Source organism: Gossypium arboreum, chromosome 1 (genome assembly GCF_025698485.1).
Source record: "Gossypium arboreum isolate Shixiya-1 chromosome 1, ASM2569848v2, whole genome shotgun sequence".
NCBI classification, from domain to species: Eukaryota; Viridiplantae; Streptophyta; class Magnoliopsida; order Malvales; family Malvaceae; genus Gossypium; species Gossypium arboreum.
Genome location: NC_069070.1, coordinates 10,669,195 through 10,740,822, shown reverse-complemented (window position 1 = coordinate 10,740,822; position 71,628 = coordinate 10,669,195). Strand labels below are relative to the sequence as shown.

Sequence of the window (71,628 nt, the reverse complement as noted above, 5' to 3'; positions counted from 1 at the left end):
AGCACATATAATTGAAAAAAAGATCCAAATAATTATTGCGTAAAAATAGAAATAAAATAATAGAATCTATCCTAGGGTTCATCTCCTCAAGTATTTAGAAAATTTGTTCATGCTTGCAAATAAAAACATCTAAAAGACAATATAACCACAAGAAACAAATAAACTTCAAAGAAACCAAAAAGAGATCTTCAATCTTGATGGAAACCTATTTTAGAATTCGCTTTAATCATGTTTTTTGAGTTGTTTTCTTGAGTATTTTATGACAGCTCTCTCCTATCTTCTTATTTTTATCATATATAAAAAAACACGTTTTCCCGCAGTTTGGAGTGCGATTCACTATTTCCATACGGTTTGGCACATGACCGTCTAGCAACCCATGTGGCTCACATGACAAATTGTCCAACACATATGGAATGGCCCAACCTATGTGGCTCCTTAAACTTGCTCCAATTTTTGCTCATTTTTTGCTCATTTTGCTCCTAACTGCTCTCCTAAGATAAAAAAAAACATGAATTTAAAGAATTGAGAGCATAAAATTCACCATTTTAAATTGAATAATCATCAAAAAATGCATTAAGAATGAGATTAAAACATGTTACTTTTAGTACATATCATCAAACATGTTCTTCACACTCAGGGGTTAGATCTTGGCAGGGCTCTCTACACCTTCACATATGAGGTGGCAGTCAATATTTTGGACAAAATTGAGAGGATATGAATGATCCCAATATTTGTATTTACTATCAAGCTTGATAAATAGCTATTCTCCGAGAACGCATTTGGGATGCATTGTACTGTCGCAAATTTTGCAATGATAAACCAAAGCTTCGGGTCTCTTTCTTTTTCGCATATATTGTACCAACGATGAAGTGGAGAGTCATTGATATCTCCATAAACACGCCTCATAGGATGTTCGTCACAGTTATGCCAAGTAGTTGTTAGCAATGTAACATGCCTCACATCTAAAGTAAAGTTGCAATCTTTGCATATGTATGAATCTTCTCGGTCGCCATGTGTACCACAAGCACTACAATTGCTCACATTTTCTACATCAAAGAAGAGGAAATGTTGTTCCTTTTCTTGATATGTAAAACTATGAGGAAGTGCAACACATAGAAAGCGGAGGACTAAGAGGATGTAATGTTACTTTATTCTTTGTAAGAGAAACCATTACAGTCTTAGAGGTACTGATAGCATTTAAAAATAACATATGTGAGAAGCATAAATTGAAATAGGAAGAGCCATACCCTAGTCTTCCTTGGCAGTTCAATACAAGCTTTGTGGAGAAAGAAATCACAATATAAATAATAGTAAAATGAAGAAATATGAGCAACATACACCCGTTATAATGCTTATTATCATTGATCTTGTCGTTGAATTTCAAGATGTGCTGATCATAACTAAAATGTGTTATCTCTGCAACTACAACATTCTCCCCAAATTTGGTTTCTCGAAGAACATGAATGATTAAATTCTCAGATTAATTAATTTCCTCGAATTCATTTAAATTCTCAAGCTCAATTATATCATACCAAAATTTGTTCCCCTCAATAGTGGCACAGTTGACATGGATAATGAAATCACAATTTGGTCGAGAACAACAATAACTTTCATGCTCCATATTTACCTTCTTATAATAGATTCTGCAGTCCCAAGTTCTAGAATCATGGCAACCAATGAAAAGAAAAAAGTTGTAAGAAAGGGGATGACAATGCAAGTTAAGTCTACTGAATCGAGGAAATGAAATGCAATCCTTCTGAACTTGAATGTTGAATGTAGAACAAATATATGAAACATTTTCACCCTGGGTGCCACATGCATCACAAGTGAATGAATTTGGCCTCGATAAGAAAGTAAATAGGTGTTCATGATATTTTTTATCTTCAATAATAGTTGGTGCCCGAGCACGTTTGCCATGAAAGTTAAGACTGAAAAATCAAACAACACTAAAATAATCTTGAGTGCTCGATTTGGAAAAGGTTGCAAAGACAATGATTCAACTCAAACTCAAGCTCAAGTTGGTGTTTTCGGTGACAAGGGTGGCTGATTTCAAGGGGTAATTCAACACATTTTTTTATGGAAAAAAATTCACAATAGAAACAACCATATGAATCGTCTACCAATTTGGTTGAAAAACTAGAGCAATTACTTCATTGGAGTGGATAATTATTGTTTCCAATGAGAAGCAATGGATGTAAATGGACAAGATGGAAGATCTTTATGAAGTTTCCATGAGTATCATGTTGAAGCAAACTATATTTGAGGTGAAAGGTAATTTTACAAGAAGAACAAACATAAATAATCTATTATTCAATGTAGGTAGAGTTGTCAATAGGATGGGTCGAGTGGGGTTGGGTGGAGCCCTAACAAAATTTTAGGCTAAATTGATTAGCCCGGTTCGACGCGGCTCGAAAAATAGGCCTAAATTTATTGTCCAATCCCAATCCAGATAAAAATGCTAAAACTCGGGCTCGACCTGACCGTATTAATTTTTTTAATTTTTATTTTTTATATAAAAAATTTATAATACACCAAATATACTAAAAATATGAAAAAAAAATGTTTCCCAACAAATTGAAAATAAATTAAAAAAGTCTTTAAACTTAAATAACACCAAAATAAGTACAACTTAACAAGAAAAACCTCTAAAATAGTAGCAAAATTAACACTAAAACAAGTATTATTAGGGGTGTTCATAGTTCGGTTAAAATCGAATTAATCGATTGAACCAATCTAATTCGGTTAATCGGTTGGTGGTCGAATTTAGTTCGGTCGAAGGTCAATTAATGATTTTTTAAATTTTGGTTCGATTAATTCAGTTCGAATTGGGTAATTATCAAAATTAATTGAAATAAATAATATATTATATAAAATATATTTTATATTAACAATGTATTTTTGAAGTATTATTTTTATATTAATAAAAATAAATAATATATTTTTAAACTATTAAAAGAATGAACATTATTTTTTATATATTTTATACTTATTTCAACCAAAAGACAAAAACATATAAATTTTGGTTAATTCGGTCAGAAATATTGTGATTCGGTTGATGTATTTTGAAAAAAATTCGGTTCGGTTAGCAGTTAAAGATTTTTATATTTTGAGTAATTCGGATCAATTAAAAATCATTTAGGTATCAAATTGGGAAAAAGTGTCCAATTTAAATATCAAATGTTATATTTAGTAATTTTTTAAAGAAAAGAATAGTTGGAAAGAGAGTGTGGAAGAAAAAAGAAAAAGAGCAATACAAATATAAATATTAATAAAGAAATGAAGAGAATAAAGAGAGATGCCTTTTACTTTGTCGGTTTTTCTTTTATAATGATACATATTTTTGTTCTTATTGTATGTTTTAGCATTTTAATCATGTTTAAAATTTAAGTTTATAATAATAAAAATCGATACTTTAATAATTATATATAATAGTTTTAAAATAATCATATATTCATGTAATGTCCATTGTATTAGTACGTCATAATTATATTTAATTTCAAATTTTATTATTCCTTTTCCATAAATCTTTGTACATTTAGAATTTAGTTTGAATTTTTTAAAATTTTGTTTTTTTTCAACTTATTATTTTCTTCTTCTAGTATATTTATCCTAATTTTCTTTTGCTGCCATTGGAAATGCTAATTTGGATTAAATAAAGATGTTGCTTGCCCTTCAAATTTCTTAGTATTTCAAGAATTTACACCATCTTTTCTATTATCATTTTACATTACTCTCTAGCATTATTCGGTGGATTGCGTGAGAAAGAGTATTAGATATCTTCCATGCATACTGCAAAACTTTAATGACTAATTGCAACCCATTAATTATTTACATAATGTAGAAAGATAGAGCTTGCAAAGCCAATGCTAAGACAACAAAATAAACATAAGACACACCAGATGTGGATGAACCTTGATTTGCACTTAACAAACCAATATATTCTATTTCTTCCAGAATTTATCTGCAACGATAAATCAAATACTTTAGGTCTCTTCTTTATTGACTTATGTCACAATAATATTGAAGTAGATAATCATTGTATTCTCTCCTTAAACAAGATCCAAAAGATGTTATTCAAACTTATGTTGAACAGTTTCTGGCAATGTAACGCACCTTTAAGTAGAAATCCTTGCATACTTTGTTTTTAAATATGTTTCTACCATTTAACTTGAGATGATGTAAAATGTGTATTTAAGAGATTGTAATAGATGCATATAGAGATAATATAATTTTTTAATCTTGAATTTTTATAACTAATGATAGTAACCGAATAACATATCACTAGACAAGTGTAAGCATTTTCAATAAGCAACGAAATTGCAACCATGCATGCTCTTCACGCTAAGACTTAGTTCTTGGTTGGGCTTTCTAAATTACTTCTCACATAAGGGTTGACAGTCAAATCTTTTGGAGTAAAGCGAGAAAATACGAATGATCCCTACATTTGTATTTACTACCAAGTTTGATAAATAGATTTTCTCTGAAAGCCCATTTGGGATGCATTGCATTTTCACAAACTTCACAATGATATAACCAAACCAAAAAAGAGAATGAATACAGAGGAAAACAGAGATATAAAATATTCCAATAAAAAATCATTCATATTTTTCTGAAAGAAAGAAAAGAATAGTTTCAAAAAGAGAGTATATAGAAAAAAAAAAAAGTGAAATAAAAAATGAAGAGAATAAAGAGATGCATCAATTTCTCTTTAGCCTTACTTTGTCAGGTTTTTTTTTTACATAAAAGATAAATTGGAGTACTGATCTTTCTTAAATCTCAGTAATGAATGCGATGATCTGCAGACAGAACCAACCTGCATACCCAGAAAAACTTCATAGTTTTAACTTCTTTTTCCCAGATTAAAAGAAAAAACAAAAGCAAACAAACAGTTTTTCATATGCCCATACTAGCAGAGTTAATAGAACACAGTTGGAACGAAGAAAATATACATATGAAGTGCTTTCACATTCCAACATGCTTCTTCAAAACTAGCTTTGTAAATGTCAAGTAGCTTTCTTATAATACTAAAGAATTGAAATATATATGCGGATTGTGTTACAAAAATTAAAGCTGCCCTTAGTTCTGAAAAACATTCGATTTACCTGAAAAACAAAATAAAGAAAATGCTTTCTAATTTTTTATATTTTCTTCAAAACAAGATTTTCATTTGTTATTTTCCATTACCAAAGGCAACCCAAAATATTTGATGAATCAGCAGCATTCAAGCAAATGCAGGCACAAGTGATTGACGATAATGGTAGCCCATATCAGAATTTCAGAAAAGACATGGTTCATCACAGAATATACAGGAGTAGAACAAAAACTGCTCTAACATGATCAAGTATTTATAATCATACCAACTGCAAGGAGTAACAGCAGATGGTTATAAAAATGAATAATTCCGTGAACATACCGCAATGTAATAGCTAGATCCAGACGCAACATATATTTGCTTTCATATCAATTTTGATAACATTAGCCTCCTGCTTTATGCACCAAACTTTCACCAGCTTCATTACCAGAAAAAACATCCATGACATGATATAGTCAACAATGAAGTTTTCATAAACTCATTTGAACTCATATATTGCATTGCTATTGCATTATTAATATTTAAAATATATAACTTATTAATCGTATTTAACCAGGTAAATCATGCGTTTTAAATAAGTTGAACATATTTACACAGATAACTTCTGTATCGATGCACAAGACTTACTAGTTAAATGTGTTAACCATGCAATCCTGTGTAACTCACGTAATAAATGTGACATGTTCATGTCAAGAACCTAAAAATCATTTACGCGTTGACCTATTTATCTGATATACAAGATTAAGACTCACCAACACAAATTGCAAATCTTCTGTGTACATAATGCATGGTTATCTCTTCATCGTTTAAGCAAAGAAAGAACACTTGGTTAAGATATCGAATATGTCACTGTTCCTTGCAACTATGGTTCTATCCAAGAGAAATCAACACTCCATGCTCGTTTTTCATGCTCTTCATATTCCATTAGACTCTGCCAAAGAAATTAAAAAAAAAATTAAAATATAAAACAAAAATTACAATTGGATCAACACACAAATTTGGCGTCTAAATGAAATATATGACCAAGGTGGTCGTGATTCACAGAGCTCTGTGCAACAACAGAAAAGTACAAACCTCAACTAGTTTAGATAAGGTTTAATCAAGCCAAGTGGAAGCATTAATGTTAATGGACAGAATGTTTAGGCCGCTTTTTTCTTTTAACTAACCAAAACAAAATAGTGGTTTAATGTGCATGAGAACCAACCTCATTCAGTTCAATAACCTTTTGCTTCTGTAAGCAATTCAAGAAATCCAGAAGTATTTGCATATTTGATGAACCAACATTCAAACAAATACAGGCACAACCATGTCAGAATTTCAGAACAGACATGGTTCATCACAGAACATACAGGAATAGAACAAAAACTGCTCTAACATGATCAAGTATTTATAATTATACCAACTGCAAGGAGTAACAGGACATGGTTATAAAAATGAAAAATTTCGTGAGCATACCGCAATGTAATAGCTAGATCCAGACGCAACATATATTTGCTTTCATATCAATATTAATAACACTGGCCTCCTTTGTGCACCAAACTTTCACCTGCTTCATTACCAGAAAATAAATCCATGACATGATATAGTCAACAATAATGGCATAATCAACACCGACGGTATTTTATACTTTTACCTGTGCTTATAAATGCCGGTAAAAGTGAGTGTTGTAGTGCATGTCATCTGTATCTTCTTCTAGAAGAAGAAAAGAAGATAAAAGAAGAAGGAGAAGAAGGAGAAGAAGGCGAAGAAGACTATTTGGGTGTCAAGTAAAGCTTGGATGTGGAGAAAAGAGTAGAGAAGAAGGCAAAAAGGTTATTTAATCTTAGAAATTGATTTTTTGCTGGATGGGAATGACAAGTTGTGGGTAAAGTATACTATTTAAAGATTCGTGGGAATTACATTGTTTTATGCTTGTTTCAACTTTAAATAAGCATCAAAAAACGTAATTCCCACAATCTTTAAATAAGTATAGTTAAACTACACTTCGCAATTCTTGTTCTGCAAAAAATCAATTTCTAAAATTTAAATAACCTTTTCGCCTTTTTGCTTATTCTTTTCTCCACATCTAAGCTTTACTCAACATCGGAATAGCCTTTTCACCCTCTCCTTCAAGCCTTCTTCTTTACTCTTTTCTTCTTGATGGTGGTCATAAGCTTGTCTTCAATTTCTATCATAGACCTGATTTTACAATTAGGGTTTTAGAATTTAAATATAATAATTAATCTATCTACAATGATTCCACGAAGTGTTCTTTTAATTATTTAATTATTATTTTATTATACCTTAAAAATCCAACAACAATTATACTAGCAATCTCACATTTAAAGTACTATTTTGTTGATTTTTTCAGACAACCTTGAAAAAATTACAAAACCAGCAGCACTTGTTTCATTTAAGTATATATATATATATATATATATATATTTTAACCTGAAAATTTTTATCAAGATTTGGTTTACCTCAACTCTTCGTCAATTCACTCTAGTCGTCAGCCCAAACCATAAACCTTCCATCCAAATACAGCAACGAATCTCTGCATGCATGCACCCACCATTTTCTTTCAATAAAATAAAAATATATTTTCTAATTAATTTTTCGATTCAATATTTTAAACTTAGGTATGAAAAAAAAAAAATCCTTCGGACCTATAAAACTGACGCCAAGGTGTATTCACAACTCGATGATCACCCAAAATCTAAAAAGCACAAAATGCACCACATAACATACCATGTGTATGTATATGTGTAATGTATGTTTATGTATATATATATGTCCTTTAAACATTAAAAAAAAAAAAGTTAAATGATTTTGATAATTTGGAGGGAAACAAGAATTTATGTTGGCTTGTTTCTTTAATAGAAAATTTCTCAAACAAATTATGGTTGTTTCTTTAATAGAAAATCAACTGTTGAGAATTTAACTCGTCCAAGTAAGAAAGCAAATGACATGATCATGAAACCATGGTCAGTATGATGACGGACGCCAAGAATCCTAGAGATATCTAATTTGATTACAAATAATACATACAGTAAATGCATGCAAAACTCATCAATAGAAAACCCATTAGATATCCAGTCAACCAAAAGGCATATACATACAAAGGGGGGCAATGCTGTAAAAGAATAAAAAAAAGAAAACCTTTTGAATCTGCTCAGTGGTGATGTTCATCAACTGTGGAGGCTGCTGCATATTTTCCTCTTCACAAAAGGAAAGAAATCCAAACCCTAAATTTTCTTTGAAACGGAAATAAAGATTGAAGAAGGGGACAAAGTGGGGTGTTTTGCTTCACACTGAAACGTGTATTTTTGGCTTTCACTCTCTCTTTTATATATTGGCTTTGCCTCTGCTCAACATAATTTCAACCCCCAACAAAAATATATACACTACTAAAACGACAACGTTAAGTATCGTTAAGTGATCAAAAGTGGTGCCATTTTAAGTTTCTTACATGAAAACAGTGGTCTAAATTTTGAAGGAGAAAAAGAAAACATAAAGACGAAGAAGAAAAGAGGAAGGTGAAAGATGAGGTACGTATTGAGGGTGAGATTGGGTTGATTCTTGATGGGGGCTGCAACGGCGTCATCTCTGGGTATCTACATCCTCTACAAGGATTACATGGCTGCCCATGAATCCATCACCCAACAGGTACTCTACCATTTTTTTTCTTTCATAGCATATAGGGTGCCTTTCGCTTTCTTGTGGAATTTATGAATTAATTTTAGGCTTACAGATTTAGCTCATTTGCAAAAGTTGTTGGAGGTATCAGGTATGGCAAAGATCGGGTATTTATTTGATAGTCTTTCATCCATGTGGTTGATGCTGCTGCTGACTTTTTCCCCCTATGCATTTGCAAGTTGAAGGAGGCATTGCGTTGCACATATAGCTGTTTGGAGGACTGTAGATGGTTATATGAACAGTAAAAGAATTTGTTGGTTTGGTTCTTTGTTCTGGTCCGGGAGATAAAGTGTTACAGATCTCTTGAAGATTAGATTTCATGGGCTAAATTAACCCAATCATAGGTGGCTTGCGTTAAGAGTAGAATCTTGTGTTGTTTGGTAGGGGAAGAGAAAATGGCATCTTGGATGAAAAGGCTCGATTTTGATACGTAACTAGTAAAACTCACACTGCTTGCTTAGTATACCTGAATAAGTACAGTACTACAGTTGACTTCAGTCAATGATATGAAGCTTTGATGCTAGTATACGTAGCATATTACCCATAAATATGTATAGAGAGTAATGTAAGAATTTAGAACTATATTTACATTGGGCCGTAGGTGATCGTATGGAAGAACTAATAGGCTTCCACATGTTGACTCTGATCCTCGATTCGACTGGTAAGAGAAGGCCTCATCGTTACAATTTCAGATTCATTAGCGTCGGCTCTTATAGCAGCCTTTCCAGCTTCCAGGAACCTCTTGACTGCATCCTCTACGTATCGGTTGGCTTCACCTACTCGCATGCTTTTCCCAGTATAAGGGTAAGTATTGAGGACGTAATCACCATTGAGCTGTGATGCAAGCTGAACCAGCTCAACTTGGAATTCTGAGAGGCTAGTATCTTCTTTTGGCCCCCATGGCCTCAATGAAGTCGTCACCTCTGGAAGAGTTTCTGCATCCAAATTCCTAGATATATTATAAACCGTTTCGGCCAAAATACAAGCATTTCAACTCTATATCTGACAATTATGAGACACGAAATGCTTTTGATATTTGAAATCAAAACCACCTTTACTTCTTCAGGGGACCGAGTGGGTGAAAGCTACGATTTTAGTGAGGAAAAGGATAACAATCCCGAGCAATGCCGAGAGCGAGCACAGATAAAAGCATTGCATAAAGAAAATGAAATTTGAGCATACCAGGACAGTCAGTTCGTGGAGTAGTACGTAGCTTAAAATAATTTTCAAATGTAGCAGCCCAGGCATCCCTCTGTGTCAGGAAATTTGAATTCAGGTTGAAGAGCTTCTTCACAGTTGCAGGGATGGAAGAATGCTCAAATTAGGAAGACGGTGTTGGCCCAGTTGGCTCGTGGATCACTGTACCAACACCAAGGGAGAGTTAAAGATATGAAATATACCACCATTAGAAGCAAAGCGATACTATCCTCTCCATTATCACGTAAAGGACAAGACGTCAAACCAACACCATTACCGATTAACCTCAAACGAAACCTTATAAGCAACCATTTCCGTCAAACCTTCCTCTAAATGACATTCAATTACTTTCATCTTTGATTTCCTAAAGTGTCTTAATCAACAATTAACTTGTACATGTAAAGACAACAAAAATCAACACCATCACAAATAAAAAAGGAAATTTTTTGTAACAAATTATAAAAATTATTAGCCCATCAAATGCAATCTCATTGAAATAATTTTTAAAGAGGAACCCATCAAAAATATCTAAGCTAATTTGTCTTTTAGAAAAAGAAAACAGAAAAAAAAATCTTACCAGTTGCCTTATCGATCCAGGGAGAGACCAAGAGAGTGGGGACCCTAACACCAAGCCTATTGAACTTGAAATAAAACGGGTCGGGTCCAACTATTCCTTCCGGGTTAGGAACACCCGAGACAGGTGTCGGCACGTGATCATAAAACCCTCTACCTGATCAGAAGCGCCATCTCTTTCCACTGCGGGCTACTTCTCGGTATCTCGTACACCTCCTTCACGAACCTCTGCCCACGCGCCACTCATGCGACGGGTGGTCGTCGTTCGCCGGAAACTCCTTCACGTCGAAGTAACGCTGCTCCACCACCACGTAGTTCGGCAGCTTCCCAAGCCGCGCGTGGAGCCGGAACTTCAAAGCGTAGTTGTGGAATTTGGTCAAGAACTTTAATTTCCTTAGACTTTTGAAGAAAAGGGTGGTCGGGATGTTTTGGTAATAAATGCCGAAGCTGAGGCCATTTTCGTCCAACGAATCGAAAATGTCTTTTGGGGGAATCCATAGATGAGGTCTTTCCTAAAATTACTCGTCGCCCCAAACGACGTTGCTGAATGAACGTAAAACCTGTTCGGTAGAGTCGAAGCCGGAACCGAAGCGAACCACCGGTCGAAAACGCCGAACTCGTTCGCTAACTTCGTGTAAACCGGTAACCGACTCGGTTTAAATCTGCTCATCACGGTTCTTCCCATTCCTTCACCCATGCTCTCCGCTTGTTGGGCGAAGCCGTTCATTGGAGCCGAGTCAGCAGAGCTGTTGTTCGACCCAAATATCTGTTCTCTGATCGCTTGAAAAAAGTGGCTTGGGTCAGAATCGACGAAGAGAGCATCGTCGGAGACAGAGATAAAGGGGGAGTTGGGGTCGGTGACGTTGACTGGGTTTGACTCTGTGCCGGATAGACCGTCTATGTCGGGTCTGGTCGATTTGAGCCAACCCAAAAGATGGTCAAAAGAACGGTTTTCCATCACGAGGACGACTAAAGTTTTAATGGGCCCTTTGATTTTGTGTTTCTTTCGGAAATTATAGTTAGAAGTAAGAGAGTGAGATGAAACGAAAAGGCAAAAGAAGAGAACAAGGGTGAAGGGTACTCGCCTGCCGGAACTCATATTCCGTTGACCGGTAAAACTAGAAATAGGGTTTCGATTGTCGGCAAGTTATTTGGAGAGAAGATTGTGTTAAGAAGGGAGAAAAAAATGGTCAGCCTATAACTGGGTTGGACATGGAGAGAGGGATTAATGAGCGTAAGTTGGGCAGATAAAAGTTTTACATATGGAGAGATGTGCTTGACCTTTACTTGTATGGTGCAAGGTAAATCTCTCATACTCTAAAAGTCATGATCTACTTACCTTGTCCTGGGTTCGTCCTAGCATTTGTTTGAAATATCTCTATTTGTAAATATTTAATGAGCAAATGCACAATATTTTATAATTTTTGATGATTTTTTATTGTTTATTCTGTAATCCCTCGAACGATATTTCATGAGCATGTTGTGTATAGAACAGAAGTAAGCTTATTTTGTATTACAGAAGCAGTTTATGTACATTCCCTGTTTGATTGTTAAGACTATAAGGCCATCAACAGGAAACATCCAAATATTGAGAAGAAAACCTACTAGGATGCAAAATGAGATGAAGCAACCAGCTCCACTGCTTGTATTGTATTGAAGCAAACGGGAAGTGCAACAAGATGTCCAATGATAGAACAAGTATATCCTGGAAAGTTGATATCCATAAAAGTCGATAGCATCAGCGGAAATGAGTTGTTATTGACAACGTATATAACTTCCGTATATAATCTTTATTCATGTTCTAGTCTATCATCAATATAGTTTGATGTGTTGGTCACTTCAAGTTCTTCTCTGCAAGTAGCGAACATAAAAGAAAACAATTTCTCGTTTAACAAAATTACTTACTGCAGGTGAAGAAGGCATAAAGTTCCATTAGTATGTTCTGCACTGCAGCTAAATCTTACTGGCATCCACAAGCATAGATGGACAGTATTGAAGAGAGGATAATGACAATTAGAGCACAAATGGATATGGTGAATGCCGTAGGATATAGGTATTAATTGGATTTGGTCGATATGGGTCTGGTTAATTCGGGTTTTAAAATTTTCAAGTCCTTTGGGGTTCTAGTGATTCAGGTTCACTAATTGAGTTTTTAGATGGTTTTTTTTTCTCTTGGATTGGGTCATTTTTGTTCCTCCTTTGTGTTTGAAAGTCGAGTTTGGATTATTTTTGGTTATTTCTTCAAGTCAATCCAGGTTTAGGTCGTTCGAAATTCATGTTTCGGTGTAGGTTAGATAGGTTTGAGGTTGTTAATTTTTTTATGGTCAAATGAAAGTAGAATTCGAATTTGGATTAACCAAATTGGGTTTTTTAGTTCAAATTAGAATTACCAGATCAGTTATGAGAACTAATGTTAAAAAGAAGTCCTAAGAAGTGCCATTAAAGTTGCTGACCTCTAACCTGAAGGTTTCTCTCCTCTCAAAACAGAGTAGACCAAAATAGTTTTGTCCATTTCTGTAAGAAACATTAGCGATAGAATTGTAATGTGGAATATAATAGCTTTATATTTTGCACCCATTTTATGGGTCAACCAAACCATTGAAGCAACGCAAACAGTTTCACTGTCATTTGCATTGCATTCAAGACATTGATGGCTATAGTAACCTCAGCTCCCATGCCTCATATACAACCAACTCAAGGAAAGGAGACAAAACTCTAAACAATGATGGAAGATGTACGTTTTAAACACATGTAAATTCAGTTTCAAACAAACTTTCTACGTTATTCCAAGGCTGCTTTTCTCCTATATTTAAGACCTTTTTTCATATACCCAAGCTTCAAAGAAAAAATTGTTTCTATAAAGATGGCAATAACTCGAGCAAGGCCACTAGCATTTTTATGCTCGGTCATTGTTTTACTCGTTGTTAATGTTGATGCTGGTGGAATTGCTATTTACTGGGGTCAGAATGGAAACGAGGGGACCTTGACGGAGACTTGTGCCACTGGTAACTATGACATTGTGAACATAGCTTTTCTTTCAACATTTGGTAATGGCCAGACTCCGATGATCAACCTTGCCGGTCACTGCGATCCCTACAGCAATGGCTGCACTGGTTTGAGTTCGGACATTAAATCCTGTCAAGCAAAAGGGATTAAGGTAATGCTTTCGATAGGAGGAGGTGCAGGGAGCTACTACCTTACATCGGCTGAAGATGCTAGGCAGGTGGCTACTTATCTTTGGAACAACTTCTTAGGGGGGACATCATCTTCTCAACCAATAGGTGATGCCGTCTTGGAGAGTCGACTTTGATATCGGAGGAACGAATCAACATTGGGATGACCTTGCAAGGTACCTTTCAGGATACGGAAAACGTGGTAAGAAAGTGTACTTTACCGTAGCTCCCCAATGCCCTTTCCCTGATGCTTGGGTTGGAGGTGCCTTGAAAGCCGGTCTATTTGACTATGTTTGGGTACAATTTTATGACAATCCACCATGCCAATACTCAACTTCAAGTATTGGAAATCTAGAAGATGCATGGAAGCAATGGACAACAGACATCCCTGCAACTAAAGTTTTCTTAGGACTTCCGGCAGCCCTTGCTGCGGACGGAAGTGGCTTCATTCCGGTAGCTGATCTTACCTCAAAAGTGCTTCCTTCTATCAAAGGTTCCACCAAGTATGGCAGCGTGATGCTGTGGTCCAAACACTATGATGACCAAACTGGATACAGTTCTTCCATCAAAACTGATGTTTAGTTTCCATTTGTATAGGAAATCTTGTACCAATGGCATGCAGTTTATGCTATAATAATTTTTTTAATGTTCTATATTAACAGAATGTCAAACTAAAATGCATTCAGCTGTTGGTCAGTGTACATAGGCCATGTGACGATTGACACAACGAACCACAAGCTCTCCAGGATCAAGTTCCAACCACAATGAGATATAAACCCCCCTTATTGTTTTACTCAGGTTTCCATGTTCTTGTCTATATGCAATTGCTACTAAGGTCAGACAATCTTTAAAAATATTGGTGCAGTAGGGTTTTTTCTAATAAAAGCTCCTTTATTTATTTTGCAGGTGAAGTTGAAAGGCAGACATGATAATGCCAGTTTTATATTGAAGTTGATCTCTTACCAAGCGGCATTATTAATCCTTTTATTAAATACAAAAACGTGTCGGCTTAACGAATTCAACTTTGTACTTAAATCATTTGTTAAATATAGTTTTCAGTTTCGAATCTGCCAACCCCAGCTAAATGCCTTCTTTTACCAAAAACAAAAAAGTATATGTAATCCAGATTTTCAATATTTGTTGCCTTTAGGAATATTTTTTTGTTTATCATACTCTTAGTGGAACATGTCCCATATTAAAACCTGTTTGCTGAACTACTTCCAATAAAATATAGAGTACAATAATTGCTACAGAAGTGAGAAGCAGCAGGCATCAAACAAGCTGAGAGATGAAGAAAGTAGAGCTCATATTCGTTCCAATGCCAGAAATTGGCCACTTGGTCTCAATTGTTGAATTCGCAAAGCTCCTGATCGATCACAATGATCGGATTCGGGTTACTATTCTTTCCATGAAGTGGTTTCCAGATGCTGCTTTAGATGCGTACACCAAATCCCTCACTGCTTTGCCACCTGATGGAATCCAACTCATTGACCTCCCTCGGGTGGATCCTCCCTCCTTAGCTCCTTGGAAGTCAGCCGAAAGCGTCATAGATGCATTCATCAAGTGCTACATCCCTCCTGTTAGAAACGCTGTCAGAGACATTGTTTCAATGAAATGTAGCTCGGATGAAACCAGAATTGCGGGATTAGTTCTTGATCTCTTTTGTTCACCCATGGTTGATGTTGCAACTGACTTTGATCTTCCTTCTTATATATTCATCACCTCAAATGCAGCCTTCGTGGGTCTCATGTTTTATCTACCAACTCGACATAGCTTGAACAGGTCCGAATTCCAAAGCTCAGATCCTGAACATGTGATCCCAGGCCTTGTCAATCCTGTCCCTACATATGTTCTTCCATTGGCTGTATTTAGCAAGGATGAAGGTTACGCTGCATATGTCAAAGTTGCTGAAAGGTTCAAGGATGCCAAAGGTATAATAATTAATACATTTGAAGAAGTTGAGCATTATGCTCTAAACTGTTTCTCCAACGGCCAAAACCCTCCAGTTTATCCAGTTGGACCAGTGATTAACTTCAATGCTCTGAGTTACTCAGACTCGGATGATAAGGTCATGAAATGGCTCGATGATCAGCCTCAATCATCAGTGGTGTTCCTTTGCTTCGGAAGCATGGGAAGCTTTAAAGCACCCCAAGTGAAAGAAACAGCACTGGGGCTGGAGCAAAGTGGGTTCAGGTTCTTATGGTCCTTGCGTGTGCAACCACCGCAAAATGATGCTTCAAAAATGTTACCGGAAGGGTTCCTGGAAAGGGTCCAAGGGAGAGGGATGATATGCAGTTGGGCGCCACAGTTGAAGGTTCTTGCTCACAAAGCAATAGGAGGGTTTATATCTCATTGCGGTTGGAACTCAATCCTGGGAAGCTTGTGGTTCGGTGTACCAATTGTAACATGGCCTCTGTATGCTGAACAACAGGTCAATGCATACAAGATGGTGAAGGAATTAGGATTAGCAGTGGAGATGAGGTTGAACTATAGGAAAGATAGTGATGAAGTGGTGATGGCAGATGAGATAGAGAAAGCTGTGGGGATGGTAATGGATGGTAGAAGTGAAATGAGAAAGAAAGTGAAGGAAATGGGTGAGATGGCAAGGAAGAGTGTTATGGAAGGTGGAACTTCAGTCAATTCTATTGGAAAACTGATAGAGGACATGATAGGCAACAACTGATATGGAATCATAGCTGGCGTCATTGATACTGTTAATTTATTTCAATACATTTGAGATTATATAATTATATATACATGCACTACAACTGATATGGTATCACCGCTCCATTTTCCCTTGTAACCCAAACAAAGAAAGAATGAAGTTTTCTTTGTATCCCCTGTTTTTGTATTTTTCACTTTCTTTGTTTAATGTAATTAACCCAAAGTGATAATTATGATGAAGATAGATAATAGATCTGCACATTCCTTGGCCTAAAGAGGGTTACATAATGGAAATGAATACTTAATAGAAAAGATGCCTACTTAATGTCTGTAATGGTTTGGATTAATGAATACAATTTTAATGATTTCCAAAAAAATATAATGTTGAAAAGAAATTGATATTTAGTTAACCTGGTTTAAGTTTTTCGTGGATGAAAGATGATTTCATTTCAACAAAAGAGAGGTTCAAAATTTAACCAGTACAATATAGATGAAATTAACTCAAAGTGTGCCCTTCAATATACATGAAATATTCAGCTAAAGCGAGGTATTGTGTTTCGATTACAATTAACTTATCTAAAAGTGGATTGGGAGAAGGATTACTACAATACAAAGAGAACTTCAAGAACATCCTACTGAGAAGCATCAATCACTTATATAAGAAAATCGTATAAATGCGTGTAATCTCGCATACCATACCAGTCCTCCAATACTACTGGTAAAAGGTTCTGGACAAACACTTGGTGAAAATAACATTAGGCATAGGAAAATGAACTTTCGACAGACAACAAAGTTGTGAAAGACTTAGAAAATGAGTCCCCAAGACTCGAGGAAACCTCCATCCAAGACAAAGGACAGAAAAATCATTAATCCAAAACAGGCCTCATCTTACCAGTAAAATGGCCGGAAACCGGCATATAGACGAAGCCAGGGGAAGAAACGGGATTTGTGACCAGCTGTTCCACGGCCAAACAACTGGTCACCCTAACTAAACTACTGACCTAAAGACTAAAACAGCAACACCGCCGCCGGAGATGTAGAAAACGGCTAAAGGCGGCTCTCTTTAACTTGAAACCAGCGACGAAGTCTCTCTTCCACCTAGAGGAAACACAGAAGTGGGAGATATCTAAAGGTTGCCGGAAAAATGCAGCACAAGCTCCAAAACTTAGTTGACAGAAAACAAGGAGGTCGAGGGACCAAACAGGACAGCCGAACATACAGTGATGAAGAGGAGATCTATAAGTTGTTATGTTAAGTTGTTTTGAATTTTTATTTATTTTAGTTTTTATTTTTGGTTTTGATATTTCTTTTAATTTTGATATAATATTATTTTTTATAAATATTTTGTATGTTTAATTTTATAGTAAATATTAAATTAATCGAAAGTTTTTATTTAAATTATTGAATTAATAAAAAATTTATTTAAGTTAGTGGGCTATTAGGTTTTTTTTAAGTATTTATTGACAAGTAGAATAAATTACTTAAAGTTAAGTCGGTCTGATGATCAGTGTCGGATAAACAAGTTGTTTAAATTTTAGTTTGTAGAGTCGTGATATCCAAAATTATTTTATAAAAAAAAAAAACTAAACTTCAAAAGAGAAATGGGAAGAGAGCTTTCTATTGGTTGGTGTATGTAGTGCAAACAAAGAAAGCTATAGAGCAACAAATTTAATAATTTAAGTGACTTAAATGAAAATTTTTAAATAATTTAGTGACCAAATTGTAACTTTTTAAATTAAAAAATCAAAACAAAAATTTACCGATAATTTAGTAGTGATAATATAATATACCTATAATTTTAATTTTAATTGATTTTAGTTTTAAATTTTGAATTGAAATTTTATGATGAATTGTATTTTCTTTGTATATTTTGATTTAAATAATGATTATTGATGGTGGGATTTTATTTGAGTATGATTTATGAGTAGTTGTTAATTGCTTTTCTATCAAACCATTTTTATATTGAATTTGATGTTTTACGCAATAGGAATCATTAACCTTATGTTCAATTCAAATCTTCTCATATTTGTTATAACATCCTTTTTTGAATTTACATAATTATATTCTTATTTTGAACAAAAAATTTCAAATGTATTTATAATTGAATTTTAATTCAATTGATATAGACATTATTGTCAAGGTAAGAAAATATGAATTTAAGTCTTATTTGAAATACATTATCTTTCAATACAAAAAATTGTTAAAAAACTTTTAAACCTATTTCAGCCCACAATTTTTAAGTTATTATAGTTGTAACAGTGTAAATTAAGCTATAATATTTGATATATTTGTTCCTCTAATATTATTTGTTTAGCCGCCACTTGGGGAGCACGTCCCATATTAAAAACCTGTTTGGTGGAATAATTTAAGAAATAATAATAATAAAAGCAAATGCAAAGAGAGTACAATTCGGCTTTGCTTTCCTTTGTTCACATCATAGTCGCAAATACAAACGTCTCAACTCTCAGAACGCACAATATAAAGTAAGAAACAAGGATCAGGCAAAGGTAAGAGTCAAGAGATGAAGAAAGCAGAGCTCATATTCGTTCCAGCGCCAGCAATGAGGCACTTGGTCTCAACCGTTGAATTCGCAAAGCACCTTATCTATCGCGATCATCGAATTCGGGTTAATATTCTTTCCATGAAGTGGTTTCCGAGTGCTTCTTTGGATGCATACATCGACTCGCTCACTGCATTGCAACCTGATGGAATCCAACTTATTGAACTCCCTCAGTAGATCCTAAGAAGTCATTCGGTCCATTCATCAAGAGCTACATCCCTCATGTTAGAAATGCTGTCAGAGACATTGTTTCAATGAGATGTGTCTCGGGTGACACCCGAATTGCAGGATTAGTTCTTGATCTCTTGTAACATTCCGAAATAGGGCCTAAACGGAACAGTGGTTGCGAAACCACAAATTCAGGGTAAAAAAAATAAAATAAAAAATATTTTATTATTATTTTGAGGTTCATGGTATGATTACATGATTGTGTGAAAATTTCGTGATAAAATTCTATGCATAAAGTGCTTAAATTGAGGTTAGGGACTAAATCGAATAATTTGCAAAACTTGCATTCTAGAAGTTTTTAGTATGAAATTATTTTGGAATATTAATTAGGAGATCTTAAATGGTAATTTGACCAATTTTAAGTTCATGGACAAAATTAGGACATGGAAGGAATTTTTGAAAGTTTAGTAAGGAGGGGCATTTTGGTCATTTGGTTATTAACATTAATAAAAAGGTAAAAAAGATGATAAAATTGTATCATCTTCTTCAAGTTACCAGCAGAACCTTACCTCTCTCCATAGCTGGGGTTTCTTCAACTTTCAAGCTTCATAATCAAGAAGAGCGAAATTCGAGAGTAGATCGGGGAAAAGAAAAAGTAAAGGACTAAATTGTAAAGTTTAGTCACATTTTGTATCGAGGTAAGTTTACAGTAAATAAATGCAATATTCTTTTATTTTACATTATTATTGTCAATTTCCAGCATTTATATATTTATGTTATGAAAATATTTAAAGTCGAATTTAAGGTGAAGTGACGGAGGAAAAGTGTTAGAAAGCCGGTTGAACCCTAGGAATGTTAGGATATTAGGGTTGTGAGACGAGAACAGAAATGAGCCATGTAAGTCCATATTAGAAATATGGCTTTGGAGATAGGATTGAGCCATGTAAGTCCATATTATATATGGCATTGGAGCAGAATAATTCATGTAAGTCCATGTCAAAGACATGGCATTGGCGAGATATTGATAGACAGAAGCGACCTAGTATCCTTAGTATTCCGAGTGGTTCAACGGGTCAGGATACGAGTTAAATTACAGTGAATTAACAGCAAAGGAAAAGTAGATTATAGTTATGAAAAGGAAAGGTCGGTAAGAAAGAAGGTAAGGGAATAAAGAAGAAGATAGAAATTGAGAAGTAAAGAAATTTATGATGTTAGATGATATTATGCATAATTATCCATTATGTTGAATGTTGTGATTTATTTGCTTGTAAGCTTACTAAGCCTAGTGCTTAATCTCTTTATTTTCTTCTTCTTATAGTACTTATCTAGTCACTCGGGGATCGAAGGAAATGTCGGAGGCCGATCACACTATCAAAGAAATAACTCGGTATAACTAGGCGTTTTGTTTTGGGTATGGCATGTATAGAAACTTAGCTACTTTTGGTATAATATGAATAATGAATGATGTGTAAATACTTGCTAGTGATTAGCTAAGAAAATAGCTGATGATATACATGTTTATTAATATGTATGATTGAATGATGATTATCACATGAAAATTATGAAAAATGTGAAAGTAACCTAAAACAGATTCAAGTAACAGAAATGATGTAACTTTGAAAAATCACTAAAATTGTAGAAACATAGTTTGAAGATGAATAATATATGAAATTAAAGCTTATTATGTATATTTTCTTATGGAATAAGCAAAATAGGTAAAAGTATTATATTTTATGATATATCTAAGTTTTAGTGAAACAGGGTCAGAGCGATTTCTGGATCCCCTGTTTCAACTTTGGAAATTCACCATAAATTGTACAAAACTAATTAGAAGGTATAATTTATATGGTTAGAATTCTTGTTGAATATAGTTTTGAGAGAAACAAATGACTTAGTCATATGAATTTTGTACAGGAAGAAAAATGGTTCGTAGTAAGAAGGGGTCAGTGCAGTCGAGTTTTGAAACAGGGGAAACTTTAACTAATAAACTGTACTAATTGCATAAGTCAAAAATTCTAGAAAAAAATTAGTAGATATATATATGAGTCTAGTTTCATGAAAAATTTACGGATCTTAATTTCGAGTTTTGAAACTCGAGAAATGAATTTTTAAGTAACCATGACGCAGAAAAACAGTTTATTCCGAAAATTAAAATAAGTGATTTAGAGTTGTTTAAAAGGTAAGATAAGTTTAGTAACACCTCAAGCTTGACTCCGGTGATGGTTTCGGGCGTGGGGGCGTTACATCTCTTCTGTTCACCCATGATTGATATTGCAACTGATTTTGGTCTTCCTTCTTATCTATTCTTCACCTCTAATGTAGCCTTCTTCGGTCTCATGTGGTATCTACCGACCCGACATAGCCTGAAGAGCTCCGAATTTGAAAGCTCGGATCCTGAACATTTGATCCCAGGATTTTTCAATCCTGTTCCTACATGTGTTCTTCCATTACCTGTGTTTAGCAAGGATGGAGGTTACACCACGTATGTTAAAGTTGCTGCAAGGTTCAAGGATGCCAAAGGTATCATAATCAATACATTTGAAGAACTTGAGCCTTATGCTCTACATTGTTTCTCTAATGGCCAAAACCCTCCGCTTTATCCAGTTGGACCAGTGATTGAGCTTACTGGTCCGAGTTACTCCGATTCGGATAATAAGGTCATAAAATGGCTCGATGATCAACCTCAAGCATCAGTGGTGTTCCTTTGTTTCGGAAGCATGGGAAGCTTTAAAGCACCCCAAGTGAAAGAAATAGCACTGGGGCTGGAGCAAAGTGGGTTTAGGTTCTTATGGTCCTTGTGTGTGCAACCACCACAAAATGATGCTTCAGAAATGTTGCCGGAAGGGTTCCTGGAAAGGGTCCAAGGGAGAGGGATGATATGCAGTTGGGCGCCATAGTTGAAGGTTCTTACTCACAAAGCAATAGGAGGGTTTATATCTCATTGCGGTTGGAACTCAATCCTGGAAAGCTTGTGGTTTGGTGTACCAATTACAACATGGACTTTGTATGCGGAACAACAGCTCAATGCATTCAAGATGGTGAAGGAATTAGGATTAGCAGTGGAGATGAGGTTGAACTATAGGAAAGATAGCAATGAAGTTGTTGTTGAAAAGTCAAAAATGGTGGAAGGTGCAATTGGCACTGAAAGAAAAAAGTAAAAAGTGGTTGGCAAGTTGAGTTTAAAGTTGAATGGGATAATTGCAATTTTGGTCCTTAATTTTTTAAGCCATTTGCAAGTTAGTCCCTGAACCTTAACTATAAATAGGCCTAACCATTTCTCATTTCAACCATCCCAACCAATCTTTCTCTCTTAGTTTTCTCTTTTCTCTCATTTGAGAATTCTTAAGGAATTCTATTTGTTTGTAATATTTTGAAGATAGTAAAGTTATCATCTGTGTTAGTGCCCGATGACGTAAGTATAATTTACCGAACCTCGTTAAAACTCTTGTGTTCTTTCTTGTCCTATTTTTCTTTCAATATTTGAGGGTATAATAGTAGTATTTAATTGTACTATTAAATTACTATAGAAGGGATATTCTGACTAAGGAAAGACTTGGTATTTAAGAGATCCATGTAATCCACCTCTCTTCCCTGGGAATTAAACTTTGTGTGATTTTTTAGTACAATAATTTACACGCTTCCGACCCTATTGTAATAACAAGTGGTATCAGAGCTGAAGGTTAATCGTAATATGTTCTGTGGTTGCAGTTTAAACTGATCTTCCACATCAGAAAAGATTTTTTTAGGTATATTGAAAGATTATGGAGAAAAAGGACGGTTTAGGAGCTTCAACATCGTCCATGTGGACAAGACCAAAAATTGCAAATGCAAGATTGGCCGTGGAGATCTTTGATGGCACAGGCCATTTTGGTATGTGGCAAAGTGAGGTTCTAGATGCCCTTTTTCAGCAGGGTCTAGACATTGCCATTGATGAAGAGAAACCAGATGATGTACAGGAGAAAGATTGGAAGGCGATCAATCGTTTGGCATGTGGCACAATTCGATCATGCTTTTCTCGAGAGTAAAGGTATGCTTTTTCAAAGAAGACTTCTACAAATAAGTTGTGGGTGGCACTTGAAGAAATTTTTTTGAAGAAAAACAGTCAAAATAAGCTCCACTTGAAAAAAAGATTGTTTCGCTTCACTTACGTCCCAAGTACCACAATGAATGATCACATCACCAAATTTAATCAGTTAGTCACTGATTTGCTAAATATGGATGGGACATTCAAAGATGAAGATTTGGCTTTGATTACATTGGGGTCACTTCACGAGGAGTTTGAGTTCCTAGAAACTACTCTACTTCATGGCAGAGTGATATATCTCGGCGAAATGCATGCGGCCTTATACGATTATGAGCAGAGAAAGAAGGACAAACAGAAAAACTCAATCAGAGATACAGAAGCTTTAGTAGTATGAGGTCGTTCATACACTCGGAAGAAAACTCAGAAGGAGAGATCAAAGTCAAAGTCCAGACTTGGGAAAAATGAATGTGCCTTTTGTCATGAGAAAGGCTACTGGAAGAAAAATTGTTCAAAGCTGAAGAATAAAGGAAAAGCTGTTGTAGATACTTGTGTTGCAAAGCATGATACCAGTGACTCTGAACTATCACTGGTTGCATCATCATTGTCGTTCCATTCAGATGAGTGGATATTGGATTCGGGTTGTACCTATCATATGTCCCCTAATCGGGAGTAGTTCTCTGATTTAGTAGAACTAAATGGAGGAGTTGTTTATATGGGCAATGACAATGCCTGTAAAACTGTTGGGATAGGTTCAATCTAATTAAAGAATCAAGATGGATCAGCCAGAGTTCTGACTGATGTTCGGTACGTGCCCAGTTTGAAGAAAAATTTCATCTCATTGGGAGCATTGGAATCCAATGGTTCAGTTTTTACTATGAGAGATGGGGTTTTAAAAGTGACATCTGGCGCACTTGTGATATTGAAGGGCATCAGGAAAAATAAATTGTATTACTACCAAGGTAGTACAGTTATTGGAGCGATCATTGCGACTTAGGTAACAAAGAATTGGACTCAATGCAGTTGTGGCATATGAAGTTGGGATATGCCAGCGAAAAATCCTTACAAATTCTGGCAAAGCAAGGATTGTTGAAAGGTGCAAAGGCTTGCAAATTAAAATTTTGCGAGCATTGTGTTACGAGAAAGCAAAGAGAGTGAAATTGACCTCGCTATCCATAATACAAAAGGTATTTTGGAATATGTTCACTCAGATGTGTGGGGGCCTTCCAAAGCACCTTCGTTGGGAGGAAAACACTACTTTGTTACTTTTGTTGATAATTTTTCCAGAAGAGTTTGGGTGTATACCATGAGAACTAAGGATGAAGTGCTTGGAGTTTTTCTTAAATGAAAAACTATGATCGAAAACCAGACTGGAAACAAAATCAAGCGGCTTAGGACGAACAATGGAGGGGAATATAAAAGTGATCCGTTCTTCGATGTGTGCCAAGAGTATGGTATTGTTCAACACTTCACAGTTAGGGATACACCACAGCAGAATGGAGTGGCAGAGCGTATGAATCAAACATTACTGGAGAAAGTTCGATGTATGTTGTCCAATGTTGGGTTGGGCAAGCAATTTTGGGCTGAGGCTGTGACATACGCTGGCCATCTTATTAATCGTTTGTCATCATCTGCTTTAGAAAGAAAAACTCCTATGGAAGTATGGTCTGGAAAACCGGCTATAGATTATGATTCCTTACATGTGTTTGGATCCACTGCATATTACCATGTGAAGGAGTCAAATTAGATCCGAAGGCAAAGAAAGCTCTCTTTATGGGAATCACTTCTGGAGTGAAGGGATTTCGTCTTTGGTGCTTAGATACAAAGAAAATGATTTGTAGCAGAGATGTTACCTTTGATGAATCTGCCACATTGAAAAAGGTAGCAGATAAAGATATTCAGACGAGCGATACTCCACAGCAGGTGGAGTGTACTCCAAAACAGGTGGAGTTTGATCAGATGGGGATTTGCCCAGTTAATAAGTCTAATTCTCCAGCCACAATGGAGGAATTAAAGGTTGAAGAGGTTCTGACCCAAGAACCATTAAGTATACCAGAACCAGTTGCAGTTGCAAGGCCACGAAGAGAAATTCGTAGACCTGCTCGATTTACTGATATGGTAGCCTATGCCCTTCCCGTTGTTGATGATGATATTCCTATCACTTATCAAGAAGTAATGCAAAGCTTAGAAAGTGACAAATGGAAAAGCGCCATGGATGAAGAAATGCAGTCTCTCCGGAAGAACAATACTTGGGAGTTGGCACAATTACCGAAAGGTAAAAGGGCAATCGGATGCAAATTGGTATTCGCAAAGAAAGTTGGATCTCCTAGCAAGAAAGATGTTCGCTACAAGGCAAGATTGGTAGCTAAAGGCTACGCTCAGAAGGAGGGAATTGACTAAAATGATGTATTTTCCCCTATTGTGAAGCATTCCTCAATTAGAATTTTGTTAGCCTTGGTAGCACAGTTGAATTTGTAGCTAGCTCAACTTGATGTTAAGATGGCTTTCTTGCATGGTGAGTTAGAAGAGGAGATCTATATGACTCAGCCCGAAGGATACAAAGATGCTGGTGGTAGAAATTGGGTTTGTAAGCTGAACAAATCGCTATATGGATTGAAGCAATCCCCGAGACAGTGGTACAAGCGATTTGATATCTTTATGAGAAGGCAGAAGTACACAAGAAGCAAATATGACAATTGTGTGTATTTGCAGAAGCTGTATGACGGATTTTTCATTTATCTACTCTTATATGTTGATGACATGTTAATTGCTTTGAAGAGCCAAAAGGAGATAGACAAGCTGAAGGCTCAGTTGAATCAATAGTTCGAAATGAAAGATCTAGGTGAGGCCAAGAAGATTCTCGGCATGGAGATAAGTAGAGATAGACAGAGAGGTAAGCTTTGTTTGAATCAGAAGCAATATCTAAAAAAGGTATTACAATGTTTTAGTGTAAATGAAAACACAAAACATGTAAGTACCCCACTTGCTTCTCATTTGAAACTTAGTGTTCAATTATCTCCGAAAACTGAAGAAGAAAGAGAATATATGGCAAAAGTCCCATATGCTAATACAGTTGGGAGTTTGATGTATGCGATGGTGTGTACACGGCCTGACATTTCACAAGCTATTGGAGTTGTGAGCAGGTATATGCATGATCCTGGAAAAGGACATTGGCAAGCTGTGAAATGGATTCTACGGTATCTTCGAAAAACCGTAGACGTTGGTTTAATTTTTTAGCGGGATGAAGGACTTGGTCGGTTTGTAGTTGGATATGTTGATTCCGACTTTGCTGGTGATTTAGATAAACGTCGTTCAACTACGGGGTATCTGTTTACTCTTGCGAAAGCCCTAGTGAGTTGGAAGTCTACCTTACATTCTACAGTAGCTATGTCTACTACAGAGGCAGAATATATGGCAGTTACAGAAGCTGTTAAGGAGGCTATTTGGCTTAATGGATTGTTGAAAGACTTGGGAGTTGTTCAAAGTCACATTAGTCTATATTGTGATAGTCAGAACGCTATTCATTTAGCGAAAAATCAAGTCTATCATTCAAGAACCAAGCATATCGACGTAAGATATCACTTTATGCGGGAAGTCTTTGAAAAAGGAAAAATTCTACTTCAGAAGATTCTGACAGCAGATAATCCCGCAGATATGATGACCAAGGTAGTAACAACAATCAAGTTTAATCATTGTTTGAACTTGATTAACATCCTGAGAATTTGAGCACATTCAGGTGTATGGCGCTCAAGAGCGCATTTGGAGGCACTACAAAAGATAGCTTTATCAAATTTGGGGAGTTGAAGGAAGTGTGTGAAGATGTGATTATCCTAATCAAATCTTCAAGGTGGAGATTGTTGAAAAGTCAAAAATGGTGGGAGGTGCAATTGGCACCGAAAGAAGAGAGTAAAAAGTGGTTGGCAAGTTGAGTTTAAAGTTGAATGGGATAATTGCAATTTTGGTCCTTAATTTTTTAAGCCATTTGCAAGTTAGTCCCTGAACCTTAACTATAAATAGGCCTAACCATTTCTCATTTCAACCATCCCAATCAATCTTTCTCTCTTAGTTTTCTCTCTTCTCCTATTTGAGAATTCTTAAGGAATTCTATTTGTTTGTAATATTTTGAAGATAGTAAAGTTATCATCTGGTGTTAGTGCCCGAGGACGTAAGTATAATTTACCGAACCTCGTTAAAACTCTTGTGTTCTTTCTTATCCTATTTTTCTTTCAATATTTGAAGGTATAATAGCAGTATTTAATTGTGCTATTAAATTACTATAGAAGGGATATTCTGACTAAGGAAAGACTTGGTATTTAAGAGATCCATGTGATCCACCTCTCTTCCCTAGGAATTGAACTTTGTGTGATTTTTTAGTACAATAATTTACACGCTTCCGACCCTATTGTAATAATAGTTGTGATGGCAGATGAGATGGAGAAAACTGTGGGGATGGTAATGGATGGTGGAAGTGAAGTGAGAAAGAAAGTGAAGGAAATGGGTGAGATGGCAAGGAAGAGTGTTATGGAAGGTGGAACTTCATTCAATTCTATTGGAAAACTGATAGAGGACATGATAGGCAACTACTGATATGGAATCATAGCTTTTGTCATTGATACTGGTAATTTATTTCACTACATCTGAGATTATATTTATAAATGTATTACAACTGATATGGTATCACAGCTCCATTTTCCCTTGTAACCAAACAAGAATGAACGAAGTTTTTTTGTTTACCTTGCTTATCTTTCTTTTTTATTTTTCACTTTCCTTCAATCCAAATATAAAGTATAGTCAAAAATAGTGCAGGAATAAGAGAGCATCAGAGTTATAATGTCCTTTTGTTAGCCTCTGGACTCTGGTGATTAATATCCATTAGGTTGTATTTTACCTTTGTGAAATATAAGATTGATTTAAGCATGCTGGTCTTAATTGTTGCTGTTGTGTTATGTGGTGCTCCAATGCCCTTGGACAGCCATGCCATCTATTGCAGGTATTTAAGGTCATCAATTTTGAGATATCATGTTAATTTAATTAAATAAGTTTGATGAAATATAATTAATTTTAATATATCATATTAGGTTAGGAACAGGTGGTGAGTAAATTTATTCATTATAATTATTTAATAGAGTTATTTTAAGTGACATTTATATTAAAATTAATGTTAAAATTTGTATTAAGAAAATGAGATTAAATGATTACCTTACACTATGTTAGGACCAAGGCGAAGCATTAAAGATTCAATGTTTGATAAATCATTTGTATAGCCAAGACCTGATCAAGTGGCTAATTAAATGACTACCTTACCCTATATTAGGATCAAGACTGTCAAGCACTGAAGACTCAATGCCTGATTAGTCATCTAATTAGTCAAGATTTGTCATTTGATCAGTCAAGATATGATCAGGTGATTGATTGACTAATCAATGAAGACATTAGGATAGCTGAAGTATTTTATTCATTAGCTTTCAGGTTGTGTTTTATGGATGTCATTTATTATGCCCCATAGTCATAATCAAATTGGAGTATTGAAGAAGTTGAGATCGACTTGACTTTCTGGATAAGACTTGTGCTTATCATTTATCCTTAATAAATTTATGTGTTGTGTTTAAGGAGATTATTTCTACTTTATTTTGAGATAATTATTGGAGATAATTCAAGAATATATATTTAAATTATAATTGAGAGTTTTACTTTGAGAAGATAATTAGTTATAACGCATATTTCTTTATATATTATTATATTGTTAAATTATTTATATATTATTAATATATTTAAATTTATATATATTTAAATTATATATTTAAATGATAAATAGTAATAAAATAAACAAACCAAATCCTATTTATTATATTAATTCTATAATTTAAATTTTCAAAATAGGATTTTAAAAATAGAGATAGGGATAGGATTCTTTTTAGAAATAAGGAATAAAGAAATTATGGATAAATCCAAGCAACTCTTTCTTAAATCCAAGCAATCTATTCGAAAGGCGTTTGCTCCCGATTCAATCGGGGGATCGAATATAGAAACATGAGTTTAATTAGTCCATTATTAGTGAACAAGAAAAAATATTATCTTGGCGAGTAAATAGATTGACCTTAAAACAACAACGATTAATTACTATTGCTATGAAACAAGTTCGTTTTTTTTCTTCGTTACTCTTCTTAATAATGAGAAACAATTTGAAAGAAGCGAGTCAACCACTAAAACTATTGCTCTTAGAACTAGAAATAAATAGGCTTACCCCTTCAAAAGAATCGAATCCGGTTGGGGAAGGAAAAAAATCTTTTTTTTTATTGAGCGTCTTCGCTCATCTTGTTTTGATGACCTTATCAGAATTAAAATTTTTTATCATATTAATTTCTACTTTACCTTCTCCGAGTTCATTCTCGAGAGAACCCCATTTCATTTAAAGCATTTCGTTGGATTCCTTCTGATCTCCTTATTTTCTAATCTTGTCAGAAATTATATAAAGACAATTCCTATTTGAGATAGATCGATTTTAGCCTGTAAATAAGTTGTTGTGCCACACATTTGAATATGCTTTTTAGTGTGCTTTTGGTGGATTATTTGTGTATTCTTTTACTTGACTTTTTTGCACTTTACATTAATTTTTTGTGTATGGGTATGTTGGACTTAAACCAATAAATGATTTAAAAGATTATTAAATAAAGATCATTCAGTAAGCGAGATTTTACAGAATAAAATTATTTTCAAAGTACATTAACAAATCACTTGTGTGTATTTCTATGTTGTGTGTTTACTTCTTGTGTTCTTTTCGAACTGAAATATCTATTTAAACAATCATTGTCTAAATACTTGATTGTGCATGTCTAAACAATCAAACCTAATAGAGAGCAAATCAAGATTCTTGCGCCTTATAAATTTACATGGACGAAAGAAAAATGAGTTTAAATAACAAATTTAACTTTATTATTTTTATGCATTAAAGTGGAGCTTGAAATAATTATTATATAGATATGTATATATATTTTCATAAATAATATATTTTAAATATTTTTAAAATTATTGATAAATTTAAAATACAACACCAAATATTTAGATAACATTAATACTAATTCAAAAAAAACATAGGTATACTATGTTTATTAGTTAGGTTAAAATTTGAATATTACTCTATGTATTTTGTGAAAATTATAGGTTTAGTTTCTGACTTTAATTTGATCGGTTTTTGTTACAGTATGGAAAAATTCACACATGTTTAATAATTAGGTAGTTAGGCTGTTGAATGAATTAGTTTTATTGTTGAGGGTTGTTAACAGCAGTTAGCTTTTCCTATTGTGTATATAAACTATGCCTTTGTACTGAGAAAGGTAGCTAAGAAATATAGAGTATTACCTTTTAGATATCTCTTTAGAATTTGGTTAGTTATTGTCATGGTATCAGTCGCTCAGTGATCCTTGGGCATGGCTGTCACGCATTCTCCTGATTCTGATTCTGTTGTTCCAAGTGGCTCGGTGCTCTCCGGTGATCGGATTGTCACCTCATTTCCTCGGCATGATGTTGTTAAGCTGGACGAGGGTATGTTTCTTCCATGGAAACAGCAGGTACGTTTTATTCTTTCTGGCTATGATTAGATTGGCTTTCTTGATGGGACGATGTCTGCTCCTGCGCGATTTGTTCAAGCCTCCAATGGCACTCTGGTTGCCAATACAACGGCCTCGATCTCTACTCAACAAGATAATCTTCTCACATCATGGTTGTTATCTACGATTAGTTCTTCGTTTCTTTCGTCTTTCACGGATGTCCGATCTGCGTGCGACGTCTAGATGATAGCGAGCAGTTTGTTTGCGGCAGACACTACCGTGAAGCAGTCTCAACTTCGCCACGATCTTTACTCCTTCAAGAAAGGTAACCTTTCCATCCGTGTTTATGTCGATAAAATCAAAAGCATGTATGCCCTTCTTGCAGCATCCGGTTCTCCTATATCGGAGGCCGAGAGGACATCGGTGTTGCTTGTAGACTTGTCGTCTGAATTTGATGCTATCGTGTCCTCTGCCTCCCTCTCTTCCGGTCCAGTGCCTTTCCAACGTCTTCTGGATGCACTTCTTAAGTGTGAGGCTCATCAAATGCGGGCTGTTTTCGATGTTCTGGTTGCTGCTAATTTTTTGGAAGGCTCTTCGTCACCAACAGTAGACGGTTCTTCTCGCGGTGGTCTACTTTCTGGTCGTGGTCGTGGCCGTGGCTTTCGCACTTGGATCCAGTGTCAAATCTGCAGTCGTTACAATCACGTTGCTCAACGTTGTTTTTATCGATATCACCGTGATGACAGCACCCGCGTGTTGCTCCGATGCCACATCCAGGCGAGTCTACTTTGGAGCGAATGAAGAATCATGGCCTGGTCAAAATTGGATGACCGATGGTCAAAATTGGATGGAGTCTTCTAGAGATGCAGCTATGTGTTCTTATCTTCAGCCAAATATGGGGCTGTTTCAATACGTGGGCCGCATGCTGTGCATATGCCAGCTAGGTCACATTCCTTTGGTTTCTATGATAGTCGGCCTATTGATCATTGGCTTCCTATGGATTATGGACATTCTAGGCGCATGGTTGGCCGTAATGTTGAGCACGCTGATTTGGGTTATTCATATAGTGCTAGGCCACGTGGCCCAATTGGTGCTGATCCGTCGTGTGGGCCTAGTGGAGGGCCTCGTACATCTGTTCAGCCTCGTCTTAGTAATGGCCCAAATTGTTCTGAACCAAATGCAAATTGTGTGCGATTTTATGAGGTTCCATGGCGAACAAAACCTCAAGCTCGTATTTTTTATGTTGAATCTTCTCAATATGACTCATCTTAATTTGTTGGAATACCACCCCGAGTTCCTGAGTTTCGTGCCTCTGATTTTTCTGATGCAACAGCATATGACTCCAATTTTGATAACAATGACTCCTATGTTCCGTTGCAGTAAGGAGCTCCTCATGGTTTCCAGACTCGGGGGCTACCCATCATGTGTGTCAGAATGCGTCTGATCTTCGTACCTCTTCTCCGTACACAGGTGATTCTTCTTTATTAATGGGCAATGGGGTTTCCTCTAGTATTTCGTCCATTGGGAGTACTGTTTTGTCTACAAAGACAAATTTAATTCATTTGTCAAATATCTTGTGTGTACCAAGCATCCGGAAAAATTTACTATGTCTAAATTTACTACTGACAACAATGTCTTCTTTGAATTTTACCCCTCTTTTTGTGTGATTAAGGACATTTAGACACAGGAAATCTTATTGCAGGGCCAAGTTCGTGATGGGCTCTATCATTTTTTTGTGAACTCGGTTGATTCGTATCCATCTGCTTACACCACTGACGTTCATGATCGGTCTACGGGCGATGATATTTTTACTTTGTGGTATAAAAAGCTTGGTCATCCTTCTTCTACTATTGTAAAAACAGTTCTTGATGATTGTCAAATTGTTACAAATAAAAGCTCTCTTGATAATGTTTGTGTAACTTGTCAGAAAGGAAAATCACATAAATTGCCTTTTTCTTCATCTCGTACTGAATATGATGAATTGTTTGAGTTAGTTGTGTCTGATTTGTGGGGCCCGGCTTCAGTTACCTGTGAAGGAAATTTGTATTATGTCTCGTTCATTTTGAAATGTATAGTCAATTTACCTGGGTTTATTTGCTCAAACGCAAATCTCAAGCAGTGGACTGTTTTCTACAGTTTCAGCAGATGGTTCATACACAGTTTGGGAAGCGTATTAAGAAATTTCATAGTGATTGGGGCGGCGAGTTTCATGCATTTGCTCCAGTTCTAGCTAGTCATGGGATTCTTCATCGCATTTCATGTCCTCACACTTCTAAACAGAATGATGTTGCTGAACGTAAGCATAGACATATTGTGGAGACTGGTCTCACCCTCTTGGCTCAGACAAATCTACCTATGGCTTACTGGGGCTATGCTTTTTGTAGTGTAGCTCATCTCATCAATCGACTACCCACTCCGGTGTTGAAAAGTATGACACCGTATCAACGTTTGTTTGGTAGTATACCGACATATGATCACCTCCGAGTTTTTGGGTGCTGTTGTTCCCCATACTTACGTTCGTTTCTTAAACACAAGCTTGAGTTTCGAACTCAACCTTCTACATTTCTTGGCTATAGCTCGCAACATAAGGGATATTACTGTTTAACATAAAGTGGCGAGATACTTATTTCTCGGCATGTTGTCTTTGATGAAAAGCGATTTTTGTTCACTGATTCTGGTTTTCTTAGTGATCAGTCTCCTGCACGTACTCTTTCGTTTGTTTCTGTTGTTCGTTCTTTTCCCACTACAGGGCCTCGACAGCATTCTGATCTTGCTTCTTTGCCCGCTACTACTTGTGCGTCACCTTCCTCTGATTCGTCAGCTACATGTAGTCCGGTACATCCTCCTTCAGTTGACACCATGACTACTTTGGGGGCTGGCCTACAAAAGACACTCTCTTCTCCTACTGATCCTCCACCTGCTCCTTCTATTGCCGCTGATCCTCTTGCTTCTACTTCTAATACTCATGCTATGGTCACTCGGTCTAAGGCTGGAATTTTTAAACCCAAAGTCTTGTCCGTGGATACGGTTGACTTTGAGCCGACATCTGTCGAAGAGGCTCTTGCTAATCTAGACTGGCGGCTTGCTGTTCAAGCCGAATATGATGCTTTGATTACTAACTCTACCTGGGAACTTCGTCCTCTCCCTTCTGGTCGAAAGGTGATTGGGTGCAAATGGCTTTTTAAGGTGAAGAAAAATCCTGATGGGATGATTGAACGACGGAAGGTACGATTGGTTGCCAAGGGTTGTTCTCAGGTACCCAGTTGTGACTTCAAAGAGACGTTTAGTCCAGTGGTCAAACCTACCACTATTCGGTTAATTTTGTCCATTGCTGTCTCTCGTGGCTGATGTCTATGGCAAGTTGATGTCAATAATGCCTTTTTAAATGGTGATTTTTCTAATGAAGTCTTTATGCAGCAGCCACCTGGCTATGTTAAAGTTGGACCGAATGGTGAAAAGCTGGTGTGTCTGTTAACTAAAGCTCTATATGGTTTACGACAAGCTCCTCGTGCCTGGTTTGACAATTGAAGTAATATCTAGTATCTACGGGGTTTGTTTTGTCTAAATCAGATGCATCGTTATTTGCCAAAGTTTTCTCTGCCTTTTCTCTCTATATTCTTGTCTATGTAGATGACATTGTTATTACTAGCAGTTCAGCTGACGAGATTGACTGTTTTGTGCAGCAGTTACACAACAAGTTTGCTTTAAAGGATATAGGTAACCTTCATTATTTTCTAGATATTGAAGTTAGTCGGTCACCCTCTGGAACTCTGCATTTATGTCAACGAAAGTACATCCGCGAGCTACTTGATCGGAGTTCTATGACTAATGCCAAAAGTGTGCATACGCCAATGGTCAGTTCATCTCTGTTGTCAAAAGATGAGGGAGAATGCCTTACTGATCCCACTGAGTATTGTAGTCTTGCTGGAGCTCTTTAGTATGTTGTTTTAACACGACCAGATATTTCTTATGCCATTAATCGGATCTACCAGTTCATGTATGCTCCCACTAAAGTTCATATGAATCTTCGTGGCACTCTCTCTCATAGTCTAATAATTCGCAGTTCTGATCCCCTGTCCCTAGTAGGGTATGCTGATACAAACTGGGGTCTTGATTTTGATGATCGCCGGTCTACGACGGGATACTGTGTATATTTTGGTCATACAACTATATCGTGGTATTCTAAGAAACAACAAGTTGTTTCTCCATCTACGGCAGAAGCTGAATATCGGAGTTTAGCTGCAGCCACGAGTGACATTGCCTGGCTTGTATCTTTGTTGACCGAACTTAAACTTTGTTCTGTTGATCCTCTAACAGTATGGTGTAATAATTCCAGTGCAGTAGCTGTTGCAGCTAATCTGGTACTGCATTCCAAGTTCAAACATGTTGAACTTGATCTGTTTTTTGTTCGTGAGAAGGTGGCTAGTAGAGATTTGGTTGTTGGCGAAGTACCAGCTTGTGATCAGGTGGCTGATATTCTTACTAAACCATTGTCTGTTGCCTTATTCACTTGGTTTCGTCATCTTCTTCAGGTCATGCCACTCGAGGAAGCTGGGTGAATGTTACAGTATGGAAAAATTCACACATGTTTAATAATTAGGTAGTTAGGCTGTTGAATGAATTAGTTTTATTGTTAAGGGTTGTTAACAGTAGTTAGCTTTTCCTATTGTGTATATAAACTATGCCTTTGTACTAAGAAAGGTAGCTAAGAAATACAGAGTATTACCTTTTAGATATTTCTTTAGAATTTGGTTAGTTTCTGTCAATTTTAGTCCTTATACTTTTCGAATTGGTCAATTTTAATCATTGTAGAATTTTAGTTCTAACCTAAACATTAGTCATTAATTCTCTTTAGTTAAATTTAACTATAGTCATGTCATATACGTACAGTTGTAGATTTAGGCTGTATTCTCCAACTGATCATTCTAAGTCTTTATATTTTTAATTATAAAATTTCGTCTTGATGCAAATAATAGTAATTATTTCATTAATTAAATTTTAGTTAATAATATGAGTAATATGTGGATCTTCTTGCCTTTAAATTTTGTATTAATCATCCATAACCTTTATTAACATTTCGTTTTCATCTATTAGTTTTTATGTTGGGAAAAAAATAGCAATTTTAATTTATTGGAATAAAACTTACTATTTTTATGTGAAAAATAAAAAAAATATATATATATATATATTAATAATTTGAAAAATCTAAAAACTAATTTTGAAGGCATTAAACTATATAACCTTTTAAATAATATGTTTAAAACAATATTTTATAAATATAAAAATAACTTTAGTAGTTTATATACTCTATATATTTGAAAAGTCAGGGATGAATAATCGAAAATTTTAAATTTTATGATGAGAAATGAAATATTAATAAAGATCGAAGGTGATAAATACAATTTTTAAAGGTTATGGATGAAAATGAAACATTGATAAAAGGTTGTGGATAACTAGTGAATTTTAATAATTTATCTTTGATTTTGTGGAACTTTTACTAAAAAAAAAAAAGGATTGTGATTCATTAGAAAAGAGAAAGAGACATGAGGAAGAATTAGTGCTGGAAAAAGTGATTTGTGAAAGAAAATTTAGGAGAAGTAAATTTTGTTAGAAGGAAGTGACATTTTAAACATATTATCGCTTATTGATTCTAACATCATTACTTTAATTAAATATTAAGTAAAGTTCTCAATTTAATTCATCTTATATAAATTGTATTTATTTAATCGATAAATTTTATTATTTATATAACCAAAAATATATTTTTTAATTTTTAATGTATAATATTATATGGGCACTGTCATATGACTTGTAACAAACAAGTTATATTGTGATGTCATCTAATTATTGGTGAATTGTAATTGAGTAATACAAAATTGGATGGTGCTTAAATTGATAGATTTTGATAGTTGGACCTCTCAAATTGGGAAACTGATCGTATTTGTAATTTATATTTACAATTATTAATCTTTGTATTCAGAAATATACTATTAATATTTGCTCACCCTATTAATCATTTTATTTTTCAAAACATTTACAATTTTAAAAACATCAAATTTGGTGACTTGAAAATTGACATAATTTAAAAGCTTAAGAATGCAAAAATAACCCTCAAATTTTTTCAAAAATGCAATTAAGCCTTGCTTTTTTTATTTATTTATTTGAGTACTTGAAGTTTCAAAATACATCAAAAGACCCTCAAACCTTTTCAAAAAAAGCAATTAAGCCCTTAATTTTTTTGTACTCAATTGGGTACTTGAACTTTCAAAATGTATTAAAAGACCCTCAATTTTTTTCAGAAAAATCAAATAAGCCCTTACTTTTATTAAAAGTTATAAAAAATAAAATCAATAAAAGCTATAAATATTATTAAATTTTAATAAAAAATTTAAATATTAAAAATTATTAAAATTGTGAAACAATATAAAAATTGTAAAATTTTATAAAAATCGTAAAAAATTATAAAATATATAGAAATATAAAATTTTATAAAGTCGTAAGAAAATTATACAAAATGTAAAGAAATAAAATTTCATAACATTTTTACAAAAATTATTATACTAAAAGAAGCATTTTATAATTTTTCTATAACTTTTACGGATTTTATTTTTCTATCATCTTTCGCCACATGTCACATTGTGTTGTGACGGTGATGACTTTAATTGAAAAAAACTAAGGGTCGTTAATTTTATATGATTTTTATAAAATTTTACAATTATTTTTATTTTTACAATTTTATAAAAAAATTAATTTTAATAAATTTTAATTTTTATATTTTTATTAAAATTTAATAATTTTTCTAAAATTTATTATTTTTATAATTTTTTCTAACTTTTATTAATAGTATGGGCTTAATTGCTTTTTATATATATATATATATATATATTTAAAATTTAAGTAGTGAAATGATTGAAAAAGAAAAAAGAAATTAATTATTTTAAAAAATTTAAGGAGTTTTTAAATTCTAAAATTAATGTTACAATAATGATTACATGTAAAATCTGTAAGTGTTTCTTCCTTTAGACATTGCCCAATTTGATTACATGTAATCGAACAGGTAAAAATATTGCAGTTAAAAGAAAAATCACAGAAACACTCTAACCCTCTCGCGGTTACAACTTTGTTCCCCTCCACTGCTCTCCATTTATTTTATTATGTTTTCACGATGGCTTCACCCAGTCAAAAAAGATTTTTAGGGTTCTGTTTGACCCGTGATTTATAAAAAAAATTCAAAATCGTAGCTTGATCTGGCATTGCCACTGCGATCAAAACTCCTTATTTTCTCTCTTCCAGGTTCAATTTATGGATCGATATTGTTTTGCCGATGATTTATAGCACATTCTGATGACGGTGGAGGAACAGTTGTTTTTGAAAGCGGTTAGGGAAGAATGCCTGTGGGAGAATTTGCCGAAATGGCTTCAAGCCATTTATAACTTCAAAGAAGAATGACACAAGAGGTTAGTTTCGACTTTGCTGCTTACTCTTTGTCTTTTACCTTTTAAATTGCAGTTGAAAGGATCATTTAGTTTGTATCTTTGAAGAACTTCATTGTTTTGTTGAGAAAGTAACATAGGATAAAATTCACCAAACGAGGAAATACTCATTTCATGATTGTAATATTATTGATGGAAGTTAACCTTAAGGTGAGTGAGTTTGGAAAAGAGCTTTTGAAACTAATTAGAAGTAAAAAGAATTATGTTAGTATGATGGTCAGGGTCAATGATAGAATTTAACCAAAACGATGCTATTTATTGATTTCATATTCTCCCAACCAAATAAAAGAATCTTCAAATTCTAAAAACTAAAAAATATATAAATCATTGTCAATAGTGTGTTAAAATATAAATAGCCTCTAATATTTATACAAATATTAGAGGAAATTAACAAATTCGAATATAGGTTTTTATCTTGTTGATTGATTTGATTCTAACCACTAATATATATATATATATATATACACTGATTTCCTTCTTGTTTAACAGCTAATTATCTACGCATCACATACTTTTATCATAATTATTTTATCTATTTATAACTAAAGAGATGTGCTACTAGATTGTCTTATTATTTCATTATACAATTCATCAACTCTTCTTTTCGTGTATACTTTTTATTTCATTAATTGGGGAAAAATTAAAAGGAAAAAATTTTAGGATATTAATTTAGTTGAGAGAATATAGAATAAATTAATACCATATTTTATTTAATTGTAAATTTACTAATTGTTAAGTGACCAAATTCTAAATTTATCTGTTCTCATATATAACTATTGGTAGGAGTTTAACAGATCGCGATTAACTTGTAACTTTCAAATAATTTAGTGATCAATTTATAATTTTTAAAATTGAATGATCAAAATATAAAGTTATGATAATTTTAAATTTAAATATCAAATCTCTTAAAAATGATAATGGTTATGTTCTTAAAAATAAAAATTAAATATAATTTAAAATATTTAAATAAAATTAACTAAAATTTCATATTTAATTTTAGCAATTTTGAATTAAATGAATTCTATTTTTAAATATTAACTAATTTAAGTTTAAATAAAATAATAAAATCGAAACCTTATTATTGGTTTATTCGCCCTTGTTTATTCTATCAGCCATGTGATGGGATCTAATCACAATGATTTCTTGTAATATTTTTTTTGCTGGTGTAAACAAAAAACCATTTATATACGTGTTTTAAAAGATAAAATAATTTGTACGAACCTTATCTATAAAATGTTTTATATTTCAGTATTAAATCATATTTTTCTCACCACAGCTCTTCTAATAAATTTTTCTTTCTTTTTTTTTTTTTTTTTTTTTTTTTAATTTCAACATCTAGCATACATGTTTCATTACGCAAAAGCCATCTTTATCTGGTTCTCATGTGACTCTGAAGCCTGACAACTTTGTTCTTTCTTTCCTTCAATATACCCAAGGTAAAATTTTCTCAACTTCTTCTCAATCATTTATTTCCATCTACTTGGCTTTCTGTTTTAATTCTTCATGACTTTGGAATTTCTTGCATAAATTACTATGAAGACAATAATGCTGATGTAAATATATAGTTCTGGATTCACTTTAAGCAAGCTGATTGATGGCATATAATCATAAAAAAAAAAAACTCTATTCTTCTGGTTGGTTTATGGATACAAATTATGTGTTCGAACTTTGAAGAGTAAGTTGTGTGTGGATTGTGGTAATCTGTAATAATCTCAAGTCTTGATGATAATTTTCAATTTTATAATGTCGAGGACTTTCACAGCTTTTAAAGGGGAATCATTTAGTTTTGGTCAAATCCTATGGAGTGAATTAATAAATATTGGATTCGTCACACAGATATAAGCAGTTGGTTCAAATATCAGAGCTCAATTGCAGCTATGGCAGCAACAAAGTTGTATGTAGTGTAAGTGTTGATCCTTCATCAACCCATTTGCATTTCTTTAGATTTCCTATAACTTTCCCCTATTTTCTCCGGTCCTTGAATTATATAACCTTGGATAGGTATTACTCGTTGTACCGTCATGTCGAGATCATGGCAAGGGAGGTGCAAAGGGGGGCTAATTCAGTTCAAGATGTTGAGGCAACACTTTGGCAGGTAATTTACCAGAAGAGAAATAGGATGTCTTGAATGAAAGTGACCTTTTTGGTCTTACTTAGGCGACTGGTTGGATTCAACAGGTACCTGAGACGCTATCTGATACAATACTGCAAAAGATGAAGGCACCAGCTAAAGCAGCTGATGTACCAGAGATTAGGCCAGAACAGCTTTTGGAAGCTGATGGTTTTCTCTTCGGGTTTCCTTCTCGTTTCGGTGTGATGGCAGCTCAGTTTAAGGCCTTCTTTGATGCTACTAACGACCTGTGGGAACACCAAGCACTTGCTGGCAAGCCTGCTGGTATCTTCTGGAGTACTGGTTTCCATGGGGGAGGACAGGAGCTCACTGCGTAAGTTCCTTCGCAGTTTACATATTCCCACAGCTCTATCTGTTCTTATCTATAAACATGGAAAGACCTGTTGGAAGATCTATTATGTTTGTGTTTAATTATATTTATATCCATTATTTTGCTTCAAATCAGTGCTTATGTTACGTATCTTATGTTTTCTTTTCTCTTTGTTTTACCTGATATGCAGATTAACTGCTATAACACAGTTAGCACATCATGGTATGATATTTGTGCCTCTTGGATACACTTTTGGCAGTGGCATGTTTGAGATGAATGAGGTAAAAGGTGGCTCCTCTTATGGTGCTGGCACTTATGCAGCCGATGGATCCCGTGAACCCACTGAGCTAGAGCTCCAACAGGCCTTTTACCAAGGTAAATATGTTGCGGAAATAACCAAGAAACTCCAGAACAAGCCCCTCGCATCATAGAACGCCACTTCAAGCTGCAGTAAAAGGTCCTAGCAATACAACCTGAGGGATATCAATCACCGAAGTGTCCAGCGACTAACAGAAGGACAACATAATTATACTTTATGTTTGGATTGAAAGAAAGTGAAAAAGAAAAGCAAGGGAAACAAAGAAAACTTCTTCCATTATTGTTTGGTTACAAGGGAAAATGGAGCAGTGACCCATATCAGTTGTACCGCATGTATATCATTATAATCTCAAATGTAGTGAAATAAATTAACAGTACAATAACAACAGCAATGATTCCATATCAGTTGTTGCCTATTATGTCCTCTATCAGTTTTCCAATAGAATTGAATGAAGTTCCACCTTCCATAACACTCTTCCTTGCCATCTCACCCATGTCCTCTACTTTCTTTCTCACTTCACTTCCACCATCTATTACCATCCCCACAGCTTTCTCTATCTCATCTGCCATCACCACTTCATCACTATCTTTCCTATAGTTCAACCTCATCTCCACTGCTAACCCTAATTCCTTCACCATCTTGAATGCATTGAACTGTTGTTCAGCATACAGAGGCCATGTTACAAGGGGTACACCGAACCACAAGCTTTCCAGGATTGAGTTCCAACCACAATGAGATATAAACCCTCCTATTGCTTTGTGAGCAAGAACCTTCAACTGTGGCGCCCAACTGCATATCATCCCTCTCCCTTGTACCCTTTCCAGAAACCCTTCCGGTAACATTTTTGAAGCATCATTTTGCGGTGGTTGCACACACAAGGACCATAAGAACCTGAACCCACTTTGCTCCAGCCCCATGGCAGTTTCTTTCACTTGGGGTGCTTTAAAGCTTCCCATGCTTCCGAAGCAAAGGAACACCACTGATGATTGAGGCTGATCATCGAGCCATTTCATGACCCTATCATCCGAGTCTGAGTAACTCAGACCATTGAGGTTAATCACTGGTCCAACTGGATAAACTGGAGGGTTTTGGCCGTTGGAGAAACAGTTTAGAGCATAAGGCTCAAGTTCTTCAAATGTATTGATTATAATACCTTTGGCATCCTTGAACCTTTCAGCAACTTTGACATATGTAGTGTAACCTCCATCCTTGCAAAATACAGCTGATGGAAGAACACATGTAGGGACAGGATTGACAAATCCTGGGATCAAATGTTCAGGATCTGAACATTCAAATTCGGAGCTCTCCGGGGTATGTCGGGTTGGTAGATACCCCATGAGACCGAACGTGGCTGCATTTGTGGGGAAGTATAGGTAAGAAGGAAGACCAAAACCAGTTGCAATATCAATCATGGGTGAACAAAAGAGATCAAGAACTAATCCTGCAACTCGGGTTTCACCCAAGCTGCATCTCATTGATACAATGTCCCTCACAGCATTTCTAACAGGAGGGATGTAGCACTGTACGAATACATCAAGGAAACTTTCGAGTGACTTCTTAGGATCTAATGAGGGAAGAGCAACCTGAGGGAGTTCAATAAGTTGGATTCCATCAGGTTGCAATGCAGTGAGCGAGTCGATGTATGCATTCAAAGAAGCACTGGGAAACCACTTCATGGAAAGAATAATAACCCGAATTCGATGATCGCGACAGATAAGGCGCTTTGCGAATTCAACGGTTGAGGCCAAGTGCCCCATTGCTGGCGCTGGAACGAATATGAGCTCTACTTTCTTCATCTCTTAACTCTTAGCTTTGCTGGATCCTTGTTTCTTACTCTTATGTTGTGTTTGAGAGTTGAGACATTTATACTTGTGACTATAATGTCAAGACAACAAAAGGAAAGCAAAACCGAGTTGTACTCTCTTTGCTTTTGCATTTTCTTATTTCTCAAATTATTCCACCAAACAGGCTTTTAACAAGAAAATAAATATAAAAAAGTTTGAAATGGACAAAAGATTAATTATTCCAATGGCAAAAAAAAGCAAAATCATACTCAAATAAAATCATTGAGCATCAATAATCATCACTAAAATGAAAATAAAAATTCATCATAAATGACTGTATGATTTAAAATTCAATTCACAACCAAATCAAAAATTAAAAATTAAAATCAGTATTTCAACTCGAAATAAATCAAGACTAAATTCAAAGTGGATATCAGAACCAGACTACATCAAAACACTTAAATCTGATTAACTACATATCAATTTCGTTTCAACAAATCAATAAAGTTTTATTCGTTAATCCAAACCATTACAGACATTAAGTAGGCATCTTTTCTATTAAATATTCTCCATTTCCATTCTGTAACCCACTTTTGGCCAAGGAATGTGCAGATCCATTATCTATCTTCATCATAATTATCACTTCTCATGCTTTAAATTTTAAAATATTTTAATTCAGTCATTAATATATCAATATTACATCAAACAAGTTTTTCCTTTCACATCTAAATTAACTTGAGCATTAAATATTAATTTGAATAAGATATGATGCATATTTTAAATACATGAATTAAATTTTAAACATATGTGTATCTATTACATAGATAGCTTCGATATAACATGTTAAAAAATAATCTTTCTAAATTTTAATGATATTGTATTTTTAAACATATCAAACTAAAGCTGCTCATATAATAAATATACACATATTTAAAATTTGATTAAAATATTTTAAATATTCTTCATCTCAAATCCAAACGCCAAACTAACTTAAATTAATGAAAAACTTGTTTAATATGATATTTATATTTTGAGAATTCAATTACAATGTGTTAAAGTTTAGCGACCATTTAAAGAAGAACATAATTTAGGGATTATCAGATGGAATTGGCCTATACCTTTTGTTTGGAAATATATACTCATATCATCTATATATATAATATGGTATACAAGCATCGCAAATCTTTATTTATTTATTTATTTATTTTATATAATTTTTAAAGATAATTAAATAATTTATTTATATAAGTTAAATTCAATGGATAAATTAAAATTTTCATTTTTTATTTAATTAACTATTTATCTTTTAAAATATTCACTTAACAAATTGTTATAGATAATATATAATTAAATAAATATTTAAATCGATAAATTAACTTTTAAAAATTTTATTTATATAATTAACTATTTATCTTCAATGTAAAAGTTTTAAAATATTAATTTAACAAATAGTTAGAAATTTTAAATTTTTTGTTTATGTAATTAACTCCATTATTTTTCTAATAGAGCCCTTTAGATCTATTGCTTCCATTTCTGATTTCTGGGCCACGAAAATGGGTAGAAACACAGATACATATTATGTTAGTAGCAATTTTATCTGGTGACCTCAAAAGAAATGGTAGTAGCAGTTTTTATCATAATAGAGGGGTTCGTTAATTTCCAGTATATTATGTTAGCAAAGTGTTACAGAACGACGAAAAAAAGGTATTCAAAGATAGAAAAACTCATTTTCACTTTAATAGTGACTGCTCCCAAGTTGCAACCTTACTTCTAGGCTCACCCCATGACTGTCATGACGAATCAACCCATTAAGGGTATTCTATCTAGAGTGGATGCTTCAGGTAAAATGACCAAATGGGGAATTGAATTGACAGAATTTGGAATAGAATATGCCCTAAGAACAACGATCAAGGCTCAAATCTTAGCTGATTTCATGGTGGAATGCTCTTTTGACAAATCATCAAACCCTTGATCTGTTGTAATATGGCATAGCAGATTAAACTAATTTTCGCACTTGAAAAGCTTAAATACAAGCATTTTTATTATGTTTTAATTAAGTTTTATTAGTTTCATTTACATGCAATAAAAAGTGTAATTTGAGTCTTTTATTAACCTTAGGGATCGAATGAGACCTAAGGGTAAGCTAACATACTTTTTGAGTGTGCAGGAGAACACTAGAAGGAGTATCAACTCAATACTAGTTATTTTGTTGCAATACAGGGAGTTTGGTGTCGCAACACAGGAAGCAGAGAGCAAAAATTCCAAGACTACCTTCAATGTCGTGACATACCCTTGAAACTACCATAAGTATGAGCATATTGCCTTCGATGTCGCGACACAGGCACTAGGGTGTCACGACACTAGTTCTATACGAGAAATATTTACGAATCAGGGGCATTTTGGTCTACACAATCAAATATTAAACACCAGAGCGTCAGTTGTCCTAGGGTAGAGGACGATGACAACCCTAACTCTATAGATAAGCTCATTTAACACTTGTTATGGACAACTTTTCTTATTGTATAATTTTCTTCATAGTTTCAGCTTTTAGTTTTTCCCTTTTCTTAGACTTTACGTTACTTTCAGTTTTCCATTTATCGGGAGATCTAATTTGTGGAACTTGATCAAATCTTTTTGGATTTCGTGCTTCAATTAAATACAATTCAAGCTTTTCTTAAACCTTAATCTCTTGATTTGTTATTAATGTTCATCTTTTACATTAAGTTTATTATGTTTTTGAGATCCATGAGGAACTAATCCTTTTGTGGGGGATTAGCTAGTGGGGGTATGATTAATTTATTGATTTGTAGGGCTTTCTCAAGTGAATCAGCTGTTTGGGAAAGGAGGAATTTAAACCCTAGGCTTGACTACCCTAGAAAGTCATATAGGTGGGAATCAACCCAAAATTGGTATGATATATTTGTGAACACCTTAACTCCGAACCAGTTTAGACTGTAAGGTCGAGAGGTAAGTAGTTCTTGCGAACTCATTATTCTAGTGGAAAATTGAGAGATCCTACTAGGGTAATGACTAGTTGATTGAATAGGGAGCCCGAAGCAATAGTTAGTTATGATTAGCGAAGCGAGCTAGTCGCCATGTTCAAATTTGATTAAGTTTTCATAGCAAATTTTCCAAGTTTTTCTATTTATCTTTTTCTATTTCTTTAGTTATTAAAAACTTTTTCTTTATGTTTAGTCGTAATATAATTTTTTAAAGTATTAATTATCTCTATTTTTTCTTAGATTAGGACTAATTCAGTGCTCGCCTCCATTAGGTATGATCCTCGGAGTACTCACCTATTTCGTTGTAACTATATTACAACCTGACCCGTATACTTGCAGATACCACCTATTTAACATATTTTGTGCAAGATTTCTACTCTAGACGTTGGTACATCCAGAGGCGGTCAACCTTGCAGGTAACTTTTAATTTCAAACATTATCTCTCACATAAATGATACGATAGTTTATCACACAAATTATTGGAATTTTACTTGATAGATACTTTACAATATTTTATTACAAGTATACATTTAGTTCTAAATTTTTTTTCTATTGATTACATAAGATGTAGTAGTTAATTCATCACAGGGGCAAACGAGTTCAGTTGTGAAGCCAAAGTGTTGGATGGTTAATGTTGATGGCTTGACAGCAAAGGCAAGGTCAGGAGCGAGTGTTCTTCTTATAGATTCTGATGAAAATGAATGGCAGTATGGGCTATCTTTAAGCTTTCAGACATCTAAGAACGTTGTAGAGTACGAGGAACTAATTTCAGGGTTACAAGTGGCTTTACTGCTGAAGGCAAAGGTTTTTAGCTCGTAGCAAACCAAATGAATAGGAAGTATGAAGTAAATGAGTCAAGCTTAAAGAAGTACCATGCCATAGCAACCCACCTACTAGTTCAGTTTGATAAGGTACAAGTTAGACAACTATACAAGACAGAGAACACCAAATTTAATGTTCTATCAAAGTTAGCGTCCTCTATTACTATTGAACAAAGAGGAAAAATCATGTTAGAGCATAAAGCCACCCCAAGCTGTGACACTCATCAAGTGCATAATCTGAACCAAGAAAAAAGGTGGATGACAACCATTGTACAAGCATTACAAGGGGAAACACACCACCTAAGAAAAAATGAGCTCACCAAAATTCAGCATAAGGCTACAAGGTATGATGCTATAATTTACATTTAATATTTCCTTGTATCTATAGATAATTCATTTCTCATTCAATTAAAATCATTATCTGTTACCTTTAGACATATCCTGTTAGAGGGTGTGCTTTATAAAAAAAGCTATTTCCAACCTCTTTTGAAATGTCTTGCTTCCTCAAAAGTTGAGTATGTTATGAGAGAAACACATGAGGGAATATACAGATATCACCTAGGTGGGAGATTGTTAGCACAAAAGGTCATTAGGCAGGAATACTACTGGCCACTTGTACAGAATGATGCACACCATATGGTTTGCACTTGTGATTTCTATAAAAAAAATATGCTCAAGTATAACGAGCATCAGCTGAGCCTCTGCAAATAATGTCTGGCCCTTGGCCATTTGCAACTTGGAGAATTGACATCTCGAGTCCATTTCCAATAACCACAGCTAAGAAGAAATTCACATTTGTAGCTATGGACTACTTCACTAAGTGGATAGAAGTTGAAGTTTTGGCTAGAATCAAATAGAAACAAATGGAGCCTTTTTTTTTTTGGAAATCTATTGTTTGTAGGTAAGACATTCCATGCCTGATTATAACGGATAATGAAACCCAATTTCAAGGAAAATTTAAGAACTTTTGCAATGACCTACAAATTACTCTCGCTCAAAACTCTGTAAAAACACCCAAAAAAATGGTTAAGAAGAGACAATGAATAAGAAGATTCTAACGGTTCTGAAGAAAAAAATTGATGAGGCTAAAGGTGTTTGGTTAGAAGAGCTACCATGAATTATATGGGATCTTCAAACCTCACCTCACACAACAACTAGAGAGACAATAATCTCACATGTATATCAGGCAGAAGTATTAATCCCTGCTGAGATAGGCTACAATCTCACAGAATAGATCATTTTGATGAAAGTGCTAACTAGGGGCCATTCGACTCAAATTAGACCTTGTCTATAAATTTAGGGAAATAGCAAAGATTAGAAAAGTTGCACAAGCCCACCAAGTTTCTCAATATTATAATTCTAAAATGAAGAACAAGCAGTTTCAAATGGGTGATCTTGTTTTGATAAATAGTGAAACAAGTTTTCCAGTATCGCAATAAGGAAAAATAACCCCAAATTGGGAAGGAACCTACAAAGTTGAAAAAAAAAATAGGCTATGGAGCTTACAAAATAGTAAAAATGGATGGCCCTATTCTACCTCACACATAGAATGCACGCCATCTCAAAAAAATATTATGTATGAATGATTTGTCCTTTTTTTCAAGAAAGATACATTATTTCCAAATATTGTTTACTTTATATATCATGAACAATCTGATTTGAGTCAGCTGATTTAAGATCATAACTGAAATATTTAAGGTTTGCTAATTTAATATCGCAACCTAAGTTCATTCGATTTAATATCATAAACAATCTTATTTGAGTTAATTGATTTAATATCGCAACTCCAAACAGCTCGTTGATTTAATATCACAACTGATATTGTTAAGGTTCTATGATTTAAGATCACAACCTAAGTTCATTTGATTTAATATCATGAACAATCTTATTTGACTTAAATGATTTAAAATCACAACTCCAAATAGCTCGCTGATTTAATATTACAGTTGATATCATTGAGGTTCGTTGATTTAATATCGCAACCTAAGTTCATTCGATTTAACATCATGAACAATCATATTTGATTTAGCTAATTTAAGATCGCATCTCCAAACAACTCGCTGATTAAAAATTGCAATTGATATCGTTAAGGTTCGTTGATTTAATTTCGTAATCTAAGTTCATTCGATTTAATATCATGAACAATTTCATTTGTGTTAGCTAATTTTCCAACCACTAGTTAAATTATATTTTTTGACTCATTTTTTGTGATAACTTGATTATGCAGTTTGCTCAAATAAATTCACAATCAAACACCAAATTGTTTCAATACAAAATGAACATAGATTTTTTTTCATTTCAAATTAGAAAAAAAAAAGTACAATGAAATTATGAATTAGCGCTGGTATCATTGGGATCAACAAGCTCTTCATCCTTTCCTTCATCTTCTCTTTTGTTTCCATCTTCACTTTCAGCAAGGGAGCTACACTCATCTCAATAGGATTTTCAACGAAGTAAAGTCTACTAGAATTCTTCCATTCTTCTAAAAATTCCTCCCAAACTACTCTAGAAGAGAAATCAAAATCAAAATCCAACTGGGCATTAGTGAGGTGACTAAAAGCATCAAAGTTTACCTTGGGAGCATTGAAGGGACCACCAACTACTTGAGCATGTAACAAGAAGTTAGACTTTAAATCTGTAACAGTCCGATTTTCAGTGATGTCAGAAATAGTGGTTCGAGGCCACCAAATCTGGAAAGTAAGTTCGTAAATATTATTATTTAATATTTATCGGTAAAATATGATTTTAGAAAGATTTTTGAATTAGTAATTTGTGTTTTATAAAGATTTATTCGGTTAAGTGGTTTTAGAAAATGAGGTGTTCTATAAACCAAGCCATAAATATTTTATAAATATTTACAAAGTGTCAATAAGGTGGTATTAAATTTTTGTTAAGAAATTTTAACGTTTCGATAGTTAATTAATTAAAAAAGACTAAATTGCATAAAGGCTGAAAGTTGAATTATAGATTAAAGAAAAATTAAAGGGACCAAAAAAGCAATTACGCCATTGCTTAAAGTTGAGGCGACATAAGTAGATATTTATTTAAAAATCTAAAGTTAAAATATATTATAATATTATAATTATATTACTTAATAGTTAAGTATATATTATATTATATTATATTATAAAAACAAACAAATAGAAAAGAAGGAAAGAAACAGAATTGAAAAATGAAACGGAGAAGGAGAAAGGAGAAAGAAAAGAAAAAGGGAGAATTGGGGTTTTTAAGGTTCAAGCTTAATTTGGTAAGTTAACTTAGTGTCTTTTTTTTTATAATTTTGATATTTTTGGAATTCTAGAACAAAATACTACTTGATTTAAGTTGAAATTTTGAAAGTTAGTGAATTTTTAGATGTTGATCATGTTGAATAAATTGAAGAATTAGGGATTAAATTGATAGAATTTCAAGTTAGAATAGAGAAATGGATTAAATTGTAAAATAAATTATAAGTTTTGAATTAATAGGGACTAAATTGAGAGAATTTTAAAATTATAGATTTATGGTGAAATTAGAGAGTTAAATTAGTTTAAAGTGGGAATGGAATGAAAATATGGAATTAGTTTTGAGAATAAAAGTTAGTCTCGGTTCAGGGACTAAATTAGAATTTAGGCAAATATTGAGTAAAAATTGAAATATTTAATATGAGATTGAATTGTGTTGTATTGATTATTTTTAATTGTTTTAATTCCGTAGCTAGCATCGTACCAGAATTCTCGACTAAAAAGGGGAAAAATATAGTTGACGAGGAATAGCTCGGAATTCTTGGTTTGTATTTCTATAATCTGAATCTAATTATTAATTGTTGTATTTTGATTAAATGTTGTGGTAAGTGATTAAGGTGAGAATTATTGTGTTTTATAATTGAAATGGATTGATTTGGTATGTGATGAATTTATATTGGTTGAATTGAATTGGTATATATATATTATGAATATATATGTGTGTAAATGTGAAATTGTGCAAATATGATAATTGGATTATTTTTTATATGTATGAAATTCAGTTTTAATGCTAAAGTAGACGAAATTTAGAACTACTGAGATATTAGTGGCATGCCATTAAGGAACTTTAGCGCGCTCTCTGATTATTAGCACGTTAGTGCTCTCTGTTTAGCACATTAGTGCTATCTGTATAACACTTTAGTGCTCTCTATTTAATAGTGCATAATAATGCACCTCTGTATTTGTTTCGTATATTCGATGTGTTCTATAAAGTCTACTTTAGGCTAAGAATATGAGATAGTGAACTGAAAATAGAATGTGAAATATGTTGTAAATACATGGAATATACAAGTTATATATTCATGAATTGAATGTGGAATGGATAATACCATTATTTAAATGATACGTGAATAAATTATGGAAAACTATTATATATAGCAAGCGATGAAAATTGAGTATTATGGTTTTAAATGTTCAATTGTGCTTAACATTTTATTATACATATTTTATTGTTAATTTTTAAATATTCGGATTATAGAATTACCACTGAGTTTATACTCAGCGTAAGGTTTGTTCCCGTACGCAGGTTAAGTTAAAGTCAGATCATTGAATCAACATCCAAAGCTGATCCTGAACTCATTGTGGTGATGAACATTTATTTTCGTAATGGCATGAACATAGGATGTCATGTATGTCATTTTACAAAATAATTGTAAACAATGTTAATGATGACATTGGTTACTTTATGCATAAATATATGTATGTTATATTGTGATTAAAGAAGAATATGTTTAAGTTGTTATTTAAATGGATATTAAATAAGGAACGATATGATTAAATTATGATGTGAATGTTAAATAATTATGTAATGTTTGTATTTGTACTAAAATGTCTGGTAATGCTCCATAACTCTGTTCCGGCAACGGATACGGGTTGGGAGTGTTACAAAATCTGACAAGTAGTCTTGAAAGCTTTGCATGGTATCACTTCTATACTTTTCCAAAGCCTCATCATGACTCTTCACTAGATTAGCCATGGCAAGTTTGTGTTGCTCATCCTTACTTTTCATGGTCACTTCCAAGACATCCTTATCAACTCGCTCACCTGTGACCAGTCCATGTAATTTTTCAATATATTTTTCATTAAGGGTGAGGCATTCCTGTAACCTTCTATTCTGCTCCACTAATTTCTTGCTTTCTTCATCCAAGCCCTTATATAATTCGTAAGCCCTTTCTAGTGCCACGTATGGTAGACTGGTAAGCATTTTTAGTCTCTTTCTTCTTTGCTTCTGCTTCGCCAATACCCTCGGCGAGCCCGACGCTGACCATGCTAGCTTTAGCTAAGGCTACTTGGAGAGATAGTACAAAGGAAGATTTCCTTATACAGCTAGACGATATAAAAGGACAAATACGTTCTTTTGCTTCTTCGGGCATAGGTTTTTCCACTATTTACTCATCTCAATAGGACTGTAAGGAAACTTTTGCATGCTGAGATGTTTGTGCCACGGAAATAATGTTCCTGTCTCACCACCAGAAGCAGTAAATTTCATGGAACCACCAGGAGGGTCATAATCAAAAATTACCCCGAATGTATCTTTAGTTGGTGGTCTCGGTGGTGGGTGAAGATCAACATGAGATTTAGGTGGAGAAGGAATCATAGCAAGGACTATAGAAATAGGGACCGCATCGCCAGATGTTGCAGCATGATCTTTTCACTTCTTTCAACAAAGTTCCTTTACAAGGTTGCCCTCATCTTCGCTACTCAAAATGATATTGGCAGCCCCAATAGTAGTTTTCCGCTTATTCTTACTGCTTGCACTTTCTTCTCCAGTGGAATTACCAAAGGGATTGACTCACACATTTTGCATGAACGATCGAACATCTATATATTCGTCGATCTCCTTGGCCAGGCTTATAGATTCCTCTGAATTCTCTTCAACAATGCGAACTGTACCTGCATCACCAAGAAGTTTATTATCAGGACCAATTATCATAATAGGTTCACATCACTTTCTAGATCCCCTAAAGGTTTAAAGAACCATGAACGAGGCTTTAATTTTCAAAAGCTATAAAAATAATTCTTAGGTTTTTCTTTCTTCTTTAAGAGTATAAGCCCCAAATCATCAATGGCTCCATGTGGCCATGTGAATTGCGCAAGTAATACCCTCATGGTGTTCACACCATTACCATCATTAATAGGCTGCCATCCATTAGAACTCAGATTTAAGAGGCAGTGTTGAAACACATTCCTAACAGTTAGCACTTCCTCCAAATCTAGTACGCGACCCTTGCAAAGTCTATAATATTGACCCCACCCTACTTCATACATAATCTCTCATTTTTTCAAGCACATACTCTTAATAGGTATCGACCATTCAGTTGGAAAATCAAGATTAGCTTTAAGCTTATACTTAACCTGTATGTACTTGTAACAATTTAAGCGAAGGTTCAAAGACCAGTTCGAGATGATTGATTCTACATTTTTGCGATGAGAGAAATTAAGCAAACTCACTAAACCTCCTCGATTGCATGTTGGTACAAATTATGGATAATAGCGATCAATGGCACCTCCTTTCACTGACTACATTTAATGAAATATTCCATTACGACCCACCACGAAAAGCTAGATAATTGTCCCGAAGCTATCTTGTATTCATTGAGAAGATGGCAGAAGAAAGGATGGTGGTAAATGGAAACCTACTTCTATCATGTGCAGTGGAAGTAAGAAACTTCCATCTATGGTATCGCTTAATTGGTTTGATCATTCGGTAATTGAGAATTTCTAAGCGAAATTGGGTAATTGATTTCCCCGAACAACCAAAACATGATTCATTTCTTCCTCTTTTGTGGTGCAAACATAAGCCTTTGCCTCAACCGGAGTACTCACTTTACGATGTTGTGAAGAGATACCCTGAATAACACAACCGTTTCCTCTTATCCTAACCATTTTTGTAACACCCCTAACCCGTGTCCGTCGCCGGAGAAGGGTTACAAGGTATTACTGATAATTTACAACATATAGCATACATTTATCAAACATAAAGCATTCATTCTCATAAATCATTCAACACAATCACATTGTCCCTTATAAGGGCCAACAAGGCCTTAAACATGCTTCAGAAGGGGTTCGGGACTAAACCGATAACATATGAAAATTTTGAAAACTTAGAAAAATTTCAGCCATACAGGGGTCACACGCCCGTGTGAACAGGCTGTATACCTCACATGGCTTTAGACACGCCCGTGTCTCAGGCCGTGTGGAAACAGGGCACACATACTGACTTGGGTCATACGGCCAACTACACGCCCGTATGTCTAACCCTTGTGCCTTTCGAAGTGACCACACGTGCCCATGTGTCAAGCTGTGTGCTAGGCCAATTCAAAACTGTAGGGTATACTGACTTATGCAACACGGCCAAGTCACACGCCCGTGTGCTAGGCCGTGTGCCAATTAGGGAGTATACTGACTTGTACCATACGGCCAGTCACACGCCCGTGTGTGAGACCATGTGGAGCATACTAACTTCAATTAAATTTCATCACCAGGGGACATACGGTCGTGTAACATGACCATGTGTCACACACGACTGAGACACACGTCTGTGTCTCTACCCGTGTGGAAAAAAATAGACTACTTGCGAGGCCAATTTTCCACCCTTATTCATGCTCACCTAAACAATCAACATGGTACCATTTCAACATACAATTAGGCAGCAAATATAATCAACCAAATGCACAATTCATGCCATTATAATTTCATCTATTCCAAATCTCAAATCAGTACCATTTACTTATCCAAATACATGCCAAAACAATATCAATCTATATAGTTCATTTACCATAATTCAAGCTCACATAATTTCCTTATAAATAACCACACAACATCTAAAATCATACCTCATCAAGGCATTTCTCAAGCATTTTATACTCCAAAATTCAATTAACCATTTGAACAACTATAAAATCATAACCACATTCATACCAAACATACCAAAATAAGCCATCACTCATGGCTAAATATGCAAACGAAAACATATGCAATTTACAAGCCAAATCCCATGGCTATAATCACAACCAAAATACCACAACTAGCCTATACATGCCATATGCCAAAAATGTATAATCCAAAAGTACCAACTTAGATGTTTGATAGTGTAATGATGTTCCCGACGACTCCTGGATCCGAGCTAGCCTTGATTCACTATAAAACATAGAAAAATAGCACAAAGTAAACTTCATAGCTTAGTAAGCTCGTATGATATAAACTTAACTAATCACAAATACAACATTCATCAATCTAAACATATTACTATGTACTTTGTGATTACTAACAAACCTTTCAACTGCTTAATCATAAGCTTATATACAAACTTTGTAACTTCTTCGATTTAAAGCTCATACTATGCATGTACATACCTGTATTATTCCATAACAAGCTCATACATATTCGAAATACCGTTAAATACTCGATATCTTGCACATTAAGTGTCGTACATAGCCGAAGCTATCTCAAATTGCACACTAAGTGCCATATATAGCCGAAGCTATCTCAATCTCGCATACAAAGTGCCATATATAGACAAAGTTATCTCAATCTCGCACACAAAATGCCATATATAGCCAAAACTATGTTGAATCGCACACTAAGTGCCACATATAGTTGATTTGTCGTCAAACATGACTGTAGTCCTATATATACAATTTATACAATATCAAAGCATTAAAAGTATAATTATAACAATGCTTATTACATACGAACTTACCTCGTGTACGGAAATAACGGAATGAACCGACTATTCAATTACTTTACTTTTTCCCCGATCTAAGTCCGAATTCCTCTTTTCTTGATCTATAAGTAATCAAAATTAACTTATTTATTCTTCTATTTGTTCAATTCAATCCAAAATACATATTAGGGATATTTTACACATTTTCCCCTAACCTTTCACATTTTTACAATTTAGTCCTTATTACACAGAATCACAAATTCATGCAAATTCACAGTAAACCCATGCTATCCAATTTACCATAATGCCCCTAAAAGCCCATAACTTTCATTTATTTCACATTTCAACCACACATTTTTAACATTTCTCAATTTAGCCCCTAATTTGCATTTTCACCAAAAATCACTTAACAAAACTTGTTTAACTAACATCAAATATTCATAATTTATCATTAAACATCAAAACTCATACATATTCATCAATGGAAACTTCTAAAATCTTTAACAATTTTGCAAATTAATCCCTAGACTAGCTAGTACTAGTTGCAACGATCACAAAAACATAGAAATCATTAAAAACCAAGCAAAAATCACACCTAATTGAGTCAAAATAGCATGACCGAAAGAACCCTAAGAAAATAGCTTCTCTTCTCTTCAATTTTCGGTGAAGAAAGTGATAAAAGATGATAGAAAATTGGTTTTGTTTTAATTTATTAACCTTATTTACTAATTTACATTTTTAACCTTATTTATAAACCATTAAAACATTCATATTATGCCCATAAATGTCCACCCAATATAAAAATGGTCTAATTATATCATAAGGACCTTCACTTTAATAAGTCATAGCTATTAGACACATTTAACTAATAGCACACAAGTTTTACACTTTACGCGATTAAGTCCTTTTTCTCAAATTGAGCAATTAAAAGATAAAATATTTTAACGAAATTTTCACACCAACATGATATCATACTGTAAACATTAAAATAATAATAAAATAATTATTTTGACCTCGTATTTGGAGTCTCAAAACCACTTTTCCGATTTGACTAAAAATGGGTTGTTATAATTTTATTCTAATAAACCTAGCAAAAATCACAAGAACGATGGCGATTTTAAGAAAATTACCTCCAAAGTTGTTCCCTTTAACAGCAACTCCTACAAAATTTCAAATTCAAACAGTTTAATTTTTAAAGCTCAAGTAACCTCCTTTTAAAGGGATTTTACACTTTAACAGTTCCTATATCCGAGAATAAGGGCACAATCAATTGTGTACAACTGTATCACTTCTTAACATGTAGCAAAGTGTACATGACAAGTTAAAGCACGAAGAGTATTTAATAAGCTTCTACTTATGTGACCTCTCATATCATAAAATCAAGTTCTAAGAAGAGTCACTTTATAACTCTTCTTCGAACCAAGCGGGGGATAAATTGTTATGATACTCACTACTATTGACCCATTACCGACTCGTTACCCATTACCTGATTGGGTCCTGACCCATACTCTACGTGGTTCGCACTTGGGGTTCACATGCAAGGTGCTCGCACTCTTCTATGAGATCGCATAATGTGGGTTCGCACTACCATGTAGGCGAACCTACAACTAGAACACACGTATTAACCTAGAGTAGGGTATGTGTAGACGTGCATGGGAACCTATCTATAATATCATATTCATGAACAGTAACTATATCATATAAATACACAGTTTAACCCATCTGTAAGACACGTACTCTAAAATATTCAGCAAAGAGTCTTCTAAAATGAAGGTTAGCACTGAACTAGTTATTTGTTAGTTAAGTTGGAGAGCGGAGACGATGGAATTATGAAGCTAAAAAGCTTTATTTTTTTAGTTCATTTATTATGTTTTGATTGTAAGGACAACTTAGTTGTCTATTGGATTTTGTATTTCTCTCTTGGTTTTATTAATGCATTTGAACTGGTTTTACTTCAAAAACAAAATAATAAAACTATGCTACATTCTTAACTCTTATTCATAAAACATGCGCAAAATATCATATATTTCATAAATAACATAAAAATATTTTAAATTGATTTTTCAAGAATTAAAAATTAAAGAAATTTGAGCGACTTATTTAACCCACACTTGAGTAACAATTTACACAAATAACCTAAAATTTAAAAATGAAACTTAAAAGATTAATAAACTATAAGATTAAAAATATAAGGATTTTGTGTAATCTTAATACATATGGGTTGTATATAATCTTATTAACAAACTAAAACACAGTAGTTGTACAATTTAATAAAATGCATAAATAAATATATACATATTTTTTAAAATAAATAAAATATAATTTTCTACTAAATAATATTTATTTGGGCTGAAAATATTTTTTAAAAATTAAAAGCGAAATTTTGAAACCTTAAAATTCAAAAACTTCATGATCATTTGGCTTTCTTGAGGCTATTCAAATTATTTCATTTGGTATTTTCATAGTGTAAAAACATGAATTTAAAGACTGAATGTAGTACTAAAACATAGAAACTTGTGTCATCAAAATCTATTATCAAAAAATCCTAACTTTTGAAAGTCAAAATATAAGAAATTATCACAATCTGTTCAGATTTTTTGAGTTAGCAATTCCAACCAACCTACTTTAAAATTTCATATCTTTTAGTACAAGACTCATATGACTGAGTTAAATTATACCAAATGAAAATACATAATTCATACTATGAAAACCATCTAAATTTCGAAATAAATAAGCATTTAAATATAAATTTTCTAGTTTGTCAAAGTCAGCTATTCGAAACTAACAAAATACATACACCAGAAACTTCAAAAGATCTTGAAGAGACATTTCAATTAGTACCAATAATATCGTCAAAAATTCACAAAAAGGTAAGTGTTACATTCTCATAATAAAAATTTCTTATATTTAAAAATTATTAAAAGAAGAAGAATAATTTTATCTCAACGAGATAAATTAGCCAATTAAATTTAAATTTAAAATTTTTTATTTTTAACTTTTAATTTTACAAATTATTAATATAATCAATAAAAATAACTTTTTACTTTATTTAATTTTCTTTTATTTTTATTTTATTTTATTTTTAAAAAATTATTTTTATATTTCAACCAAACATAATTTTTAATATTTTGAAAAGAAAATCTCAAGATATGTAAAAGGTAAATTCAAGCAATAAAAAAAAGGTTAAATCACATGAATGTTGGCATCACTAACATGGATCCATGCTTTAAAAGATGCTTAGTAAGTGGTACACTATTTCTCATTTTGAAAGATGCTTTTTTTTTATGATAAAGGTACTATTTAAGTTTTTTTTACAATTCTCAATTTTTTTAAATTTATAATCTTTATTACAATTCTCAATTTTTTTAAATTTATAATCTTTACTTTTAATAATATTATCTTTAAAATTTAATTTGAATTTGAATTCTCTTTCTAAATATATTGTGTATTTTACTATTACATAAAATTTGAAGATACTTGGTGTATACATTTGACCTTTCAAGCAAATCTAAATGATAGAGTCCTAAACAATTAAACATCTATGCAAAATGTAAAATTTTTATTTTTTAATACATAAAATTTAAAATTGTTGATGTGATATATATGTATATGTATTTAAAATTTTATGCATATCGCTAAATTTAATTGCTAAGTTGACTGGAGGGTGTAAGATTGGGAAAATATTGATAATTTGGAGATGTATTATTGGATTCACCCAAAAAAAAAAATTATAGAAAGAAAAAGGGTATTCATGCAAATATAAAATGAAAATTTGTTGGGATATGATTGGAGAGCACAAAAGGAGGAATGCAGGTAAAGAAGATTGAAAGCATCCAACCAACACGTATTCTAGTACTTACCAGGTTATGTGGATCCAATACCCGGTTCAGAGCCCATGAAATGAACCCGATTATGCTTAGTGTTACATATATATGAAGATTATGGTCATGCATGGGAGTGGTGCTGCTGCTGCTGCAAGGGTTTTGATATAGGGTTAAAAGGGTAGTTTTTGTATTGGTTAAGGGAAGCGAAAATGGTGTTGAATCCAGCGAAGAGGGAGAAGAAATCGCAGTACGATCAAAAGTTGTGTCGTCTCCTGGATGAGTACACACAGGTGTTGGTTGTGGCTGCCGATAACGTGGGATCCACTCAAATGCAAAACATCAGGAAAGGTTTGAGGGGTGACTCTATCATCCTCATGGGGAAGAACACTATGATGAAGCGCTCCATTAGGCTGCACGCTGAAAGAACCGGTAACGATGCTTTCAAAAGCCTCCTCCCTTTGCTTGTGGTAATTTCTTTCTTTTTCCTTTTTTACAACTTTTTTGGTTCTCGGGTTTTTTTTTTTTAATTTATTCTTTAAAGTGGATGATCATTTTGTGGCTTGCTTCTCATGTTGTTTTTACCAGGGTAATGTAGGGTTCATCTTTACCAAGGGTGATTTGAAGGAAGTTCGTGAAGAAATTGCAAAATACAAGGTGTATATATATATGGATCGTAGAATTTTGTTTTTTATTCATTCATAACTGTTGGCCCCTTGAAATTTGTTTTAATTAATCTCATGATTTTAAGTTTTCTCAATTTGGTAACTAATCCTTGATTAGCATTTATTTGTTGTCACTTTAGCCTAAGGGTTAGTGTTTACTAATAATGATCTAATATGTTTATACGGTTTATGAATATTAATTGTTCACTCCATGATGAATGAATATGTTGTTTGGATTTTTCTGATTTTGACGTCAAATATTTTACAATTCTATGCTTTATCTATAATAAATCTGTTTTGCTTGGACTTCGGGCGTTTGACATGTTTTGTCCATGGAGGATGAATAGCATAAGCCCTTTTCATGTATGGTGATTTGCATTGATGTTCAGGTTGGGGCTCCAGCACGTGTGGGTCTCGTTGCTCCAATTGATGTCATTGTTCCCCCTGGCAACACTGGCCTTGATCCTTCTCAAACATCCTTCTTTCAGGTTTGTATATATACATATATATGCACTTGACTTATGCTTTTCACAACCTCTCATGTATCCTGTCATCAGGTGCTCAACATTCCAACCAAGATCAACAAAGGTACAGTTGAAATCGTGACTGCGGTGGAGCTGATTAGAAAGGGTGAGAAAGTGGGTTCATCCGAGGCAGCCCTGCTTTCAAAGCTTGGGATAAGGCCATTCTCCTATGGACTGGTAGTGGTATCCGTTTATGACAATGGAACCGTGTTCAGCCCTGAGGTGCTAGACTTAACTGAAGACGACCTTATGGAGAAGTTTAGGAGCTGGCTCTCCAATGTCACTTCCCTTTCGCTGGCGGTTTCGTTCCCGACTCTCGCTGCTGCGCCTCATATGTTTATTAATGCATACAAGACTGCTCTTTCTCTTGCTGTAGCTACTGAGTATACCTTCCCTCAAGCTGAAAAAATCAAAGAATACCTCAAGGTTGTCTTCTTATCAACATTTCATTTTGTTTCTATTTGTCTTATTAAATCTTGACAATAATGAGGGTTTTTTGTTGATTAAACAATAGGATCCGACCAAGTTTGCGGTTGCAGTTGGTGGGGATGCCGGTGCCCCAGCAACTTCAGCCAAGGAAGAGAAAGCAGAGCAGAGCGAGCCAGCCAAGGAGGAGGAAGAGGAGTCAGATGAAGACCTTGTTGCTGGTCTGTTTGACTAAATAATAGTCACTGAGTTTGGCAATTGGAGGAGAAAGCAGTAGTATCATTAGTAATAGTAATAGTAGATGCAGAGAGTTGAATTTGGAAATAAATAATGAAGTAGGCTTTGCCTTCCATGCTCCACTATTGAGTGATTGAATATTATAGTAAGTTCTAGTATTAACTTTTTAGTTTATTTGTAGGCATTCTACATTTGATATTAACTATTTCCTTTGCTACATCAATTTCATTTCTTTTAATAACTTACAATATATGTTTATTTTATATATATATATAAAGAACCAATATTACACAAGAATCCCATCAGGCATCAAGTAGAGGAAAAAAATAAATGAATTCTTGCACAAAAATAAATAAATATGTTTGAAATTTACAATTGGTGTCAAATTGGTAACAATTGCAAGTTCTGCTGGAAGAAATAGTGGCCGAATAGCCAATAGTTCCACCTTGCCATTCCCATCCTCAAGGTGTTGCAATACTGAAGCAGACTTAACCTGCCCACCGCCCAGGAATACCACGCCTGTGGAAATGTGTTTCTAATTTTTTAAGTTAACGTGAAAACTTGAAAGTGAAAGGCAATAAGTTACTTCATAAAAAACAGACCAACTATGTATATACTCATGCAAAAAAAAAACTATCACTCGCAGTTGCAGGTGTACTAACAAGAAAGTTTTTCTATCGGACAATCAATATTCTGTCGTGTTGTTCTCAGACGGAAAGTCATTATTTATAGTCTAGTCTTTGATGGCATTTAATTAATCATTTCCACACCATTATAAATAATCGTTCATGTATCTGGTCAACACCATCAAATATAATCTAATATGGAAAGACAAGCACGTGCTAACCTAGGACATTACAATAATTGTACGAAGTAGAAACAGTTTTTCAAACCTTTAAGTCATGAATTGAGCAGGAAAGCTGAAGATTGGAAACAGCCCACATATCAAGCTATTACAAGTAATGCAGTATTACTGAAGACAATTCCTAAACAAACGAACTCCCTGTTCCAGATAAATGGGTAACGGTAAGAAACAATTATTACTCAAGAGGATAAAATGTCCGTGCAGTAATGATGAATCTGTACCTGCAAAGCAAAGGAGATGTCGGCTCCATCAACTTTTAGTGTTACTCTCTTGAACTTATCATCACGAGACTGACCTAATTTGAAGAGCCCCTGCATATAGAATCATGTCAACCTCCCTTCCATGTTTGGTCTAGTTAGATAGTTAATAATGCCTCTAGAGAAAACAGTTACTGCTGCCATCCAAAGCTAGGCCATGAGTTGAGCTAAAACTGAAGAATAGGAATACTTTAGTTACCTGGTCATTTAACACTCTGCACATGCTTGAGAATTCCAAAATTCCAACTGGCGGGATCAATGCTGATTTACAAATGTCAATGTAAGATTTATTCAGCTGCACCAAAATACAACAATTATAAGTCAATCATGCAATTAATAAATGTTTCAGCTCATTATTATCAAACTTTAAGAAAGGCACACCTCCCCAACAGTTGTATCCTTCTTCCCACCACGGAAGTACTTCACAGCAGAGCAAAGTATGATCTGTGGTCAAACTCAACAGCATTAGAGACGATGAACCAGCAGAAATGACTATTAGATTAACTATTGGTCTGTCATATTCTTTATAGGCTTCAAACTTACTTGTTGATGCTGAGGAAGAGACTGTATAGTGTCGACTATAGGTGATCTGAATGTCTTTGACAACGCAAGAGCCATATGATCAATCCTCACCTGAAACATATCCATGTAAGCAACTGGAGGAAAGGCGACTGGTATGGATGATGTATAAAGACTAATATATCAAGCTCAAGCTTGGAAACAGTGACATTATGCTGTTGCAGAAGACTTACTGTATTATTTTCTTGTGATGGGAACACTTCATGAGCGAGGGCTGTCTGTGGACTGACGAAATCCCCCTCTGCTGATGTCAAACCAGTGTTGCTTGCAGATTCCCTTAATTCTGCTTCAAGAATTTCCACCGCACTCCTGGAACAACTGAAGGATGTCAGTAGATATTTAAAGCAGCTACTCTAGTCAGCAAGGAGGTCTTACTCATAGGAAATAAACAAAGTACAGCATTGAGATGAAAAAGCATGAATAAATTGTTGAGTACACAAACTAACCACAAATTAGAGATCATTCTTTTTTTTATTCCCTCAGCAAAATAGTTTAAACATTCAAAATGCCTTGAGACTAATAGTGTTTCAAGAATGTTAATTATAACAAAAAATCTTGCTTGAAATAATATTAAATTCCAGCACTGCAGTGAATATTAACTAAATCACTAATGTTACTTCTAGGGCTATTAAAATAGAACCAATTGATACTTCAGGTGATAGTTAAGTTGCAATGAAACACTGACCTACAAACAGAAAGAGCTTTCCTCATATCCCCAGATGCAGCTGCTACTTTCTGTTAATTTCAAGCTGTTAATATCGATCAAAAGTAGATTAATTGAAGGCAGTATGAGGTTTACAAAAGAAGCAGTATAACTTACTCTGGCACAAAGTTCTAATGCTTGCTGGTGGAAGACAATATACGGAAGTACCTATAGAGTGGAAAGCCAATAAAACTCAATAACATCAAATTTGCCACAAGAATAAAATTTAAAGTACTTCAGAACCAGGAGTGAAAGTGGAATGTAGTAATTACCAAGAGCCTCTCCTGAAGTATTGAAAGGATTTGATCTTTAGAGTAAGCACGGAAAGTTACAACCATAGGCTTGCCTAACATAGAGAAATGGTAGTTTAATAAATTAGAATTACTTTCAGAACAGCCAAGCATCCGTATTGCATCATTGCAAGTAGCAACTACTATAGAAAAGAGCCTAGTATATATAGAACTGCTTTCAAGATGTTTTCATGCTTGACTTTAGTGCTTAGGTGGCAAAACTAGGAAGAAGCCAGATGACAGTTCAAAAAATAATAAAGCCAAATATAAATATTAACCAATGTAATGAAAGTAAGGAGCTTACAGTTCAATGACTGGAGTCTTGGAAGAAACCTATCTGCTAGATCAATGGAATTTGCTATTCCTGCAAAAACAAAAGGGAAAAACCAACATGCATGAGTGAATGGTAGCATGAATCAAGACAAATGACATAGAAATAAGCATATTCATAAAACATAGTTGGAATGAATGATACCTATCAATATACATCTTGAGAACGGAAAAGTTGTAAGCATGAAAAGATCATGAAGTACTGCCCTGTCCCTTGTAATCAAATAATCCAACTCATCAGCAATAATTAACCTGCAAAAAATTGATGTCCTGTTACAGCCATGGGAGGGAAACAAAGATGCTTCAACCTGATAGAGAGTAAATTTCTCACATCATCTTTGAGCTAGATTCTGCCTGCTTGTTAGAATACAGATTCTGCAAATGCTGCAAAGGTGATGTTGAGCCTATGCTTTTCTTCTTTGGTTGGTGCATGCCGAGAATCTGCCAAGGCAATCATCAGGTTATCATATACGAAATCCAAGCTGCCAATGTCATATAAGTGTCAGTAACAATACCTTACTGAAAATCACTGAAGTGTTTGCCAAAGAAGTGCAATTCATTGCTAATACTTCAGGTGACTGCAAACCTTCCTGCTAGAAAAAATGAATAATTAAAAATGATTACCCACTTCAATAACATTCCAAGATAAAGCAACAACGAAAAATGAACCTACCATTTTCGCCCAATCAATAACTTGCTGTTTTACCAACTCCATTGATAATGATTTCCCAGTCCCAGGGCATCCACATACATACAAGCTCCCAGCTTTCTCTTGTTGGACACATGCCTTGCAAAAATCCAAAACCCTTTTTTGCTCATCTTCTCGGCACACAACAGTTGATGGAGCTGTTGAAACATGTACAGCCTCCTTCACAGCCCTCATTTGCTCAACATCTGTAAACAAAATAAGTCAAAACCAATTGAATTTTAGCAATGATTGCTCAACTTTTGAAAGGCCTAAAAGATGAAAGATCTGTAAAATTACCTCTCGGATTCCAACATTTCTTCAATGTTTTTTCACTCGGATCTTTCTTAATTCTCTGAAAATATATAGGATTAAGCAATATTAGCAGCCTTTTACACCTCATCCAATGTTCTTTTTTTTTTCTGGTATGACATGAACTTCATCAAGCACTAAAAAGGAACGAATCCATACTTAACTAGTTTTTCTTAATTTATCTAAAAAACCAAATTAGTGCTTCCTACTAATTACATTTTGCTTAGCCTGAAAATCATAAAAAATTACATAACCAGTTCAAACAAAAGCTACCATACGGTGAACAGAAAAGGTAAACATTAAAAGTAATGTCTCACATTTGCAGGGCTGCTTGGACTTGAATCTAGACGACGTCGTGGCGATTTGAGTTTCATAGGCGTTGAAACCGGACTCTCTTTGGCCGCCAATGCCGTATCGGACCTTAACCTCCGTTTCTGAGGAGTGCAGCAGCCGCCGGATCCAGCCAGCTCGCAGCTCTTGGCTGCCAACATTGCCTTGAAAGGAGACGAACTGCGATCGGCAATTGCAGGCATTGTTAATCTTTTTCACCGATTTAGACAAATTGGAACAAAACTTGAGGGGTTTCGATTCGATTGACGTAAGAAGGGGGGAAATATAGGAGCTATATATAAAATGGAAAACATTATTAAAGAAAAAAACGAAAAATGAGAAGCGGGGAAATGTTTATTCTCGCGGGAAAACTAACGTAACAATTTCGTCTCCCGCCTTTTATTGGATTAATTATAATTCCATAAAATGAGCTTTAACACGATAAATCCTATGGGACTTTGTGAATTGGGCTAAACTTTTTCACTCCATTGGGTTATGGAAAATACTTAGTACACTCTTCCTACCGTTTTTAAACTCCGTAAACAATTGACGAAGTATTCTATAATAGTATAATAAAATATTAAAAATATATGTATTATAAAAAAAGCACATAATAATTTTTAAGATCATTTCTAGAATGAAAAGTACACTACCACAATATCAAATATTAACCGTTAAGGATTAATTCTCATTTTTGTTGCGAGAAAGGGTAAATTTTATGATTTTGCCGTTTAGTTGTAAATTTCATTTTAATTCCTTTAATTTTTTTAGAATTTGATTCTCATATTCTTTTAAATTTTGAGAAGTTAGAATAATAATATTAATCTTTGTTGTTAAATAGCATATTTAGAAATAGCAATTCAAATTAATAAATATTAATAATTTAGCAATTTTTATGATAAAGATTAGCAAAAATTACAATAGTTCAATTTCATGTGTTAAACAACAATTGAATAAACTTTTCTAATTTTGTAAAGTATGATGGCGAAATTCTAATAAATAAAAACAAATTCTTTAATTTTTTGTAAAGTATAAGAATGGAATTAATAATTTGAATGTTAATATAAGAATTTTTTTATAATTACGTGAAAATATATCACCAACAATGAATTTAATTAATCGTTAAACTGTGTAACATCTATGAAAATTATTACGCAAACACTTTTAAGTAATGCATCCTTATGTCAACAAGACTTTTGGCATTGGTGGTTAATGCCAAAGTCTTTCATCGTTAAGTTTCATCATTTATAATTGTTTTATTTTGATCTTTAGTTTATGCATATGCCTTGAATAGTGTTTATACATTTGAAGGCAAGATAAATTTTGTGGTTGTTTTATAGTTAAAACAATGGCTATAACTTCAAGCACTGTTTCATTATCGAATTTGCGTATGTTTTCAGACTTGACAAATTTCAGAACAAAAATATTAGGTTATCGATTTTAAAGATATTTGGACAAGTTTAAGTCCAAAACATGAAAGATCAATTGAGTTGAAAATGAAGACAGCGGATTAAGTCTAGTTGCTTGTGGAACAAGTGATGTGATCCGGCCCAGGTAGTTGAGTTGAATTCACTTAGTTGCCCGATCGTAGTCGAGAGAGTTGTTCGTGCCTCAAATTTTTAGTAATAGAAGTAAAAAAATAGAATAGGGTAAGCGGAAGGTTTCAAGAAGTGTAGAATTAGCAATAGGTTCGGCTAAGGGTAGCAAAGATGGATGAAGGATAGACAGCTCGGTTTGATGATAACAAAAAAAAAGGAACTCAAAGGATAGGGATGGAAAGTGAGCTTAACGTTAGGAATGATTCAACACTAAAAAGTGTCACCCCGGTTCCTATATTGTTAAGGTGGAAAGATGGATAGAAGGATAGGTGAACGCCACACCAAAGCTGGTGATAAGTTCAAACAAGATCGGTAGACTCTACTAGCACAAACTAGATAAGTCTTTGAAACTTGTACGAGATATGAGAGAAAGCAACCTCACAAGAACAATGTTCATTAACAAATTTGGCAAAAGTCCCTCTTACATGAAATGAGCAAACTATTTATAAGCCTAAGATGCCTATTGATATTCGGCATCTATGATGTTCACACTAACTTAAATTCTATTCACATTTGTATTTTACATGTTCACACAAAAGCATTAAAATTCGGTTCATGCTTAGAGATGGTGCATGAATTGGCCGAACCATCATGTTGCTTTACTTGATGCATTCATGCATACTTAGCCTAGAAGAAAAGCCATAGTTCATGAATGTGCAGCCCTTTAATACTCCTACATCTCCCTTGGCCGAATGAGGCTTTAATGTACCTTGAATACTTGAATGGACATCTTGGATATGCATGATACATGCATGAAATGTCCCAATGCATGTTCTTCCTTAATTACGGTCCATGAATCTTCAAATACATGTACATAAAATAGCCCCCACTAGCATGAACGTCCCCAATACATGAATTCCTTCAAATGTCATCCATTGAACACTAGTTGTGCATGCATCCTTCTATACGATGTATTAAGCCATGCATGTACTTGCATTAATGGCTCCTTCATGTATTCGGTCACTTTGTGGAACTTAACTCTTGGCCAAAAGGTTGCTTGGATCACCAATAGCCAGCCCACCATGCATAAATTCGTTCATGCATGAACTCTTATATTCAATGTACCTAGCCGTGCATGAATCTCATTAAATGTACTACATACATTTGGCTGAACCTACAAGAAACATGAACACATTAAATCCCAATGTATATTCAGCTGAACATGTTAAGAGCATGAACTAAGCATCATAAACATCATGCTAAGCTAAACTAAACACATTAATTAAAGACTAGCTAGTAGCATTAAGTTCGGCTAGCTCAAACTAAATGAAAACATTTAATGAACTTATTTGAGCTAGGATTGTCGTTAATGAGCTGTAGCAAACTAATTAGTATAAAACTAAAACTTAGTTTAATTTATTGAAATAAAGAACGAGTTGAAAGTAAGCTCGGTTAAGCTCAAATGAGCTGAGTTGAGCTGGACGGAGCTCGAAGAGCTGGAAATGAGCTAGGATCAGCTTTCCAACAATGCACAGGTTCTTTGGATAGTTGCTTCGAGCTGATTTTGTGAGCATTGGCCCTTGATTCAAACCAAGGTTTTGCATTAGAAGCTAAAATAGCTTCTAGGAAATGCTTAGCACAAGCTCGAGTTATGGGTGTTTTTGGAAGCTCAATTGAATCTTGATATGCATTCGAGGATGCCCCGGGCATGCTCACATCAACAAGTAAAGTCACTTTCTATAGTTGAAGACTTTAGATTACACTAAGACTCTTATGGAAGTTTTATCTTATGTTAATTTTTAGCTTTACTTTATAAAAAGGTGATTAGGTTAGAACTCATATGTAAAAAAAAATTAAGTAATATGTAAACTTAAGTTTTGCATAAGTTAAAGATGGGTTGAGAGTATCTGAGAGATTCAAAGCTTGATAGAACACAAATTTGTTCAAGTTGGTAATTTGTATGTGTGCATTCTTTCTGTAAGCAATTAAGACTCTCTTGAGTTGTAAATCTAAGCTTTCTAGAGGAAAACTTAAAAGAACAATGATATGGTCTTTGTACAACAATGAGACCTTTAAATTGGTCAGAGTTAGACTAGTGTTAGCTCCAGGTTAGGCCTCGCAGACACAAACTGAAGTCGAACTATGTAAACAATCTCGGTGTTCTTTATTTTCTATGCACTTTTGGTTTTGTGGTTGAAAGTGTGGCCACAGTTCGAAGCACCATTTTAGCCATAATTTTTGCTTTGCAAAGTAAGTACCCACTCGTTTCTACAAATAGGTTTTATCTTATACTTTCAAGTTTCCATTGGAGTCCTCGTCTATTATCCTTTGTACTAGTTTGATCCTTTTTACCTGTTAATGTACTATATGTATAATAGATTATCTTTATGTTATTTTATGTGTCATTAAATTGTAATCAAGTCATGTTAGAACCCAAATAATGAAATATTCATGCTCAATGCGAAATTCATTACTCAAAATTATAGGTTATATACTAGTTATTATTACCTTGCTAATCAAACAACTAATTTGTTATTGAAAGTCCTACTCCTCTATTTGTAACATCCCTAAAATTTCAAGAGTTTGGAATAGTGATAAATAAATGATAATTCAGTTATAATCTGAAAAAGTTAGAAATTTGAAATTGATAGTGTTATGAGATAGTGAAGACAAATACTAAAGATTATTGGAAAGACTTGTATATTAAGAAAAATGAATTCGGGGTATTGACTAAATTATAAGAAAGTGAAAAGTATTAGGGCCAATGTAAGAAAATTAAAAGATGAAAATGATTAAATTGAATCAAGGAAGAAGGGCTAGATGTAGAAATATACCAAAAAGAAGCATGAATCATATATGGAATTATAGGAAAAGTTGAGGGGTAAAATGGTAATTATTTGAATGAGATAGTTATGCAGACATAATGATTAAGGATAAATATGTGTAAAAGTATAATTGGTGGGGGAAATGGTAAATAATTAATTAATAGATTTTTTATAGATATTTACATGGAAATGTGTAGAAAAAGGTGAGAAAATATGATAAAAAGCCATCATCTCTATTTTGCCTTTCATGCCACTTCCATAGCTATCATCCTCAACTTTTACTTTTCTTTCAAATAAGTCTTTTTCACCATTTCTAATCTAATTAAGCTAAAATCCTCCAAATTTCTTCATGATTAGCGAGTGATATCAATAGAGAAGTGTAGTGACTATCAAAATTTCATGTGAAGCCCAACCATAGTTGTTTTAGAGGAGAGAGAAAGTAGAGATTAGTGTTGAGTACAAGATATTGAGGTAAGAAATGGTAATTCTTCATGAAATACATGCTAGGTTATTTGAATAACATAGTTTATGATATGTGAGTATGATTTTAATGTGTTAATACTTTATGTTTTGATATGGAAAATGAAGAAAAAGTGAAAAAATATGGGAAATAAGTGGAGAATTAAAGCAAATGAGGAGCCAAAGGAAGAAGAAGAAGAAAGCTTGATTCCAAGCTCTGAGTTGTAGGTACAACTAGAGTTTCATTTGTTTTAAACATGTTTTTAATTGTTAAGGTCTATTAATTGAATAAAAGTATTGTTATGATATATAATTATATACTTACATGAAGAGTAAGACATGATAAGGATTAAATAAAAGTAAATGATGAATTAATTTTATTTACTAAGTAATATGTAATAAAAAAGGTGAAAGAAAAGTGTGAAAAAGATTAAATTGTAAAAGTCGTAAAAATTGATGAAATTGTAACTATTATGAGTAAGTGTAAATGAAGCGGAATATGTTAATAAGTGATATGTGAAATGAAATGGAAATGTAATGATAATACTTCATGAATTATGAGAAGGAAAATGATTAAATTATAAAATATGTAAAAGTGACATGTGAAAGTTATAATAAGAATTTGTAGTGATTTATGGAAATATTACTAAGTAGTGAAATATGTCATATGAATTGAGCAAAGTTAGAAATGTTGTCTTTGAGTTTTTACAAGTGGACTAGATTGAAATAAAGTATTGAGATTTTTTTCTAAAATAAGAAAATATAATCAACTCTGATATGAATGCCCAAGTAGATAAGATAAAAAGTAGTGGGATTTAAATGGCATGCCGTTAAGGAAGACTTAGCGCTCTCTTTGTTTACGTACTTCGGTGCTTTCCCTTTACACGCTTTAACGTTGTCCTGTTACGCACTTCGGTATTGTCTTGTTACATGCTTTAGAGTTGTTCCGTTTTGTTCCATATATCCTATGTGTTTTGTTAAGTCTACTAGGCCTCTGTAAAAAGGTAAAAGGTTTCCTTTATTAAATGTTAAAGTATAGTTTTGTTAAATGAATGAATAAGAAAAGTAAATATATTGAAATGGGACTAAATTATGATACGATAAATGATAGCAATAGATGAAAATATGTAACAATTGAATGGTAAGTTAAAGTTAATTATGAGTACAAATTCTAAATAATATTATGAAAATGATCATAAAACAAATTAGTTTTATTAGTGTGGATAAAACGGTATTTATCTCTAGATTGTGCTTACTAAGCAAGCAATAGCTTAACGCGTGTCTTATACGTGTAGGTAAAGAGAATTAAGGACTTTTGAAGACTAGAAGTATCTCATCACATCAGCAAATCCAAGGAAAAGAGTAAACTTTCTTTTCTATTTTATTTCAGTAAATGGCATATACCTAGGTATGTTTAAAGAATGATGTGTTTAAGGGACTTAAATATAAAACTAGTTACAAATTATGTGGAATAGTTCACATGTTCAAGAGCAATATGTTAAATTATGAGTAATTGGGATTGAAAATGCATAAATGATATGTGAATTGGTTTGGTTTAAATTGTCAATTGAACAGAGGCTAA

The 71,628-nt window shown here is 33.9% G+C and overlaps 6 protein-coding genes, 4 long non-coding RNA genes and 2 pseudogenes across 11 annotated transcripts in view; 7 read left to right on the top strand and 5 right to left on the bottom strand.

Annotated features, from left to right (window-relative positions):
• Positions 1-5,639: 5,639 nt before the first annotated feature.
• LOC108482727 (uncharacterized) lies at positions 5,640-7,627 on the bottom strand. Its single transcript, XR_008281849.1, has 4 exons — positions 7,552-7,627; positions 6,726-7,270; positions 6,548-6,638; positions 5,640-6,023 (listed from the first exon to the last, which is right to left on the bottom strand). It is a non-coding gene; the product is annotated as an uncharacterized LOC108482727 (long non-coding RNA).
• A 1,561-nt stretch (positions 7,628-9,188) lies between these two features.
• LOC108480409 (non-specific phospholipase C1) lies at positions 9,189-12,118 on the bottom strand. The gene is given in 6 exon segments (XM_017783400.2): positions 9,189-9,702; positions 9,950-10,126; positions 10,542-10,693; positions 10,695-10,782; positions 10,785-11,015; positions 11,018-12,118. Coding segments are annotated over 6 exon segments (1,584 nt in total). The 5' UTR covers positions 11,637-12,118; the 3' UTR covers positions 9,189-9,385.
• Positions 11,713-14,750, top strand: LOC108480410 (hevamine-A-like; annotated as a pseudogene).
• Positions 14,751-14,896: 146 nt separating this feature from the next.
• LOC108482514 (UDP-glycosyltransferase 71K1-like) lies at positions 14,897-16,649 on the top strand. Its single transcript, XM_017785648.2, has one exon. The coding sequence runs from the start codon at positions 14,999-15,001 to the stop codon at positions 16,391-16,393; it is 1,395 nt and encodes a 464-aa protein (XP_017641137.1). The 5' UTR covers positions 14,897-14,998; the 3' UTR covers positions 16,394-16,649.
• Positions 16,650-18,784: 2,135 nt separating this feature from the next.
• On the top strand, positions 18,785-27,710 carry LOC108481445 (UDP-glycosyltransferase 71K2-like; annotated as a pseudogene).
• On the top strand, positions 19,519-20,689 carry LOC128293010 (uncharacterized). Its single transcript, XR_008283037.1, has 2 exons — positions 19,519-19,800; positions 20,421-20,689. It is a non-coding gene; the product is annotated as an uncharacterized LOC128293010 (long non-coding RNA).
• Positions 27,711-39,414: 11,704 nt separating the features above from the next.
• On the top strand, positions 39,415-41,392 carry LOC108480340 (probable NAD(P)H dehydrogenase (quinone) FQR1-like 3). Of its 2 annotated transcripts, none has more exons than XM_017783300.2 (5): positions 39,415-39,599; positions 39,926-40,066; positions 40,165-40,258; positions 40,342-40,607; positions 40,795-41,392. In XM_017783300.2, exons 2-5 carry the CDS (start codon positions 40,041-40,043, stop codon positions 41,033-41,035), a joined length of 627 nt encoding a protein of 208 aa, XP_017638789.1. In that variant the 5' UTR covers positions 39,415-39,599; positions 39,926-40,040; the 3' UTR covers positions 41,036-41,392. The 2 variants fall into 2 exon arrangements, with proteins under 2 accessions (XP_017638789.1, XP_017638788.1); XM_017783299.2 differs by having other exon boundaries at positions 39,420-39,599; positions 40,000-40,066.
• LOC108480339 (UDP-glycosyltransferase 71K1-like) lies at positions 40,997-42,820 on the bottom strand. Its single transcript, XM_017783298.2, has one exon. It carries the CDS (start codon positions 42,717-42,719, stop codon positions 41,325-41,327), a length of 1,395 nt encoding a protein of 464 aa, XP_017638787.1. The 5' UTR covers positions 42,720-42,820; the 3' UTR covers positions 40,997-41,324.
• A 6,844-nt stretch (positions 42,821-49,664) lies between these two features.
• On the top strand, positions 49,665-51,260 carry LOC128290182 (uncharacterized). The gene is made up of 3 exons (XR_008279823.1): positions 49,665-49,777; positions 50,227-50,298; positions 51,061-51,260. It is a non-coding gene; the product is annotated as an uncharacterized LOC128290182 (long non-coding RNA).
• Positions 51,261-58,887: 7,627 nt separating this feature from the next.
• On the top strand, positions 58,888-61,096 carry LOC108480645 (60S acidic ribosomal protein P0-2-like). The gene is made up of 5 exons (XM_017783699.2): positions 58,888-59,491; positions 59,610-59,678; positions 60,076-60,174; positions 60,244-60,636; positions 60,725-61,096. Exons 1-5 carry the CDS (start codon positions 59,234-59,236, stop codon positions 60,869-60,871), a joined length of 966 nt encoding a protein of 321 aa, XP_017639188.1. The 5' UTR covers positions 58,888-59,233; the 3' UTR covers positions 60,872-61,096.
• On the bottom strand, positions 60,770-65,588 carry LOC108480644 (cell division control protein 6 homolog B). Its single transcript, XM_017783698.2, has 17 exons — positions 65,212-65,588; positions 64,883-64,937; positions 64,571-64,791; positions 64,413-64,487; positions 64,229-64,338; positions 64,043-64,149; positions 63,872-63,931; positions 63,550-63,623; positions 63,395-63,445; positions 63,260-63,309; positions 62,748-62,883; positions 62,539-62,628; positions 62,377-62,439; positions 62,195-62,290; positions 61,960-62,049; positions 61,767-61,876; positions 60,770-61,392 (listed from the first exon to the last, which is right to left on the bottom strand). The coding sequence occupies exons 1-16, from the start codon at positions 65,425-65,427 to the stop codon at positions 61,844-61,846; spliced, it is 1,527 nt and encodes a 508-aa protein (XP_017639187.1). The 5' UTR covers positions 65,428-65,588; the 3' UTR covers positions 60,770-61,392; positions 61,767-61,843.
• A 5,324-nt stretch (positions 65,589-70,912) lies between these two features.
• LOC128292984 (uncharacterized) overlaps positions 70,913-71,628 on the bottom strand; it is an 8,318-nt gene continuing 7,602 nt past the window's right edge. Inside the window, exon 4 of the long non-coding RNA XR_008283014.1 lies at positions 70,913-71,040. This is a non-coding gene — a long non-coding RNA (uncharacterized LOC128292984). The remainder of the gene's footprint in view (positions 71,041-71,628) is intronic.

Excerpts from the sequence above, each read along its gene's own strand:
- LOC108482514 (XM_017785648.2), top strand. The coding sequence starts at position 14,999 with ATGAAGAAAGTAGAGCTCATATTCGTTCCAATGCCAGAAATTGGCCAC.
- LOC108480340 (XM_017783300.2), top strand. The coding sequence starts at position 40,041 with ATGGCAGCAACAAAGTTGTATGTAGT. Across the intron at positions 40,067-40,164 it reads GCAACAAAGTTGTATGTAGT|GTATTACTCGTTGTACCGTC; the intron begins GTAAGTGTTGAT and ends AACCTTGGATAG. Across the intron at positions 40,259-40,341 it reads TTGAGGCAACACTTTGGCAG|GTACCTGAGACGCTATCTGA; the intron begins GTAATTTACCAG and ends TGGATTCAACAG.
- LOC108480339 (XM_017783298.2), bottom strand. The coding sequence starts at position 42,719 with ATGAAGAAAGTAGAGCTCATATTCGTTCCAGCGCCAGCAATGGGGCAC.
- LOC108480645 (XM_017783699.2), top strand. The coding sequence starts at position 59,234 with ATGGTGTTGAATCCAGCGAAGAGGGAGAAGAAATCGCAGTACGATCAA. Across the intron at positions 59,492-59,609 it reads GCCTCCTCCCTTTGCTTGTG|GGTAATGTAGGGTTCATCTT; the intron begins GTAATTTCTTTC and ends TGTTTTTACCAG. Across the intron at positions 60,175-60,243 it reads CTCAAACATCCTTCTTTCAG|GTGCTCAACATTCCAACCAA; the intron begins GTTTGTATATAT and ends TCCTGTCATCAG.
- LOC108480644 (XM_017783698.2), bottom strand. The coding sequence starts at position 65,427 with ATGCCTGCAATTGCCGATCGCAGTTCGTCTCCTTTCAAGGCAATGTTG. Across the intron at positions 64,792-64,882 it reads GAAATGTTGGAATCCGAGAG|ATGTTGAGCAAATGAGGGCT; the intron begins GTAATTTTACAG and ends TTTTGTTTACAG. Across the intron at positions 63,446-63,549 it reads TACTTCAGGAGAGGCTCTTG|GTACTTCCGTATATTGTCTT; the intron begins GTAATTACTACA and ends TCCACTCTATAG.